General features: G+C 33.3%; 4 protein-coding genes and 2 long non-coding RNA genes across 8 annotated transcripts in view; 2 read left to right on the forward strand and 4 right to left on the reverse strand.

Annotated features, from left to right (window-relative positions):
• The first annotated feature begins 13,366 nt into the window (after positions 1–13,366).
• Positions 13,367–14,092, forward strand: LOC132295209 (uncharacterized). The gene is made up of 2 exons (XR_009478361.1): positions 13,367–13,480; positions 13,865–14,092. It is a non-coding gene; the product is annotated as an uncharacterized LOC132295209 (long non-coding RNA).
• Positions 14,093–14,444: 352 nt separating this feature from the next.
• On the reverse strand, positions 14,445–23,754 carry LOC132296359 (serine/threonine-protein kinase Nek2-like). The gene is made up of 3 exons (XM_059794569.1): positions 23,683–23,754; positions 19,605–19,964; positions 14,445–15,408 (listed from the first exon to the last, which is right to left on the reverse strand). The coding sequence occupies exons 1-3, from the start codon at positions 23,752–23,754 to the stop codon at positions 14,719–14,721; spliced, it is 1,122 nt and encodes a 373-aa protein (XP_059650552.1). The 3' UTR covers positions 14,445–14,718.
• Positions 23,755–26,918: 3,164 nt separating this feature from the next.
• On the reverse strand, positions 26,919–27,903 carry LOC132296360 (DEAD-box ATP-dependent RNA helicase 38-like). Its single transcript, XM_059794570.1, has 4 exons — positions 27,583–27,903; positions 27,393–27,504; positions 27,105–27,175; positions 26,919–26,993 (listed from the first exon to the last, which is right to left on the reverse strand). The coding sequence occupies exons 1-4, from the start codon at positions 27,901–27,903 to the stop codon at positions 26,919–26,921; spliced, it is 579 nt and encodes a 192-aa protein (XP_059650553.1).
• Positions 27,904–34,017: 6,114 nt separating this feature from the next.
• On the forward strand, positions 34,018–35,031 carry LOC132295211 (uncharacterized). The gene is made up of 2 exons (XR_009478362.1): positions 34,018–34,428; positions 34,804–35,031. It is a non-coding gene; the product is annotated as an uncharacterized LOC132295211 (long non-coding RNA).
• Positions 35,032–35,383: 352 nt separating this feature from the next.
• Positions 35,384–56,087, reverse strand: LOC132295210 (serine/threonine-protein kinase Nek2-like). Its single transcript, XM_059793372.1, has 15 exons — positions 55,512–56,087; positions 54,561–54,697; positions 54,343–54,409; positions 53,725–53,790; positions 50,439–50,485; positions 50,290–50,335; positions 49,955–50,035; positions 49,815–49,857; positions 49,688–49,737; positions 49,514–49,595; positions 49,341–49,390; positions 47,364–47,437; positions 46,978–47,029; positions 40,384–40,743; positions 35,384–36,347 (listed from the first exon to the last, which is right to left on the reverse strand). The coding sequence occupies exons 2-15, from the start codon at positions 54,644–54,646 to the stop codon at positions 35,658–35,660; spliced, it is 1,794 nt and encodes a 597-aa protein (XP_059649355.1). The 5' UTR covers positions 54,647–54,697; positions 55,512–56,087; the 3' UTR covers positions 35,384–35,657.
• Positions 56,088–66,653: 10,566 nt separating this feature from the next.
• The window catches only part of LOC132295212 (protein NDL1-like), a 10,188-nt gene continuing 4,752 nt past the window's right edge, over positions 66,654–72,089 (reverse strand). For all 3 annotated transcript variants that reach the window (XM_059793374.1, XM_059793375.1, XM_059793373.1), the window contains exons 5-11: positions 70,285–70,345; positions 70,102–70,188; positions 69,616–69,693; positions 69,487–69,543; positions 69,004–69,059; positions 68,250–68,385; positions 66,654–67,263 (exon numbers count right to left, since the gene is read on the reverse strand). In XM_059793374.1, coding sequence (XP_059649357.1) covers positions 67,024–67,263; positions 68,250–68,385; positions 69,004–69,059; positions 69,487–69,543; positions 69,616–69,693; positions 70,102–70,188; positions 70,285–70,345 — 715 coding nt within the window. In that variant the 3' untranslated portion in view covers positions 66,654–67,023. The remainder of the gene's footprint in view (positions 67,264–68,249; positions 68,386–69,003; positions 69,060–69,486; positions 69,544–69,615; positions 69,694–70,101; positions 70,189–70,284; positions 70,346–72,089) is intronic.

Below are 72,089 nucleotides of genomic sequence, written 5' to 3' on the forward strand. Positions count from 1 at the left end.
AGGGGCTTATCTATATCTGATTTCTATTATGTTGGTTCTGGATATACTTGATGTTCATTTTGAGTGTGCATCATGTGTGGATCATATGCATTATATGTACCGGTATGGGACGGTGACATATCAGGGATGGATTAGATCAAAAAGCTAAGTCCTACCCCTTTCATACATACGGAATGGATTAACTAAAATAGTTAAATCCTACATGGATGCATGTCTTGTCAACTAAAACAGTTGAACGACATAATGGATGGTTGCTTTACTTTTCTGTATTAGGAAGAGATTTAAATATATATTTATGGAACCGTGATACGAGCTTGAGTCTCCTGATCACGGTTAGGGTGCGTATATTGCAAAGGTTGAGTAGCTAGATATAGCTGATGTTCCCTGGTAGGTCTAGGTACTTAGCCGCTGAAAAGCGTGTTTTATATGTCACCTTCTACCCAGGCTGAACTATGTTACAGGCTAGTGAGCATCCTATAGTGTGTATTTATATATCTATGGACTATTGTAGCTATTGTTGAGCTATCTAGGATGTATCTGCATATCGGGTTTATGTACGGATTGTAGTAGGATGGAACTTGCATGTGGGCCTGACCCACCTTTATTTTTCAGGTGTTCGTGAGTACCAGGCTTAGGGTTTGATCGTGGTGATGCAGATACAGTCACTCACTCTTCCGACTAAATAGGATTTTTCTTTCTGGTTTTAGTTTTGGATTTTATTCTGTAAAGTTTTATCAGTTGAGATTATTAGGGGTCCACTAGTTGGATTCCCGAGTTGTACGGATTTAAATTATATTAATTTATTATTTAAGGTTCGAGGATTTTTATTTTAGAATTCTTTCAGCGTTTTGTTATTTTATTCTTAATTCAAATTTTATTCCTGCTTGTTTACATATTAATTGTCTAATATCCCTCGGATCTGTGCTCGGACTTGATAACCCGTGACTCTAGAATCGAGGGGTATCACAGTTGGTATCAGAGCACTCCAGGTTCTAGTGTCCTTAGGAGTGTCTTTTGTTAGAAGTCTTCCGCGTTGCGTCTCTTAAAAACTTAGAGCCATATTAGGATTCGTTGTACTCTTTTACGGTTCATTAGGAGGAGCTCCTGATGTCAATTATATTCCATAATTATGGAATGGTTGACACTAGAAGGAGGATGGGGTCTGGGGCTACAGCAAATCAGACCGAAGGAGTAGAGGAGTACGTTATCGAGTTCTCTATCAGAAGCAGAACTTGGGATTTAAGGTTTATTTCTGGTTGGCACTACTTTTAGAAGTATAAGCCAATGAGGGATGTAGGAGTGTGTTTTAGGTCCCCGTATAAAGGGACTAACACGATTTTAGTTATTCTCATAAAGGAGACAACCGAGGAATAGGAGTCTAAAGAGGATTCTAGTGGAGGAGATTTCAACAAACCCAAGAAAGAGTGTATTAAATGTTGAAAATCAAGGATCACGTGAAAGTGATCTTGTTTGCTAATAGTATAGTGAACGATACTCATAGAGTTGAGGTGGATAGTTAACCTTGTGTATTACCTTTAAATGAGGTAGATAAAGGGAACTCTTCAGGGGTTTGGGAATCGGATGAAGTTCTTCTCAGAAAGAAGCAAAGATTATATAGCACGTTCCGGGAAGTATGGGGATTAGGTTTTGACATTCTAAGTTGCCTTATAAAGCTACATTAGACGGTTTATATTCCGTGTATAAGGAGGATGAAGGTTAAGCCTTTGGAATTTGCTGAGGCAAATGGATTTAGTTTGGAGCTGTGGTTGGAGCTTATGTTTTGAGGTTGGTTGATTACCTCCGAAACTTAAAAAGGAGATTATGAACCAATCAGGCACAGTTGATCTCTAAAAGAGATTTTCTTTGCAAGGAGGAATGATGTTTTACGTAGATTTTATTGTGTTCTATTGTGTGTGCATTATGTGTTTCCTTTTTGTTAAATGTTCAGGAGGGGGAATGTGGTTTAGTTGGGGACACAAGTATGTGATCAACCAACTATCATTTTAGAGGAATAGCGAAAACTACGCTAGGATTGTAGGCATGTGATCATAGGATTTGGTTAGTATATCTAACTTTAGTCAATCAAATGAACCTAGACATGCGTGGTTGTAGTATGTGTTCAGGATGGGATAAGAAAAAAACCAGCAGTTTTGAGTCAAATGATATAGATTCATTGGATAAGCTGTAACGTCATGCTGGTTTATTAAAGGAACTGGCTTGACTGAATATCTTTAGGAATATTTTAAACAGGTGTTCCTAAGTCAGTAAGAGGATTTTGGTACTGGTTTAAGTACTTGTTGGAATGACACCGACTGAGGATAGTAGACGAATTTACTAGTCATCAGTCAATTCTTAATCAAGAATTTTATTCTCATCAGGGGGTGTCATTAGGAGGAGGTGCTGGCGATGCATATCAAGGAGGAGGCAGAGTCACTTATTTGCATAAATAATATAGAAATTTTTTTTAGGTTACTGTTCGCAACAAATAGTTGTTGCTCGGAAATTGTTGACTATTTGGAGGATGAAAAGATTTCCATATGCGGTTACAGTTAGATGGGATGTCTAATAGACACTTACTTATGTTAGAAAAGTAAGATGTCAAAGACTTGAAGATGAGACCGAACATCTAATATCCGTCTCAAAGTTTGATATCTGGTAAATAATCTAGATGGACCGTCAGAGATCATTCGATCCTTGCGGCCACTTCTCATGCTAGAGCGGGACTAACAGAGTAGTTTTCACGGATCTAGATGAGAGATTACTGATCTTACACAAGGGTCAGGATCCTGGTTGGGATATCGTTGACTGATAAAATTAAGTCAGCTTCACTTTGTCTATTTTGAAACTGGTAAGATATCAGTTCCTACAAATAGCACGGATCACGAGACAACTTAGATGGATAGATGTGGTGATTCACATTTGCATTAAGCTTCGTCTGGTGAAAGTAACAGGGAGGATGATGATCTTCTTAACCGATATGGAAATTGAACCTTCGGTGGTTATTGCGCAATCCGTTGTGGTTTAGCATGTGAAAATAATACCACTTGCTATTACCAGGGAAATAGAAGTGGTCAACTTAGAATGTTTGAGCTGACCCCACAGGAGGTAGTACCTTACTCAGATGAGTTTAAGGTACTGAAGGAAGATTGGTAGTTATCTTTCTGCTTCTAGGAAGGTTGGAGTGACTGAGCTATAAAATTCATAAATTTTACGGTGCAGTCAACTGGTTATGGTTTGCATCCCGACATACAATGTTAGTTTTGGTGCGGTACGGGTAGGGACATGTACATAACTGTCTCCAAGAGTATCATCTATTAGTAAGGTGGAAAATTGATACTTGGATATCACTGGAGGTTTTAGTCCTTTCTTATATCGAAATAGGAGTGGGACTAATCAGGAGGGGATGGTTAGTAGAAATTACTGACATTTTTGTTGGAATTTTAATTCCATATGGTTTAAGAGTAGTGGATAGAGCAAGTTCGCTTGTGGACTACACTTTAGTGGAGTTTACTTTGGCATTTCTTATCAGTTGTACATTGCGCTGATAACGGAGTTATAGCATGTGGTTATTCAATATGGAAGATAACCGGTGCTATGTCAAAGGAGCTTTCTGAAGGTGTTGGAGTAACAACTATGCTTCACATCTCTAGACGGGAAATGGGATCGTGATATTCTATTTAATCATGACAAATATGCTTAGGATATATATCCTAGGTTGGCATGGGTAATTGAAAGCGTTACTTACCGTTTCAGATATTATCTGTGCTATTGTTGGCACAAGGAGGTTCGTGCGACAATGTTTGGGATTTTAGATAGTCGGGTTGTGTCGATCTCTTACTGGTTGGTCCGACATGGAAGCAAGGTTATCTAATAAGACCTTGACTTTATGTAAGGATACATTGGAGAACCATGCTCTCTTTTGGTAATGAGTGCTCACGGTTTGGAGGCGACAGTCGGATTTTGTAGCTAGTTGAACTCGTACATGGGAGTTTTCTATCAGGGAAGGGTTGTTTGAGCAGTTTTCCGTATCGGAAGCAATGTGTTTTGGAGGAAAGTCAGTTTTATGTATCGCACTGACTCTTCATGGGTTTTGGTTATTAGTTTCGGCAGTAGCCTATTGTTTAGCATTACCAACTTGTTAAGCGCTGGATGCATAGGACTTTTATGTGTTAGTTCTATGGAATTGGAAGGACGAGGGATGGTTACCCTTCATTAAATATTGGGTAGGATTGGATCGTTGCTAGATACAATCTAGGAGTTGCACATTTATGCTATTTCTTAAACATAGGAATCTTGTATATGGTTGGATGTGTTGGAATTTGGGTGGCGCTCATTTAAAGGGGCTGTGCCACACGAAAACGGAAATGAATTTTGCAAAGACATTAATTCAAGTTTTTGTGAATTCCGAGGACGGAATTCCTTTTGTTAGGGGGGAAGAATGTAATACCCCTAATTTTTAAAAGGATATAACTGGAATTTCTTTATTTATTTTATGTGCATTTTATTGATTTATTGATTAGTTGATTTATGTGCATTTAAATATGATTTAATAGGTTATGTGTTTAAGGGTTTTATTTGCTTAATTGATAATTATGTTTGTTTAAATTCATTGTAATTGTTTTTAATTTAATTATTGGTTAATTTAAAGTTTTGATTATTAGTGACTTAATTGACGTGTAGTTTTTGGTAGCTTATATAATTTAGGTGTGTTGTATTTATGGTTTAGATTTAGGGTTTTATTTTCGTGTAGTCGCCGACTTAAATTAGGTTTTACATAAATCTTATAAATATACGGTTATATAATTTGACTTAAGGTTGGGACGTATATATATAAATCTTATACGTCTGCTAGGGTGAGGAAATTAAAACTCAATTCACGTAAGGGTTTATGAGAGGAAAAACAGAGAGGTTTCTTGAGAAGGAGAAACAGAGGGAAATTGAGAGAATCAATTAGGATTGCAGCCATGGATTGAAGGTGGGATCAAGGAAGAAAGAGTCGATGGCTTGTGGAATAAAACTGGAACAGTGGGAGAGTTGCAGGTAGTCTACAGTTCGTTGCAGAATTTAGCAACGGCGATGAAGGTTTCAAACCGGAATCTTAAGGCAAGTTCCATTCTCTCCTTCCTGTAAACTTGTGTTCTGTGCATTCTAAATAGACTCCAGGAATTTAATTAAAACTTTTAAAACAAATTTTATGCATACTAGTTTAGTCTGAAATTTGGTTAACGTATAATAACTGAAGATGGTTTTCCTTGCATAAATTGTTAGATTATGTATTAAACCTCTATAAATTAATTCATAATGGAATGTGAGGTCTTGTTAGGATGGTTAGGAAGTTAATTAACCTTTAAAATGGAATTATGACACATGTGATCAGACTTTAGATTGTTCATATGTTCAGTTAACTGTGATTGGCGTTTTTGGATACGGTTTTGTTTTTGTTTTAGATTTTTGTCAATTAATGCATGCTGGATGGTGAGAAGTTTCTAGGGCTTTAAGAATTTAAACTGAACCCTAGGAATGTTAAAAAACTTGGGACAAGAACGTCGGACTTCGCCGGAAACGCAGAAAATCGTCGGACGAAGTAGAGACGAGGCAGAGGGGCTCTCAGGGGGGAGAGCCGGCTCCCGAATGGTGGGAGCAGGCTCCCATGAAGAGAGAGCCGGCTCTCCATGAGGGAGAGCCCGCTCTAGAAGCCTAGGAGCCGGCTCCAATAAAGGGGAGCCGGCTCCCATGAAAAAAAACCCCCGGGTGTTTTCTGAAATTTTTCTGAAGTTCAGGGGCTTAAAGGTAATTACTGGAAAGTGATGGGGGGGTTTTAAATGATTAAAATTAACTTGTTAAAGCCTTCAAATAGTTGGTTTATGCTAAGGTGCTAAACCTAAATGCATATCATAAAACATAAGCTTATAATAGGCCTACTGTCAAGGAAGGAAGAATGCTTGTTTTGCTAAGTTGTTCTGACAACTTAATTTGGACTGACATTGTAATTATTGTTAGAATTTATATCAATGATATATTTAGCATAGTTCAGTTCCAGGAATGTTGGTTATGACGTCATGTACTCGTATCTAATAAGTTGTATATTGTCGGGAGTAGTGGAAGGTTAGTTGCTAGTTTCGTGTTAGCAAATTAAATGAAACTGGTATAAAATACTTTTGAAGTTTCATATGATGTACTTAAACTTTGGAGTGTCATTATATCCGACACAGAATTTATAATGGGGAATTACATAAATGCCATGAGATTTAATTATAAATTTGCATGCCGTAAAGGATATGGGAGGATTTAAATGCTAGTCATCATTTTAACATTTTAAACGAACTAGTATGGATGTGTTGTTTTGGAATTCTAGTATAATGTGCAGTTTAAAATTCTGATATTCATTATATTATGTTATGAAGGATAATTGCTGAACTATCTTAATTTCTGTTCTATCAATTACATGGAAATGGATGGTTTAAATTGTTTATTCTGATTTTAACAATTTAAAAGGAGGATCTATGAATATAATCATATACTGGATGCATGATAGGGGCTTATCTATATCTGATTTCTATTATGTTGGTTCTGGATATACTTGATGTTCATTTTGAGTGTGCATCATATGTGGATCATATGCATTATATGTACCGGTATGGGACGGTGACATATCAGGGATGGATTAGATCAAAAAGCTAAGTCCTACCCCTTTCATACATACGGAATGGATTAACTAAAATAGTTAAATCCTACATGGATGCATGTCCTGTCAACTAAAACAGTTGAACGACATAACGGATGTTTGTTTTATTTTTTCTGCATTAGGAAAGAATTTATATATATATTTATGATACCGTGATACGAGCTTGAGTCTCCTGATCACGGTTAGGGTGCGTATATTGCAAAGGTTGAGTAGCTAGATATAGCTAATGTTTCCTGGTAGGTCTATGTACTTGGCCGCTGAAAAACGTGTTTTATATGTCACCTTCTACCCAGGCTGAACTATGTTATATGCTAGTGAGCATCCTATAGTGTGTATTTATATATCTATGGACTATTGTAGATATTGCCGAACTATCTAGGATGTATCTGCATATCGGGTTTATGTACGGATTGTAGTAGGATGGAACTTGCATGTGGGCCTGACCCACCTTTATTTTTCAGGTGTTCGTGAGTACCAGGCTTAGGGTTTGATCGTGGTGATGCAGATACAGTCACTCACTCTTCCGACTAAATAGGATTTTTCTTTCTGGTTTTAGTTTTGGATTTTATTCTGTAAAGTTTTATCAGTTGAGATTATTAGGGGTCCACTAGTTGGATTCCCGAGTTGTACGGATTTAAATTATATTAATTTATTATTTAAGGTTCGAGGATTTTTATTTTAGAATTCTTTCAGCGTTTTGTTATTTTATTCTTAATTCAAATTTTATTCCTGCTTGTTTACATATTAATTGTCTAATATCCCTCGGATCTGTGCTCGGACTTGATAACCCGTGACTCTAGAATCGAGGGGTATCACAACCACCACTACTACAACCACCGTCTTTCACCACCACCATCGCCACCGCCACTACCACCGACTATCACCATCGCCCACCACTTTCCACCACCACCACTGCCACCGCCTTTCATCACCGCTACCTCCACCGTTTGCCGCAACCGCCACCGCTGCCACCACCACCACCGCCACCACCATTGCCTTTCACCACCACCGCCGCCATCACCATCGCCTTTCACCACTGCCACCACCTTCCACCACCACTGCCATTGCCTTTCACCACCACCACCACTGCCTTACACCATCATCACCGCCGCCACCTTCTACCACCGCTATCGCTTTCTACCACCTTCCATCACCACCACCGCCACCTTCCACTTCCGCCACCACCTTCTACCACCACCGCCACTACCTTCTACCACCGCCTTCCACCACCACCATCGTCACCCACCTTCCACCACCACCTCCATTATTTCCACCACACTACTGTCACCGCCTTCCACCAACACCATTGCCACCTTCCACCACCACCGCTGCCACCACTTTCCACCATTGCCACCACCATCGCCTTCCAACACCACCACCACCTACATCACTACCGCTTTTCACCAACTGCCACCATTTATTTTTTAAAAATTATTAGAGAATGTCATTTGTTAATTTAATTTATTTGTTACTAATAGGGATATTTTGGAGAATTCCATTAGAAATTTATTCTTTTCTAAATTTTAAAGTGGTTCAACCAAATGATTATTATTATTCCATTCCTACACATTTCATATTTACAATCAAACAATAGAATGAGAATGGTCATTCCATTGCATTCAATTCCCATTCTCATTCCATTCCATTCCCACTTGCATTCCATTCCATTCCTACACACCAAACGTAACATAATTATCTCTCTATCTCTTTTCTATCAATATGCCTAGGATTGAGGTGGATTGGTAACATAATAAAGAGTTGATCATATGGAGTATTGAGCTCGAACCCATTCTGCTTCCACTAGGGTAGAGGACTGCATTAAATCATAGACTTAAGGTGGAGAGTAGAGCTTGTCACAATAAGAATGAGCTAGAGGATTCACATTGAGGGTATCAACATTGGGTGTTTTTTCTTACCTATCTTTTCCCAACAATCAAACAAGAAAAGTAGAAGTTATATTGATGTTTTGTTCAAAATATATGCGAATCCAGATTTGATTGTCTTGTCGTAAGAAAAAAAAAAAAAGAATCGGGAAAAAAGAATAAATCTTTTTTTATTGAACGTGTTCATTCATTTTGACTACTTTATTATATTTTATCATATTCATTTCTACTTTACCTCCCGAAGTTCATTCTCCGGGTAACTCTGTTTAAACTATTCCGGCTAGTGCTTTCCTGGAACTCTGTTTAAACTATTCCGGCTGGTGCTTTCCTGCGCGACGACCCCACTAGAACGATTTGGGGTAACATGGATTTAGTTAAATAAGAGAAGAGGAAGGAAATCTTTAGAGAATGAGATATGGTACTAGATAATTTATAGGGTAGGGTTTAATAATAATTTATAGGGTAGGGTTTAATAAGAAGAAGGGTTTAATAAGAGGAATATGATGGAGGGTTAATTAAGGAAATATATAATTAATAGATATTTATTTCTCAAATTTAGTCAAATCTTATATTATTAGATTGGATTTGGAACGCAATTAAAAAGGTATTTGAAATTCCATAATGGTCTGATTATGTGGTTCCAAACAAGGCAGACCATCGTTCCAAATCCAAATCCCATCAAATCCTGCATTCCAAATTTTCAAACAAAGAGTAAGTGGGACTTGGGGTGTTTTTATTTTCAAATGCCATAAAATTATATAAACATAGTTAGCTTGGACTGGATTTATTATAATCTGAAATAAAAATAAATAGCCTTTAAGAAATCCAGTATTATTTATCTACTTAAAATCATATTTTGACAACTTGACGTTTTGTTCTTAACTGCACTTTTTTAATAATTTAAGGGACAGTTCTTAATTTAGGTTGGTTTTGTGAAATTGATTAATAGATCAGGTGAATTTTATGCACTTTACCTTTTATTTTATTGTATTCATGCCTTATTTTTTATTTTTTATTTTTTTTTTTGTATTTATTTATTTATGAATTATATCTAACTAATTCATCCTAAATTTGTTTTAATTGGTCTGGCCTCCGGCCATTATCACAATATTATTATTATTAAGGTTGATTATGGATCGGATCGGTTCAGTTTGAAGGTAAAGTTCAATTCAATTTAGTCCTCACAAATTGGTGAAATTTGAAACCGAACCGATACGTGGGGATCAATCCGAACCAAATTGATCCGTGAAATAATGGATCGAATCGGTTCTGTTTTCATGGATTGAGTTTTTCAAACAGCCCAATATGATTACACTTTACTGCCCATTAAAATTTCAAATTAGTAATTAAAAAACTTGTAATGACTAATGACTTTGGTGACCTAGGGGTTACTTAAAGTCTTAAATAATGAATAAATAAATAAAAAGAAATACAATAAATATATGTATATATATGTAATATTAATATATAATTGAGGTAACGTCGAATCGAATCGGTTTGGTTAACTGATCGAAAATATATAAAGAAAATATATTAATATATAATAAATAATTTAGTCTTTCTAATTAGACAAAGAAATATATAAAAGATATAAATAATTTAATATTTTTATAAAACTCAAATTACCTATTTATTATCAGATTTTTTAATAAAATTAAATTTAATTAGTTAAGGAAATATATAAAGAAAATAATTAATTTAGTCTTTATAATTAGGCAAGGAAACATATAAAAAATATAAATAATTTAGTCTATCTAGTCTCCACATCTTTTCTAATTTTATAAATAATATATAAATAAATAAAATATTAGTAAATTGTAATAAAAAATAGCCTTGATTTTGATATTATTTTAGTAGTTTGAAAATACATCTATCAATAATTGAATTTCTATTGTAAATTTTAATTAAAAATTATATTTTTTTATCTCTTTTACCTTGTGTCAATTATTTTAGAATTTAGAATTATTTAATTACTTAATTAAATATTGATTTTAAATTAGATTTTACTCACACGCAATAGTATATTATTTTTAATAATAAATTTATATGTTCGGTATGTAAGTTTCCTTTTAAAATAACACAAATTATCTATTTATTATGAGTTTTTATTTTAAAATTAATATAAGATGTTTAGAAGAGTTTCTATAAAACTCAAATTAGAAGAGTTTTTATAAAAATCAAATTACCTATTTATTATGAGTTTTTTTAATAAAAGGAAATCTAATTAGATAAGAAAATATACTTAGAAAAAAAATAATTTAGTTTTTCTAATTAGACAAGGAAATAGATAAAGGAACTATATAAAAAAATATAAATAATTTAGTCTATTTATTCTATACATATTTTCAAATTTTATAAATAATATATAAATAATTTTTTAATATATAAATAAATAAAATATTAGTAGATTGTAATAAAAAATAGTCTTGATTTTGATATTGTTTTAAGGGTTTGAAAATGCACCTATCTATAATTGAATTCATATTATAATGTTTAATTTAAAATTATATATTTTTATCTCGTCTCAGTTTCGTGTTTTACTAGTGTGCGTGCGTGCGTGCGTGCGTGTGCGCGCGCCATTCAACTGAGGAGAAATAACACTTTCATATTATAAGAGAAATGACACTTTTATATTATAAATTTATATTTTTACATAATCATAGGAGACAATTAATCACCTCCAATTTTTCTTCCTGTCGTTTATACTTTATTGGCTGGGGTTATATACTTGATTGGCTGGGGTTGTGGTTGAAAGAGAGATTTCCTGAGAGTGGATTTCGGCGAGAGAGGTTTCGTGATACTATATATATATTATAGATAGTCTCACAAAAATATATATATAGTATCACGAAACCTCTCTCGCCGAATATATATATATATATATAGTCCTGATCTCTTGCTCCCCATAGAGCAAGAAAATAATCCACACTTTTTATATAAATCGTTAAATTAAATCTAACAGTCATTTTACAAACCCAACCATGATCGTTCCTTTTAACACAAAACCACTATCACCCTATTTTTAGTTCTATAATTAATTTTACCATTACCATCTACTATAACAATAAAAAGGTAATTATAAAAGGTAAAATAGAAATCTTTGAAAAAAAATTAATTCCTGTAGCTTTACTTTTATTTGTCGTGGAAGAGTTTACTTTAAGGCTTCGAGGATTAAATGTTTTTAAATTTTGTTAAGTTTCATCGCTTTATGAAGAGATTAAATTTTTTGTTTTCATTTTATTTAGTTTAAGCTTTAACAATTTTGAATAAAGTCAATGTCATATGGTTCAATTATTCAGTTGTATAATATTGTTATTCACACATACACGCACAAATAACTATAACAATAATACTTCTTTTCATGAAAGTTTTGGTTATGAAACAACATGAAACACCTCTAAATTCCAGAATCGTGCACACCGTTTAACATCTCAGCTGCATCTTTTTCAATACATTTTTAGACCTCTCCTTGAAAACCCATATATGCATATTCTCTATATCATGCAGAACCATGAAAACATCAAGCTTTAAGTCTAATTTATCATACCCACTAACCCCATTACTCTCCCAAGTGATCTTACTCTTTGATTTCTCATTCAAAGTTGGTTTAAAATAAAAACTGAAGAAAAACCAGGCACCACAGACACTATCAAGCCTCTTAGCAATATATGGGTATTGTTTTTCTTTCAAAGAAATATTTAAATAAAAACAAATTTATTAGTAAAATATACGGGAATAGATTTTTTTTTCAAAGGTTTCTATTTTTATTTTGATAATTACCTTTTATTGTTACAGTGGGTGGTAATGATAAAATTAATTATAGAAACTAAAAATATGGTGAGGGTGGTTTTGTGTTAAAAGGAAATATCATAGGTGGATTTGTAAAATGACCATTAGATTTAATCTAACGGTCTAGATAGAAAGTGTGGATTATTTTTCTAGATAGAAAGTATGGATTATTTTTCTTACTCCATGGGGAGCAAGAGATCAAGACTCTATATATATATATATATATATATATATATATATATTTCGTGATTGTGAATTTCGGCAAAAGAGATTTCGTGAGACAATATAACTAAAATGTCATGATTCCTAGACCTGGAGTTTTGGGGCATTATGATAATGTTAACTCCTCTTTCATATAAAGAAAGTTTTTTTTGTGACTAGAGAGAGTAATGATACTCTTTCCGATCAAATCGTCCTGTTTTCTTTATGTTGTTAAAGATACCAAAAAAAAACGTAATTACCTAAATCGTTAATATTTTCTTGCTAAAGATATCCAAATAAATAAGGAAAGAAACGTTCTGACTATCTCTATCTCTCAAATTTTATTTTATCTGAATATACTTTATTTTTAATGGTTTTGTAGGTTCTTACACATACCCAATGAATAACAGTAAATTTGACATTTCACAACTCATTTAATGGGTCGACCTATTTGATTCTAGTGGAGGTTTTGTGCACGATTTTGATAGAAGATTTTTTTTTTTTTTTTTTTTTTTGGTGATATTAACCCTTTTTTATTTTTATAATGCTTGTCCCTCAAATTTTTGCAAAATTTTCTATCTATGGGATTAAAGGTGGCCTCTCGCTCTACCAGAATCAAATTTTGTTAAAAAAAAATTATTAATTAATATTGTAATTCTTACTACTACAACTTATTCACATACACACACATACATAAGATATTTGTTTAAAATTATTATGGCAAGAGATATTTCGTGAGCGTGGATTTCGGCAAGAGAGATTTCGTGAGCGTGACTATGAAACCTCCTAATACAATATATATATATATATATATATATATATATATATATATATATATTCCAGCCCTACGAGACTGAAGCCATTAATTCAGGAATCAAGAGTTACTTTACTTTGCCAAGCTTGTTCCGGCTTCCTTCTGCAGGTAAGGTCTCCTCCTTTTATTTTTTATTTTTTATTTTATTTTTTTTGGGTGTAAAAAAAAACACACACAGCGCAAAAGTTAAAAATTCTTACTTACCAAAAAGTAAAAATAATATATATATATAATAAATAAATCAATAAATAAATCAGTGTTGTTCTTGTACGTTTCAAAACAAGAAAGGAAAAGGAAGTTTGACTTCTCCTAATTGGATTGAGATTATCTTTTTCTGGGGTCAAAATGGATTAGGATTATCCTTCCTTTGTAGTGTGTATATATATATATATATATATATATATATATATATATATATTAAGGAGACACTTAAGAGTGATTTTTGTTTTGTTTGTTTGTGAGTAATAAATTTTTAATTTTGTAATTTTGCAGAGGACATGGAGGATGTTAACTCGGAGGACGGGTCCAGGAGTACTAGTGATTGGATGATTAATAGCGAGTTTTGGTATTTCATTGTGTTTTTCATTGTGTATGGGTCGCCTGTATAGTATTGTTCGTGTGGTTTATTAAGAGTTTTGTGGAACAAGTACATCTCTTACAAAATATTAAAGATCCAAACCATGATATTAAAGAAGATTGGTTTGCTACATTTTATGGATTTTTTTTGGTCGTCTTTTCTGTTATCTTTTTCTGCTCGCTTTCTATTTGTTTGTGCGTCATGGATGCCAAGAAAGCCAAGTCGCAGTCGCCGTCGCCGCCTAGAGATTTAGAACTACATGGGAATGTGCCGCCAAGAGATATAGAACTACATGGGAGAAAAATGAACATAGCCTGCACTTCTTGTTACCATCATTCCCTCTTTAAAAACTAGCGAATATAGGGAAGCAAGGAAAACATAGAATTAAAGGAAGAAAAATGAAACATTTTCGGAATTCAAAAGATGATGGCGTTGTGAGGGGACTCCACCTCATGATATCACTCTGACATTTTGTGGTTGGACCCACACCCTCTCACATAAATTTCATTCAGCACCTTCAAATTTGGAGGATGTATTGCGCTCCCAAACATAACACAGAATTAAGAAAACGGGCAAAAGAAAAGAAGTCTGGCATTTGCTTTGTAGCCTCTACAGAATCCTAAATGCCCATGTCAGATTACCTACATACAAATTCAAAAAAAAAAAAAATCCTATTCCTTCATTCCCTTTTTCCGAAAATCAAATCCATATTGCCTATCTCAATGCCAATAATAAAATCTGTAAACTCTATAATTTGTTACAGCAACAATTAAAGTACCTGTGTCAGGTGTTCTTGGCATTGATCTTCCTGCTTCACTGTGTTCTCCTTGAAGCTCTTAGTCAACCAGATAGCAGTTTCTCTGGGAGAAGCCTTTCCTGGCCCAAACGGCTTCAATAACACCCCCAATTCGTCAAACCTTTCGTCTTGCAACAGCCTTGCACTGAATTCAAGCAACCCTTCCAAAGCCTCAGCTCGCTGCTGGTAAGATGAGGTGTCAAATCGCCTGCGGCGCAAGTCTGATGAGGTTCGACTTGATGCCCCGGCTGTAGCATTTTGATTAGAGCCCTCACTTCCAATGTCCTCCCCATCCAACTTGCATGCCGTGCCTTCCATTCCCTGCCAAGCATCGGTGAAACTCAGCCTGCCAAAGGTTCTATTGCACACCTGAACCATACATTTATCCTTCAAGATCGAATGGTCGCCTTGTGGTGGTGAGTTTGAGCCTTGTGCAGAGGTTGATGAAGTTCTACGAACAGGGAGGAAGGGACTTTCATATGAGGTCATTGGGAATTCAGCAATCCTGTCAATTCGAGGGGAATTGACAGAAACATCCGGAGAGTTAATTCCAATATAGGGCGTGCAAGGTGATCCTTCAACTGCAGCTCTTGTAGGAAATGGCAATGATGCTCTACGATTTGTGGGAACAGCTTTTTTGGCTGGAGTTCGTGAAGCTTGAAACTGCAAATATAAGCATATACCATATAAGAATAAAACCATAAAAACTGACTGACCCAAGAAAGAAGGAAATTTTAGAGCTTAGTACTGTTGGAAAGCTCCATATTTGTGAAGTGAAAGATCAAATCCAGCAAGTGGTGACTATGGAATGCTTAAGCAGGTTAAATGAACAAGCAGTCGTTGCTTATAATGCATCATTAATACCCACACCCTAAGACACATTCATATTAGGATAAAGTGAAGAGCAGGCAACGACTCCCTCGTTATTATAAACGAGCAAGTATAAAGAAGTTAGTTTAAGAAAGTAGGCATAGAACGGAGACTTGGTAGTTGTAATATCCCCAGTTTTCAAAAGGATATAAAAGGGATTTAATTAGTTAGTTTATCGTATTTTATGTGCTTACGTGATTATGTGCTTATGTAGTTACATGATTATATGCTTATTTGTCTTAATTGTTTATGTGATTTATTTGATTTAATTGGGTGCTTGTGTGGTGTATTAATTGGATGTTTTACTTGCTTAAATGAGGTGTGATTTAATTGTAATTAATTGTTAGGATTAAAATAAAATAATGGATTTATGTTCTATTTTGTTTTATTTAATTTTTTTAAATGATGGATTTTGATAGGGTTCGACGGCAACCAAGGTCGCCGGAAAACCAAGGAAGAAGAAGAGAAGGTTTCATTTCGAAACCTAGAGGCAAGTTCTTCTACTTACTCCTTCCCTTAGACTTCGTGTTTCTATACAGGCCTAAGTTAATTCCATGAACTAATCAGACTTTAAATTGATCTATTATGCATGCTAATTATGATTTAAATCAATGTTAGATGAATTTATTTGTAATTGATTGATCTTGCAATTTATGCCATGAGTATTTGTTTTAATTGATTTTAATGATGCATAATTGATTTATATAAATTACTAGAATGATTCGGGACTTAGTTCAAACTCTTAGGACAATCAACAATGGAGAACAGAGGGATTAGAATTCGTTGGAGACGAGGAAGATGATGCAGAACAGGTTGAGAGCCGGCTCCCAAGGGGTGAGAGCAGGCTCCCAAAAGGGAATTATTTTGACGACTATCAGAGGGAGAGAGCCGACTCTATGAAGTTGAGAGCCTGCTCCCTCAAGACGAGAGCTTGCTCTCACGAGGACAAAGCTTGCTCTCGCCGCTACTTTAATATTTTGGGATTTTCGGCTACTGTTTTGAGGTTTTGGGTGTTCCAGGGCTGTGCAGGGTATTATGGATGGTTTAAATGACTACAATGAACATGTTAAAATCCTAGAATGTTTAATCCATACCTATAGGTGATAGAAGTGACTAATATGAAATTTCAGTTAAATTTGCATATTGATTAATGATTAATTAATTATTGAAATTGTTCTAAGAAAGTTCATGGATATTATATAATGTTTATCATGTATTAGCAGTAATAAACTAAGTTATTGTCTCACTGTTATTATGCTTATCTCTGGATGTAATTGATGTTGTATTTACATATTTCTTCATCAATTATTAGATGGAATGGAGGAATTAATTGCTTAAAAATAACTTAGCAATTAATATGGATATTATATGATTTTAATCATATATTGGCAGAATAATATGGTCATGGATTTGGTCTGATCTTATTATGCTTAATTCTAAATTTATTTGATGTAATATTATAACTATTACATCAACTGTGGATTTATTTGATGTATTACTTTGGATGTTGCATCATTTATGAATCATATGCATTATATGCACCAGTATGCGATAGTGGCATATTAGGGACGGATTAACTAAAACGTTAAGTCCTACCTAACGGAATAAATTAACTAAAATGTTAAATCCTACATATTTTCATGTCAGGTCAACGGAATCAGTTGGATGACATGACGGATGTTTATTTTATGTTTTGAATTAGGATGGATTTTATATATATATATAGTTATGAGCTATGATATGAGCTTGAGTCTCAGGATCATGGTTAGGGAGCGTATATGCAGTGGGATGCATAGCTGGCTATGATGGTTAGTGGTGTACCCTGTTAGGTCTATATACTCATGCCCACTTCAGGTGCATTTTACATGTTACCTACTAATCAAGTTGAGACCGCTTTGTAGTCTAGTGAGAGTCCCTTAGTGTGTATATATATATATATGGACTACATAACTATTGTTGGATTAACTAGAATGTATACGTGTATCGGGTCTCTGCTTGGATTGTAGTAGAGTAAAACTTGTTTGTGAGTCTGACCCACCATTATTTTTTAGGTATTCGTCAGGTGTAAAAATTGTTTGTGCTAAGCAGGGATCAGTCTACTTCATTCTTCCGGATTATCTACATAGGAGTTTCTTTTACGTTCCAGTGTTCTGACGTAGACAATTATTGTTGTCACTTGTTCAGTTGGGATTTTCTAGGGGTCCACTTAGTATGGATTCCCGAGTTGTATTTATTTGGAGGATTGGATATATCAGAATATTTATTTATTTAATGAAATTTTATTCTGAGGTTTCAATTAATGGATTATCATTTTAGTTTTCTTTCAGAAATTTATTTCTTCTTTTTTATCTATTTTATATTCTGTGTTCGATTATTACTGATTTATTTTTTATATCCTCGGGTATTCGGGCATGGGCCTGGCCAACCCGCATCCAGAAATCCGGGAGTATCACAGTAGTATAGGAGCATTGATGGGTAAAAGGGTGGAGGTGGTAGTGGTATTACACACTAAGGGAATAATAATTGATAAGAATTTAAAAGAAGTTAACATCTACTAAAGTTGTTACCAAGAAAGAGTATTGTTAATATAGTTAATACTTGGGAATCCCAATTAGTACTAAACAAGCACAATTTCGCGAGCACATAAAAGTATTAATCCAAGAAAGATCAAAGAAGAGATATAATAGTCACGTAGAATAGAAAAAGATTGTAAACCACATGAGATGCTGTGTTGATTGAATAAATTTGGAGATATGAACATCACTAGGCTATCCTTTGTGGTAACATATAATCTTATGATAGCAAATTTCTATTAATTAAGAGAGAACAACATTTAATAACCTTGAGAAGTGAAATAAAAAAAGTCAACTTGATTTTTTATTTTTTTTTCTAACCAGAAGAGTAGATCATTTAACATGCAATGACTACAAAATATACGCCAGAAGAGATCATCACAACCTACATTAACAGTTTTAGATGTTAATATCAAAGAAATAATACAGGTAAGAGAAAGAAGATTTGAAATTCAAAAAGAAAAACAGAGAAATAAATTTTATTTAAAAATAGTTGAATTCTTTAGTATAAAAAAAGGGGCAAAATATGATTCATGTAACTAACTGAAATAATAGGGACAATTTATTTTATTTAGTTTTGTTAATACTGAATGATGGGTGTGGCTAGAATGGCATTTCCAAAATGTAATCTTTACCAATTGGTATTACAACATTTTCTTCAACTTTAACAGTTTAACTTACCTTTAAGATGCAATCTAAATTCATTTTTACTTCTTTTTTTTTTCCCCCCCATTTTAGATTGCAAGTTTTATTTGCTTCTGCTTCTTGAAAAGAAGATATTCTCAAGTCAACATATCATCATACCTTCAATCTTCCCGGCAATATTCTATCATGTTCTCTTTATTTCCTCCTCTCTTCTTCCCTCACTCTCTATATTTAAAGTTTACAATATTTTTTCCAAAAGGGAACATTTATAAATTTAGCATAAAAATTAAATTTTGCTTCTAAATGCACCATGTGAATGACTCATTCTAAAACACAGTTATTTCAGGCTCAAGGAGCAAATAGACGCCAAGGTATCCTGAAACCTAAGCGTAACAAGCAAAGTAAGGAATTTAAAATATGCAACAGAAACAATTCAATATAAAAAATGAATGAAATTTTCTATATATCGATTTAAATTAGCTAAATTGATATACATATATTTCCCATTTTCATTTGCGATCAGTTAAGCCACACGACAATTGAAATAGTTCAAAATATACAACACAAAACTAGTCAGATTTTTTTTTTTCAAAAACCAGATATATTGGCATTTCAACTAAGAGGGTCAGGTAAATCAATGCACCTGTATCGTTTCAATATATATCCATTAACTAAATCAAATAACTAGGTAACACGAAGCAGAAACAAAATAATTAAATATGTATATGCACACACACAGAAATATATATATAATACTATCTGTAATCTTACCGATTCGCGATTCTTTGACAGCTCTGCTAGTTTCTTAGGAGTAGCAGGAGAATTCCTTGGAGTCAATTTTGGAGCCTTGACAATATCTGAAGCTTTTGGAGTAATTTTCTTATCAAATGTTGTATCTTGCTCAGCTCCAGATACACTTGGATTCAAAGTCCTATCATTGCTGAATGACTGCCTTTTCTCTCTGTACGTGGTAAGACGAACATCTTCTGGCTCTGTAAATCTAGTTTTTTTCATGTAGTTGGTTTCCGACCGCCAGCTGACTGATAAACTATTGCGTCTGGGGCTGTTAATTTTGTGTTGAATCTTTAGAACGTAAGGCTGAAGGTGAGGGTGCACTAGAAGCTCTGCCGCCTGCCACACAAACGCACACTCTAAATGATAAATTGCACAAACTTTTACTGGTAGACAAGTATGCCTTTGTGTGTGCCCTATAATTGTTGCAATTGCCAAATGACGATACACATAAGATTAAGATACCACATCACATGAGAAACGAAGGATGCCACATCATAATATAAGAAGTTCCTTTGTTTCATGAGTGGAATATGCAAAGGGCAAAATTTCATTATAATTTGTAAATTACTTGTGAGAAGCCATAAAAGCATTAAACCACTTTCTTATTGTTGTCACATACCACAAATTAAAGGTTCAAATCACATTTGTAGATTGGATTAGATAATATTGCATGTTATTGTAAAGAAAAAATGCAAATGTTGGTTAAATTTCGACAATGGTTGTGTTACAGTATATGTGACCCTATAGAGGCAATGCCAGTCTCTTGGACCTGCTTTGGTGAACTAGTGATTGCAATGTTCAATGGTGCATAAGGAAGGGTATATTAAAAGTGACAGGACCAAGCACATCTCACCAAAATTCTTTTATGCACATGAACTCCAAAAAAGGGGTGATATTAATATTCAAAAGATACGTTCATGTGAAAATCTAGCAGATCTATTCACTAAAACGCTTCCAACTACAACATTCAAGAAGCTGGTGCACAACATTGGAATGCGTCAACTAAAGGATCTTAAGGGTTGATCTAATGAGGGGGAGCAATTGATTAAAGAGGTATTGGCATACTGTACTCTTTTTTTTTCGTTCAGGTTTTGTCCCACTGGGTTTTCCTGGCAATGCTTTAAAGAGACAGTTTTTAATCTATGCAATACCATTTTCAAGATAAATAAGAATACTGTACTCTTTTTCTATTGCTAGGGTTTTGTCCTACTGGGTTTTCCTTAGCAAGGTTTTAACGAGGTATATTCTTAGTGTAGTTTTGTGAACCCCAATGGGGAGTGTTATATATATATATGCACACTTGTGTGGGGTCCACGAATTCATTAAGTCATCCATGTAATCATAAGTTTTGAGGCTTGTAAAGAAAGATGGCTTTGGAGGCTTATAAGAGAAGATACCAAAATGGCGTACATGGGAAGCTACACTACGAGCCTATATAAGGCATTGAATGTCTACTATTTTCAGAGATCAAAATTGAAGCTTTCATTCTCTCTGTGTGTCTATTTCGTTCTCTCTCTCCCCATCTCTCTGTGTAAAAGTTTTTTTATTTCTATAATAACTATTATTCTATATATATATATACACACACATATATTTATTACAGAAATAATGCTAACTCCTCTATCATATTTATTTGGCTTCACTGAGAAGGCAAAAAACAAATACAGTTTTTTTATGAGACTAGAAAACATAAAAACAAGGATACACATCAAATCCTATGGTTCTTTTCCCCCAAATCCTCCCACAAATTCCTCTCCCCCTTCATTTCCAAACGAAAACAACTTTCCCTTCTTTTCCTTTAAACTTCCTCAGCCATGTTGACTGAGATATGGACCATATCTTAACCATGTTGACTGAGATCTTAAGAAAGGCGTGGGGGAAGAGGGAGAAGACAAACTTAAAGGGATTTTTTTGTAATTTTGACAAAAGATGGTTTTTTATTTTTGTGATTTTAACCCTTTTTTAATTTTTATAATGCTTGTCCCTCAAATTTTTGTAAAATTTTCTATTTATGGGATTAAAGGTGGCCTCTTGCTCTACAAGAATCAAATTTAATAAAGAAAATTATTAATTATTATAGTAATTCTTACTACTACAACTTATTCACGTATAATACACATATACATAAGATATTTGTTATAAATTATTAGATTTCGGCAAGAGAGGTTTCGTGACCGTGAATTTCGACAAAAGAAATATATCATGACCATGAAACCTCCTAATACAATATATATATATATATATATAAACTTGCTTGGGTTCTCCAGGATTCAGGGTGGGTTCTCCAGGATTCAGGGCTGGTATATATATATATATATATATATATATATATATATATACCAGCCCTGAATCCTGGAGAACCCAAGCAAGTATCATTAGGGTAGCCAACATCAAAAGCAAGAGTTACTTCACTTTGCCAAGCTTGTTCCGGCCTCCTTCTGCAAGTGAGGTCGTTTATTTATTTATTTATTTATTTTTGGGTAAAAAAACAACACAACAAAAGTTAAAACTTCTCACTTACCAAGAAGTAAAAATAATATATATATATATATATATAGTCCTAATCTCTTGCTCCCTATGGAGCAAGAAAATTGATCCACACTTTTTATATAGACCGTTAGATTAAATATAACGGTCATTTTTCAAACCCACCTTTGGCTTTTCTTTTTAACACAAAACCACTCTCACCCTATTTTTAGTTTCTATATTTAATTTTACCATTACTACTTACGTAACAATAAAAGGTAACAATAAAAGGTAATTATCAACTCTCTCTCCATTTCTCTGTGCGTTGAATTTGAATTCATGGATAAAAGTGTGGACAAATGATTACTCTCCATGGATAAGGTTGTGAGAAGATCTTAACCCATTTTTTTTTTTTTTTTTGGTTACCTTATTGTTTCTAAGGTGGATTCTACATCCTCACCATAGTCAGTACATCATCATCATCCAATAATCAAACTCACAAATTCACAGATTCAATAATGAACTTCACCAAATGCCTAACTTCAAATTGAAATAAAAAGAATTTTTGTTTAAACTTTAAATGAAATTTTCTTCAATTTCAAGTCTAATAAATCAATTCGATATTCCAAAATGCAATAATACAGTATATTTGTTGATAAATTTACTTATACTAAAGAAGTATATTAATTTACTTATACTGAGAACAATAAGATTTTTTTAGAAAAAAACTATAATATCATACTGTTGTTGCAAAATTGAAAGATACCAGTATTATTTTTCTTTCAAAGAAACATCTAAATAAAAATAATTTTTTAAGTAAAATATAGTGCTATTATTTTTTTTCAAAGGTTTCTATTTTTATTTTGATAATTAGGTGATAATGGTAAAATTAAATATAGAAACTAAAAATAGGGTGAGAGTAGTTTTATGTTTAAAAAAAAAAAACTAACGTTCTATATAAAAAGTGTGGATTAATTTTCTTGCTCCATAGGGAGCAAGAGATCAGGACTATATATATATATATATATATATATATATATATATATATATTTGTCCTTCCAAAGCAAGAAAGGAAAATAAATCGGTGTTTAAGCACTTAAATTGTATTATAATTACTACTACGAGATTTAACTTTTTGTTACTTTAACTTAGCAAGTATAGCACAAGATTGATTGATTATAGTAAGTACACACATGTGAGAAGACGATATATAGGGAGAGAATGAATGAAGGAACGACAATGGAGGTGGAACAATTTCATGCAACCCAACATATCTCCTCCTTGGATTGAAAAATCCACTTCCAAGTAATTAGAATTCCAAAACAATTTCAATTGCACCTTAACCACTCAGAGAAACACACTCTTCTTCTTTGTATCTTTAAAGAAAAGATTATTCTAGAAAATTTCATAGAATTAAAAAACCACCTTCTCTTGGAGGAAATGATAAAGGATATTGACTACACCCTTTAAAATTGGAATGTTAAACTAAATCTTCTCTAATTTCAATTCAATGAGTGGATCCATTGCTTTGAAACACAACACAACAGTAATCTTGTTAGACTGACGCCTCCCGCCTCCAAATACAAACAGTAACCCCCAGCTCTGACTGTCCAAAACATGAAATTACAAGATCAGTTAAATCTGAAAAAGTGTAATCCATCATTATCATCTATATATTTCATGTTCTAGACCATTTTAGCCTCAATATGTATTATAATTATATTCAAATAAAAATATACCAATAAGAATATTAAATGAAAAAAACTTCCCCCAATGTGAATTCCATCCTCTCTTCTCCATCTCTGTGTTCCCTCTCCTTCCTCTTCCATGACAACTACCACTGGCTCCACCTTTCTACTACCACCACTACCTCTCCACAGAGCAATGAACCATGCCGACTCTCACTGCTGCCAGTCCCCATCCATCATCGAATGTAAACATAAATACCAAAAACCATCGCCTGATTTTGCGATGGAAATACCATTAAAGAATTTGTCAGTTTTCTACTTGCGTGTGGTGATGCTGGGGCTGTTGAACTGGTCTTGTTTTAGGTAGAAGTAGCAGAGGAGAAGAAGAAAGCAAGGGTAAGGAGGAGGGCCGACTAGAGGGAGGGTACAGTGAGAGAAGGACACTGAGTGACAGTCCGTACATTCTTAAATGCAATCTGAGTTAAAAGGGGTCCGAAAGTCAAAATGTTGATTTTTTTTTTTTTTGTTAAAACCCCATAGAATTTATGGATGTTTGAACCTGAAAACGTAGCACACAATTGGAAGTTTCAGTGCTTATATAAAGAATTAGGCCAAGGGTTCTTAAATGATCGAGAATTTGTCAAACTAGGTCCTAGGAAACGAACACCTATGGGAGCTGATTCAGCAGCAGCAACTTGTGGTTGTGGCAGCTGTACTCGTAGTGGTGGTTATATTCACAGCGACGGTGGTGGTGGTAACAGTACTATAAATAGTACCACTACTATCAATAGCAGTAACAGTGATAGCAGCCGTGTTGGGGTTGGTGGTAGTCCTAGTAGTAGTGATGATGGCATTAGTCAGTACTAGTGGTAGTGGCTGTGAGATATATATATATTTATATATATTTTGGGGAGATTGTGAGATATATATATTTTGTAATTGGTTAATTTCGTTATCAAAACAAGTCCAATCGAGTTGAAATATTTTGGTTCAAAATTATAAAATAAAAAAAAATAAAAAATTTTGGTTCAGAATTTCAAAATTGAAGATCGGAAGCGGATTTGAAGAATGAAGAAGTTCAAGTGTTCATATTTTAAAACACTCTGGGATGATGAGAACAATGTTTTGAAAAGGTATGTGAGTGTGTGAAAACACTTAGGAAGTTTTGGAAGTTTGAAGTTCTTAGGAAGTTTACATTCGGCCTATTTCGAACTGGGAACATGAAGCCAAATAAAAGAATTCTATTCTGTCCATTGGGAACCGGTACCCAAATCTAGTACCCGTAGCCAACTTCTGATTATAAAGAGAATTCTTCTCCGCACATTCTGAACCGGTAGCCAAAATCCAGTACCGGTTCTGTTTTGATTCTTATTTGGTCTAAGCTTCCTTCTTAAATCCTATGCACGATTTTACCTTATTTTCCAAGCATATCTAGGTTTTTGAAAGTCTATATAAACATGTTTTCTCAATTAGGATTTCACAATTTTTCGGTATCAAAACAAGTCCGATCGAGTTGTATTTTAAAGTTCGAAATTCAAGATCGAGATTAGTTACGAAATTGAAGAGTTGTTTGTGTTTGATATACTGAGATCATTGAAAAATGTATGAACAACACTTTAGAAAGTCGAAAAAATCCACAAGCAACGGACATGAGGAGAGACAAAATCGAAAACCTGAGACAAAAAGAAAAACACAAAACACCGGACCACAACACCGATGCCAGCCAAGGAACTTGTGAATCAAACCACCTACACTACCAGAGAACCACAAAGCATGTGTACAGAGGATCATGAAATCTAAAAATTGAAAAACGCCAAACCCAAGTTGATCGATAGAACATCACCCAACACCAAAGGAACCTTGCAGAAAGAACCGATCACGAAAGCAATTGAAAGGACGAAAGAGGAGAGAGGGGAGGGAGGAAGAAAAGAGATCAACAAAGAAAGGAAAGCACTCTTAACAAGTAGAGAAACTCCCATAGAAAGGAGAACTCCTACAAAGAGGAGAACCACCACGATCGGGAAGGAGAACTCCTACAAAGAGGAGAACAACCACGATCGGAGGACCCGATCACACAAACTCTCGATAACACTAACAACTAAGGAATTAGATAATTAAAAATAAAAATAAATAAAAAAAAAAGGGAGGAGGTGGGGCATAGCAAACATGACTATTAAAAATGTGAGGAAAACTGTTCTATCAATTCTACAATGGGCTTGCATTCCAACCAAACATAGAAGAGACTAGATTAAATGTAGTCAACAAATAACCCACTTATATAACATCGGCTTCAAAAACTGATTCTGTTTAAAACCAAAAACCAACATCCAAAAACTGATTGATTTGGGGGCTGATATACCCGAATAACTACATGTGGTTGGAAGATAACCGAATATCCAACAGTACCAGATAACCAAAACCACATCCAAAAACTGATTCTGTTTAAACCCAAAACCAACATCCAAAAACTGATTGATTTGGGGGCTGATATTTACATCCAGATAAACCAAACCACATGTGGTTGGAAGAATAATCTTCCCAATGAGACACAATCTTTAAAAGAGACCAGCTTTTTTTAAAGCAGCCTCAAAATCCTCCTCGCTGTTCCAGGACGGGACCTGCATTACATAGCAGCAACATAAGGTGGTGATATAACCTACTATCAAAGTTTCTTACCACTACTACATTTATACTGTATTATTACTAGAAAAGTTTAGGAACATATAACTTCAAATCTTACTACAGCTACTCCTAAAACTAGTTTCGGATTCCAAAGTATTCCATAATCCTTCCCCACATTATTTTAAGTCATAAAAGGAGTCTCACCTCGTCCACTTGGGTGTTAAAGTGCTTCTCTATCTTCTCCATTAGCAAAATATCTCCATCAAAGCACAACAAGTTGAATACGGCTCCTGTAGAATTAAATACAAAACAGGAAACAAATATTGCTTAATATTCCATTATAGGCTCTACCAACAATGAAGCAAATGCACAATGGGGAGTGGCACTTCATTCTGAGATGAAAAAATTGGCTTCAAATATTACATTACAGTATTATACTTGAACAAGGAGAGCATAAAAAATAAACAAGCCGGCAACAACTAGCTGGTTTCATATACAAGCCTACAAATCCAACCTACAAGGTTGGCGTCACCCTGTGAGGCTTTGACAGGTGGCTAGAAGCTGATTCATTACTCCAGGAAGTAAGATCCTAACCAATAGGATACTTAATCAATATGAAGTTCTTCCTTAATTCCACACAATGTTTTGGTTAGGCCAGGCTGATCACGTGGAATGTCCACAAAAGAGGGAACTCACATACCAAAAGATACTCCCCAAGTTCTGGATTGCATGCAGGAACACAAAAATAAAGCTGAAGTTCTTTAGACAAGACTGAGCAAAATAGGTAAAAAGTTCAGCTGAAATCCTAAGCCAAAATACATGGGCCCTAAAAAGAAACAGGTTTTATATATGCAACTATAAAGTTCACTAACTTCAACAAGCTCATAGACTCTACAGCTACTATAAAAGCACATTACCCACAAGTAGAAATTTTCATGCATAAAATTATCTCGAGGAACCTATCTCATGCTTTTAGACAAGAAATTACCATTGGGGCCGAAACGTCCTGCCCTGCCAATCCGATGCAAGTATACCTCATAGTCAGGCTCCGATGGAGTTTGGTACTTCACAGGAAGATCATAATTGACAACCAGACTAACCTGAAATAAAACATGTTATGATGTCGATATTTTGTGCAGTAAAAAGAAAAATAGGTAAAAAGAGATAAAAGTGAGCACCTCTGCTTGATCAAAACCCCGGGAGAGGAGTTCAGTTGAAATAAGAACCTGAATCAATCCATTTTTAAATTCCTTGATTATCTTGTTCCTGTCATCTTGATCAAGAGCACCTTGAATAGTAGTCACCCCATAACCATGTTCCACAAGTGCTTGATGCAACATGCTCGCACTATTTCTTGAGTGAACAAAAATAATTGTCTCCCCCACCTTGTTTCCCAAATAAAAAATTCTGTCTCTAATTACCTTTATCTTTGAAAGTTCATCGGGACACTTCACCTTGTACTGCTTCACATACTCCAAGGACAGCTCTTCTCCGGCCATTGTTGGCGAGTGTGCTCCCGAATCTTACTTTTTCGGCCTTCTTCGGTCCAGAAAATTTGTGTTGGGGGTGATGAGATCCGGATAGTCGTCGTCGCCGATGCTTTTGCTTGAATCAGATTAGGTCGTGACTGAGGAAAGAGAGGGATTAGGGATTTAGGGTTATGCAAATATCAGCGCCCTTGGGTTTTTAGGTAGAGGGGGGTATATATTGCACTTTACCCATTATTTAAGAATTTGGAAAAGGAAAAGGAATAAAAGTGAAATTCCACTATTATAGATTTGAAACAAATTAGATTTAAAATAGTATTTTAAATAAAAATAATATAATATTATTTTTGTTGGTGTTCAAATAAATAATGAAATATTTATTTTATTGTAAAATATATACATCAACAACTGAAGGACGACTTCAAAGAACTCTAAAACATGAAATTTATTCGATTACCATCACCAATATATTTTTAAAAAAATACAAAAAAGTAAACTAAGCTGCCTACGAAAAGCGAAAATTGAAGTATATCAAATAAATTAGGTTTAAGATATTTAAAGTAACCAAGTAAAAAAAAAAAAAAAAAAAAAAATTGTAAATTATAATTTAGGTAAGCTAAAGACTCAAATGGTTAAAAACTAATAGAATACATTTGGTGTATAGTAATGGAATGGAATGGAATGTCCATCCCAACCATTCCTTTATTTAGTATGCAATTTAAAGTAGGAATGACCATTCCGTTAGAATGAAAATTCATTTCATAACAAAATCCATGGAATGGCCATTCCATTCCCGAGTAATTTTTTAAAAAAATTCAACTTTCCAAAAAAACCCTCATGTACCAAGTCCAAAAATTACCATTACCTTCCATCACAACCGCCTTCGCCTTTCACCACCACCACCACTACTACAACCACCGTCTTTCACCACCACCATCGCCACCGCCACTACCACCGACTATCACCATCGCCCACCACTTTCCACCACCACCACTGCCACCGCCTTTCATCACCGCTACCTCCACCGCTGCCACCACCACCACCGCCACCACCATTGCCTTTCACCACCACCACCACTGCCTTACACCATCATCACCGCCGCCACCTTCTACCACCGCCATCGCTTTCTACCACCTTCCATCACCACCACCGCCACCTTCCACTTCCGCCACCACCTTCTACTACCACCGCCACTACTTTCTACCACCGCCTTCCACCACCAGCATCGTCACCCACCTTCCACCACCACCTCCATTATTTCCACCACACTACTGTCACCGCCTTCCACCAACACCGCTGCCACCTTCCACCACCACCGCTGCCACCACTTTCCACCATTGCCACCACCATCGCCTTCCAACACCACCACCACTTACATCACTACCGCTTTTCACCAACCGCCACTGCCACCATTTATTTTTAAAAAATTATTAGAGAATGTCATTTGTTAATTTAATTTATTTGTTACTAAGAGGGATATTTTGGAGAATTCCATTAGAAATTTATTCTTTTCTAAATTTTAAATTGGTTCAACCAAATGATTATTATTATTCCATTCCTACACATTTCATATTTACAATCAAATAATAGAATGAGAATGGTCGTTCCATTGCATTCAATTCCCATTCTCATTCCATTCCATTCCATTCCCACTTGCATTCCATTCCATTCCTACACACCAAACGTAACATAATTATCTCTCTATCTCTCTTTTCTATCAATATGCCTAGGATTGAGGTGGATTGGTAACATAATAAAGAGTTGATCATATGGAGTATTGAGCTCGAACCCATTCTGCTTCCACTAGGGTAGAGGACTGCATTAAATCATAGACTTAAGGTGGAGAGTAAAGCTTGTCACAATAAGAATGAGCTAGAGGATTCACATTGAGGGTATCAACATTGGGTGTTTTTTCTTACCTATCTCTTCCCAACAATCAAACAAGAAAAGTAGAAGTTATATTGATGTTTTGTTCAAAATATATGCGAATCCAGATTTGATTGTCTTGTCGTAAGAAAAAAAAAAGAATCGGGAAAAAAGAATAAATCTTTTTTTATTGAACGTGTTCATTCATTTTGACTACTTTATTATATTTTATCATATTCATTTCTACTTTATCTCCCGAAGTTCATTCTCCGGGTAACTCTGTTTAAACTATTCCGGCTGATGCTTAACATGGATTTAGTTAAATAAGAGAAGAGGAAGGAAATCTTTAGAGAATGAGATATGGTACTAGATAATTTATAGGGTAGGGTTTAATAATAATTTATAGGGTAGGGTTTAATAAGAAGAATGGTTTAATAAGAGGAATAAGATGAAGGGTTAATTAAGGAAATATATAATTAATAGATATTTATTTCTCAAATTCAGTCAAATCTTATATTATTAGATTGGATTTGAGACGCAATTAAAAAGGTATTTGAAATTCCATAATGGTCTGATTGTGTGGTTCCAAACAAGGCAGACCATCGTTCCAAATCCAAATCCCATCAAATCCTGCATTCCAAATTTCCAAACAAAGAGTAAGTGGGACTTGGGATGTTTTTATTTTCAAATGCCATAAAATTATATAAACATAGTTAGCTTGGACTGGATTTATTATAATCTGAAATAAAAATAAATAGCCTTTAAGAAATCCAGTATTATTTATCTACTTAAAATCATATTTTGACAACTTGACGTTTTGTTCTTAACTGCACTTTTTTAATAATTTAAGGGACAGTTCTTAATTTAGGTTGGTTTTGTGAAATTGATTAATAGATCAGGTGAATTTTATGCACTTTACCTTTTATTTTATTGTATTCATGCCTTATTTTTTATTTTTTATTTTTTTTTTGTATTTATTTATTTATGAATTATATCTAACTAATTCATCCTAAATTTGTTTTAATTGGTCTGGCCTCCGGCCATTATCACAATATTATTATTATTAAGGTTGATTACGGATCGGATCGGTTCAGTTTGAAGGTAAAGTTCAATTCATTTTAGTCCTCACAAATTAGTGAAATTTGAAACCGAACCGATACGTTGGGATCAATCCGAACCAAATTGATCCGTGAAATAATGGATCGAATCGGTTCGGTTTTCATGGATTGAGTTTTTCAAACAGCCCAATATGATTACACTTTACGGCCCATTAAAATTTCAAATTAGTAATTAAAAAACTTGTAATGACTAATGACTTTGGTGACCTAGGGTTTACTTAAAGTCTTAAATAATGAATAAATAAATAAAAAGAAATACAATAAATATATGTATATATATGTAATATTAATATATAATTGAGGTAACATCGAATCGAATCGGTTTGGTTAACTGATCGGAAATATATAAAGAAAATATATTAATATATAATAAATAATTTAGTCTTTCTAATTAGACAAAGAAATATATAAAAGATATAAATAATTTAATATTTTTATAAAACTCAAATTACCTATTTATTATCAGATTTTTTAATAAAATTAAATTTAATTAGTTAAGGAAATATATAAAGAAAATAATTAATTTAGTCTTTATAATTAGGCAAGGAAATATATAAAAAATATAAATAATTTAGTCTATCTAGTCTCCACATCTTTTCTAATTTTATAAATAATATATAAATAAATAAAATATTAGTAAATTTTAATAAAAAATAGCCTTGATTTTGATATTATTTTAGTAGTTTGAAAATACATCTATCAATAATTGAATTTCTATTGTAAATTTTAATTAAAAATTATATTTTTTTATCTCTTTTACCTTGTTGTCAATTATTTTAGAATTTAGAATTATTTAATTACTTAATTAAATATTGATTTTAAATTAGATTTTACTCACATGCAATAGTATATTATTTTTAATAATAAATTTATATGTTCAGTATGTAAGTTTCCTTTTAAAATAACACAAATTATCTATTTACTATGAGTTTTTATTTTAAAATTAATATAAGATATTTAGAAGAGTTTCTATAAAACTCAAATTAGAAGAGTTTTTATAAAAATCAAATTACCTATTTATTATGAGTTTTTTTAATAAAAGGAAATCTAATTAGATAAGAAAATATACTTAGAAAAAAAATAATTTAGTTTTTCTAATTAGACAAGGAAATAGATAAAGGAACTATATAAAAAATATATAAATAATTTAATCTATTTATTCTATACATATTTTCTAATTTTATAAATAATATATAAATAATTTTTTAATATATAAATAAATAAAATATTAGTAGATTGTAATAAAAAATAGTCTTGATTTTGATATTGTTTTAAGGGTTTGAAAATGCACCTATCTATAATTGAATTCATATTATAATGTTTAATCTAAAATTATATATTTTTATCTCGTGTCAATTTCGTGTTTTACTAGTGTGTGTGCGCGCGCGCGCATGCCATTCAACTGAGGAGAAATGGCACTTTCATATTATAAGAGAAATGACACTTTTATATTATAAATTTATATTTTTACATAATCATAGGAGACAATTAATCACCTCCAATTTTTCTTCCTGTCGTTTATACTTTATTGGCTGGGGTTATATACTTGATTGGCTGGGGTTGTGGTTGCAAGAGAGATTTCCTGAGAGTGGATTTCGGCGAGAGAGGTTTCGTGATACTGTATATATATTTTTGTGAGACTATCTATATATATATATAGAGAGTCCTGATCTCTTGCTCCCCATAGAGCAAGAAAAATAATCCATAGACCGTTAAATTAAATCTAACGGTCATTTTACAAACCCAACCATGATCTTTCCTTTTAACACAAAACCACTATCACCCTATTTTTAGTTCTATAATTAATTTTACCATTACCATCTATTATAACAATAAAAAGGTAATTATAAAAGGTAAAATAGAAATCTTTGAAAAAAAATTAATTCCTGTAGCTTTACTTTTATTTGTCGTGGAAGAGTTTACTTTAAGGCTTTGAGGATTAAATGTTTTTAAATTTTGTTAAGTTTCATCGCTTTATGAAGAGATTAAATTTTTTGTTTTCATTTTATTTAGTTTAAGCTTTAACAATTTTGAATAGAGTCAATGTCATATGGTTCCATTATTCAGTTGTATAATATTGTTATTCACACATACACACACAAATAACTATAACAATAATACTTCTTTTCATGAAAGCTTTGGTTATGAAACAACATGAAACACCTCTAAATTCCGGAATCGCGCACACCGTTTAACATCTCAATTGCATCTTTTTCAGTACATTTTTAGACCTCTCCTTGAAAACCCATATATGCATATTCTCTATATCATGCTGAACCATGAAAACATCAAGCTTTAAGTCTAATTTGTCACTCTTTGATTTCTCATTCAAAGTTGGTTTAAAATAAAAACTGAAGAAAAACCAGGCACCCCAGATACTATCAAGCCTCGTAGCAATATACGGGTATTGTTTTTCTTTCAAAGAAACATTTAAATAAAAACAAATTTATTAGTAAAATATACGGGAATAGATTTTTTTTTGAAAGGTATCTATTTTTATTTTGATAATTACCTTTTATTGTTACAGTGGGTGGTAATGATAAAATTAATTATAGAAACTGAAAATAGGGTGAGGGTAGGTGGATTTGTAAAAATCTAACGATCTAGATAGAAAGTGTGGATTATTTTTCTAGATAGAAAGTGTGGATTATTTTTCTTACTCCATGGGGAACAAGAGATCAGGACTCTATATATATATATATATATATATATATTTATTGTGATTGTGAATTTCGGCAAAAGAGATTTCGTGAGACAATATAACTAAAATGTCATGATTTCTAGACCTGGAGTTTTGGGGCATTATGATAATGTTAACTCCTCTGTCATATAAAGAAAGTTTTTTTGTGACTAGAGAGAGTAATGATACTCTTTCCGATCAAATCGTCCTGTTTTCTTTATGCCGTTAAAGATACCAAAAAAAACGTAATTACCTAAATCGTTAATATTTTCTTGCTAAAGATATCCAAATAAATAAGGAAAGAAACGTTTTGACTATCTCTATCTCTCAAATTTTATTTTATCTGAATATACTTTATTTTTAATGGTTTTGTAGGTTCTTACCCAATGAATAACAGTAAATTTGACATTTCACAACTCATTTAATGGGTCGACCTATTTGATTCTAGTGGAGGTTTTGTGCACGATTTTGATAGAAAATTTTTTTTTTTTTTTTTGTTGATATTAACCCTTTTTTATTTTTATAATTGCAAAATTTTCTATCTATGGGATTAAAGGTGGCCTCTCGCTCTACCAGAACCAAATTTTGTAAAAAAAAAATTATTAATTATTATTGTAATTCTTACTACTACAACTTATTCACATACACACACACATAAGATATTTGTTTAAAATTATTATGGCAAGAGATATTTCGTGAGCGTGGATTTCGGCAAGAGAGATTTCGTGAGCGTGACTATGAAACCTCCTAATACAATATATATATATATATATATATATATATATATATTCCAGCCCTACGAGACTGAAGCCATTAATTCAGGAATCAAGAGTTACTTTACTTTGCCAAGCTTGTTCCGGCTTCCTTCTGCAGGTAAGGTCTCCTCCTTTTATTTTTTATTTTTTATTTTATTTTTTTTGGGTGTAAAAAAAACACACACACAGCGCAAAAGTTAAAAATTCTTACTTACCAAAAAGTAAAAATAATATATATATATATAATAAATAAATCAATAAATAAATCAGTGTTGTTCTTGTACGTTTCAAAACAAGAAAGGAAAAGGAAGTTTGACTTCTCCTAATTGGATTGAGATTATCTTTTTCTGGGGTCAAAATGGATTAGGATTATCCTTCCTTTGTAGTGTATATATATATATATATATATATATATATATTAAGGAGACACTTAAGAGTGATTTTTGTTTTGTTTGTTTGTGAGTAATAAATTTTTAATTTTGTAATTTTGCAGAGGACATGGAGGATGTTAACTCGGAGGACGGGTCCAGGAGTACTAGTGATTGGATGATTAATAGCGAGTTTTGGTATTTCATTGTGTTTTTCATTGTGTATGGGTCGCCTGTATAGTATTGTTCGTGTGGTTTATTAAGAGTTTTGTGGAACAAGTACATCTCTTACAAAATATTAAAGATCCAAACCATGATATTAAAGAAGATTGGTTTGCTACATTTTATGGATTTTTTTTTGTCGTCTTTTCTGTTATCTTTTTCTGCTCGCTTTCTATTTGTTTGTGCGTCATGGATGCCAAGAAAGCCAAGTCGCAGTCGCCGTCGCCGCCTAGAGATTTAGAACTACATGGGAATGTGCCGCCAAGAGATATAGAACTACATGGGAGAAAAATGAACATAGCCTGCACTTCTTGTTACCATCATTCCCTCTTTAAAAACTAGCGAATATAGGGAAGCAAGGAAAACATAGAATTAAAGGAAGAAAAATGAAACATTTTCGGAATTCAAAAGATGATGGCGTTGTGAGGGGACTCCACCTCATGATATCACTCTGACATTTTGTGGTTGGACCCACACCCTCTCACATAAATTTCATTCAGCACCTTCAAATTTGGAGGATGTATTGCGCTCCCAAACATAACACAGAATTAAGAAAACGGGCAAAAGAAAAGAAGTCTGGCATTTGCTTTGTAGCCTCTACAGAATCCTAAATGCCCATGTCAGATTACCTACATACAAATTCAAAAAAAAAAAAAATCCTATTCCTTCATTCCCTTTTTCCGAAAATCAAATCCATATTGCCTATCTCAATGCCAATAATAAAATCTGTAAACTCTATAATTTGTTACAGCAACAATTAAAGTACCTGTGTCAGGTGTTCTTGGCATTGATCTTCCTGCTTCACTGTGTTCTCCTTGAAGCTCTTAGTCAACCAGATAGCAGTTTCTCTGGGAGAAGCCTTTCCTGGCCCAAACGGCTTCAATAACACCCCCAATTCGTCAAACCTTTCGTCTTGCAACAGCCTTGCACTGAATTCAAGCAACCCTTCCAAAGCCTCAGCTCGCTGCTGGTAAGATGAGGTGTCAAATCGCCTGCGGCGCAAGTCTGATGAGGTTCGACTTGATGCCCCGGCTGTAGCATTTTGATTAGAGCCCTCACTTCCAATGTCCTCCCCATCCAACTTGCATGCCGTGCCTTCCATTCCCTGCCAAGCATCGGTGAAACTCAGCCTGCCAAAGGTTCTATTGCACACCTGAACCATACATTTATCCTTCAAGATCGAATGGTCGCCTTGTGGTGGTGAGTTTGAGCCTTGTGCAGAGGTTGATGAAGTTCTACGAACAGGGAGGAAGGGACTTTCATATGAGGTCATTGGGAATTCAGCAATCCTGTCAATTCGAGGGGAATTGACAGAAACATCCGGAGAGTTAATTCCAATATAGGGCGTGCAAGGTGATCCTTCAACTGCAGCTCTTGTAGGAAATGGCAATGATGCTCTACGATTTGTGGGAACAGCTTTTTTTGCTGGAGTTCGTGAAGCTTGAAACTGCAAATATAAGCATATACCATATAAGAATAAAACCATAAAAACTGACTGACCCAAGAAAGAAGGAAATTTTAGAGCTTAGTACTGTTGGAAAGCTCCATATTTGTGAAGTGAAAGATCAAATCCAGCAAGTGGTGACTATGGAATGCTTAAGCAGGTTAAATGAACAAGCAGTCGTTGCTTATAATGCATCATTAATACCCACACCCTAAGACACATTCATATTAGGATAAAGTGAAGAGCAGGCAACGACTCCCTCGTTATTATGAACGAGCAAGAATAAAGAAGTTAGTTTAAGAAAGTAGGCATAGAACGGAGACTTGGTTGTTGTAATACCCCTAGTTTTCAAAAGGATATAAAAGGGATTTAATTAGTTATTTTATCGTATTTTATGTGCTTACGGGATTATGTGCTTATGTGGTTACATGATTATATGCTTATTTGTCTTAATTGTTTATGTGATTTATTTGATTTAATTGGGTGCTTGTGTGGTGTATTAATTGGATGTTTTACTTGCTTAAATGATGTGTGATTTAATTGTAATTAATTGTTAGGATTAAAATAAAATAATGGATTTATGTTCTATTTTGTTTTATTTAATTTTTTTAAATGATGGATTTTGATAGGCTTCATTTCGAAACCTAGAGGCAAGTTCTTCTTCTTACTCCTTCCCTTAGACTTCTATGCCATGAGTATTTGTTTTAATTGATTTTAATGATGCATAATTGATTTATATAAATTACTAGAATGATTCGGGACTTAGTTCAAACTCTTAGGACCATCAACAATGGAGAACTGAGGGATTGGAATTCGTTGGAGACGAGGAAGATGATGCAGAATAGGTTGAGAGCCGGCTCCCAAGGGGTGAGAGCCGGCTCCCAAAAGGGAATTATTTTGACGACTATCAGAGGGAGAGAGCCAACTCTATGAAGTTGAGAGCCTGCTCCCTCAAGACGAGAGCTTGCTTTCACGAGGACAGAGCTTGCTCTCGCTGCTACTTTAATATTTTGGGATTTTCGGCTACTGTTTTGAGGTTTTGGGTGTTCCAGGGCTGTGCAGGGTATTATGGATGGTTTAAATGACTACAATGAACATGTTAAAATCCTAGAATGTTTAATCCATACCTATAGGTGATAGAAGTGATTAATATGAAATTTCAGTTAAATTTGCATATTGATTAATGATTAATTAATTATTGAAATTGTTCTAAGAAATTTCATGGATATTATATAATGTTTATCATGTATTAGCAGTAATAAACTAAGTTATTGTCTCACTGTTATTATGCTTATCTCTAGATGTAATTGATGTTGTATTTACATATTTCTTCATCAATTATTAGATGGAATGGAGGAATTAATTGCTTAAAAATAACTTAGCAATTAATATGGATATTATATGATTTTAATCATACATTGGCAGAATAATATGGTCACGTATTTGGTCTGATCTTATTATGCTTAATTCTAAATTTATTTGATGTAATATTATAACTATTGCATCAACTGTGGATTTATTTGATGTATTACTTTGGATGTTGCGTCATTTATGGATCATATGCATTATATGCACCAGTATGCGATAGTGGCATATTAGGGACGGATTAACTAAAAACGTTAAGTCCAACCTAACGGAATAAATTAACTAAAATGTTAAATCCTACATATTTTCATGTCAGGTCAACGGAATCAGTTGGATGACATACCGGATGTTTATTTTATGTTCTGAATTAGGATGGATTTTATATATATATAGTTATGAGCTATGATATGAGATTGAGTCTCAGGATGATGGTTAGGGAGCGTACATGCACTGGGATGCATAGCTGGCTATGATGGTTAGTGGTGTACACTGCTAGGTCTAGATACTCATGCCCACTTCAGGTGCATTTTGCATATTGCCTACTAATCAAGTTGAGACCGCTTTGTAGTCTAGTGAGAGTCCCTTAGTGTGCGTATATATATATATGGACTATATAGCTATTGTTGGATTAACTAGGATGTATACGTGTATCGGGTCTCTGCTTGGATTGTAGTAGAGTATAACTTGTTTGTGAGTCTGACCCACCATTATTTTTCAGGTGTTCGTCAGGTGTAAAGATTGTTTGTGCTGAGCAAGGATCAGTCTACTTCATTCTTCCGGATTATCTACATAGGAGTTTCTTTTACGTTCCAGTGTTCTGACGTAGACAATTATTGTTGTCACTTGTTCAGTTGGGATTTTCTAGGGGTCCACTTAGTATAGATTCCCGAGTTGTATTTATTTGGAGGATTGGATATATCAGAATATTTATTTATTTAATGAAATTTTATTCTGAGGTTTCAATTAATGGATTATCATTTTAGTTTTCTTTCAGAAATTTATTTCTTCTTTTTTATCTATTTTGTACTCTGTGTTCGATTATTACCGATTTGTTTTTTATATCCTCGGGTATTCGGGCATGGGCCTGGCCAACCCGCATCCAGAAATCCGGGGGTATCGCAGTAGTATAGGAGCATTGATGGGTAAAAGGGTGGAGGTGGTAGTGGTATTACACACTAATGGAATAATAATTGATAAGAATTTAAAAGAAGTTAACATCTGCTAAAGTTGTTACTAAGAAAGAGTATTGTTAATATAGTTAATACTTGGGAATCCCAATTAGGACTAAACAAGCACAATTTCGCGAGCACATAAAAGTATTAATCCAAGAAAGATCAAAGAAGAGATATAATAGTCACGTAGAATAGAAAAAGATTGTAAACCACATGAGATGCAGTGTTGATTGAATAAATTTGGAGATATGAACATCACTAGGTTATCCTTTGTGGTAACATATAATCTTATGATAGCAAATTTCTATTAATTAAGAGAGAACAACATTTAATAACCTTGAGAAGTGAATTAAAAAAAGTCAACTTGATTTTTTATTTTTTTTTCTAACCAGAAGAGTAGATCATTTAACATGCAATGACTACAAAATATATATGCCAGAAGAGATCATCACAACCTACATTAACAGTTTTAGATGTTAATATCAAAGAAATAATACAGGTAAGAGAAAGAAGATTTGAAATTCAAAAAGAAAAACAGAGAAATAAATTTTATTTAAAAATAGTTGAATTCTTTAGTATAAAAAATGGGGCAAAATATGATTCATGTAACTAACTGAAATAATAGGGACAATTTATTTTATTTAGTTTTGTTAATACTGAATGATGGGTGTGGCTAGAATGGCATTTCCAAAATGTAATCTTTACCAATTGGTATTACAACATTTTCTTCAACTTTAACAGTTTAACTTACCTTTAAGATGCAATCTAAATTCATTTTTACTCCCTCCCCCCCCCCCCCCCCCCCCCCCCCCCCCATTTTAGATTGCAAGTTTTATTTGCTTCTGCTTCTTGAAAAGAAGATATTCTCAAGTCAACATATCATCATACCTTCAATCTTCCCGGCAATATTCTATCATGTTCTCTTTATTTCCTCCTCTCTTCTTCCCTCACTCTCTATATTTAAAGTTTACAATATTTTTTCCAAAAGGGAACATTTATAAATTTAGCATAAAAAACAAATTTTGCTTCTAAATGCACCATGTGAATGACTCATTCTAAAACACAGTTATTTAAGGCTCAAGGAGCAAATAGACGCCAAGGTATCCTGAAACCTAAGCATAACAAGCAAAGTAAGGAATTTAAAATATGCAACAGAAACAATTCAATATAAAAAATGAATGAAATTTTCTATATATCGATTTAAATTAGCTAAATTGATATACATATATTTCCCATTTTCATATGCGATCAGTTAAGCCACAGGACAATTGAAATAGTTCAAAATATACAACACAAAACTAGTCAGATTTTTTTTTTTCAAAAACCAGATATATTGGCATTTCAACTAAGAGGGTCAGGTAAATCAATGCACCTGTATCGTTTCAATATATATCCATTAACTAAATCAAATAACTAGGTAACAAGAAGCAGAAACAAAATAATTAAATATGTATATGCACACACACAGAAATATATATATATAATACTATCTGTAATCTTACCGATTCGCGATTCTTTGACAGCTCTGCTAGTTTCTTAGGAGTAGCAGGAGAATTCCTTGGAGTCAATTTTGGAGCCTTGACAATATCTGAAGCTTTTGGAGTAATTTTCTTATCAAATGTTGTATCTTGCTCAGCTCCAGATACACTTGGATTCAAAGTCCTATCATTGCTGAATGACTGCCTTTTCTCTCTGTACGTGGTAAGACGAACATCTTCTGGCTCTGTAAATCTAGTTTTTTTCATGTAGTTGGTTTCCGGCCGCCAGTTGACTGATAAACTATTGCGTCTGGGGCTGTTAATTTTGTGTTGAATCTTTAGAACGTAAGGCTGAAGGTGAGGGTGCACTAGAAGCTCTGCCGCCTGCCACACAAACGCACACTTTAAATGATAAATTGCACAAACTTTTACTGGTAGACAAGTATGCCTTTGTGTGTGCCCTATAATTGTTGCAATTGCCAAATGACGATACACATAAGATTAAGATACCACATCACATGAGAAACGAAGGATGCCACATCATAATATAAGAAGTTCCTTTGTTTCAGGAGTGGAATATGCTAAGGGCAAAATTTCATTATAATTTGTAAATTACTTGTGAGAAGCCATAAAAGCATTAAACCACTTTCTTATTGTTGTCACATGCCACAAATTAAAGGTTCAAATCACATTTGTAGATTGGATTAGATAATATTGCATGTTATTGTAAAGAAAAAATGCAAATGTTGGTTAAATTTCGACAATGGTTGTGTTACAGTATGTGTGACCCTATAGAGGCAATGCCAGTCTCTTGGACCTGCTTTGGTGAACTAGTGATTGCAATGTTCAATGGTGAGCATGGTGGCAATAGAATGAAAGATCGCAGCAAGAAAAGGAGGTGAAGGTAGTGCAAAAAGTAGTTAAGGCTGTGTTAGTGGTTGACATGTTTATACTATTGTTGTTATTTATTGTGGTACCGCTAGGAAAACAGGAAAAAGAAAAATAAAAGGAAAAGAAAAAAAGGAGTCTTTTGAGAAATAAAATATTGATGGTAGTGATTTCCTCGACAAAAGAAGTAGAGATCAAGGTAACGGTAGTGGCAGTGCATTGTTGATTGTGATCGCACTGGAATTAGAGGAAAATCTTGCTTCAAGAGCAACAATTAAATTTTTTATCTAGCAAGCAATTTTAATTCTATTAATTTTCTCTTACTCTGAAATTATATTATTTAACACAATCTTGCCTTTTCCTTCCATGTGCTGTCCATTAATTTGCTTTTATTTTGTCACCTCTTTTTTGGGGGGCTTTTAGACACCTTGAAGACATTATCCAATTGGTCCATACTCCATTGTGAAATAGTTTGCATCACAAAAGTACTTTTCTTACTTGTAATATTCAATGCAAAGCATTTGTTTGCTTTAAGAACAAAGAGTGCCACTTCCAATATCTCAAGGCCTTGTGCATCTTAAAATTAGTTTCTAGCTATTGAACATAAAGAGACAGAGAAGCAAACTTAGTGTTTGGAAATAGACTTCCAAAATAAGTTTCTGAAAGCAAAATTTACACATCCACGCATGCACACACACACACAAAAAAAACAAAAAATACTTTTTGGTGGAAGGAGACTGATTGCTTTTGGAAGCAAAAACTATTATTTTCCACATAATACGACATCATCATCATCATTAGCATACCAACCGTGACAAGAGCATCAAGAATTTACTACCATTGCCTGCAATGTCACCCCCGCGGTAGACTCTACCACACAGCTATAGCCTATACATGTCAAATCCTCTTTAAGAGCCACTGCCATCATGATCGCCTTTGACAACCACTGTAACCATTTCCAACACCACCACTTCATATTGCCTCATTGCTCTACCCATGCTATCATTGGCACTACACTATTGACACCGCAATTACTAAAACTGCCACCCCTGCCCCTACCACCAACACTTTCTTTACTGTGACCATCAGTACCAGAAAGCAGAACAACCAACCTAATATAATTTCCATCTTCTGATTTTCTATCAAAAATAAAACAGTGTGTATAGTTTTCTACTTGGTTTTTATTAATTTTATTCAATAATGAATTCAGTGGAGCCTGATCAAACAATATCTCAGACAACAACTTTCTAAGCATTTCGGAATGTAATAATCTTTTCGAAGCAAAGAAAAATGAAATGAAACAAGAAAATTCAACTAACAAAACTAAGAAACTTTTTTTCTTATTTTCATAATCTTTAAATTTATTTAGCTTTTGCAGTGGTAGATAGATTCTTGATCCACTGTCAATTGCTAAAGAATGTGCGGATTCAAGGCTAAGCAGTTGTGAGAGAGGTATGCTGTGTAAGCTGGATATTTAGAAAGCCTACAATAATGTAAACATTGGGGCTTTCTATTCATCTATTGTATTTTTAAGGATAGAATGAGATTTAACAATAGGCAAATAAGGCAGATGAAGACTTGTATTTTGTCTGTCAGGGTTTCAATTATATGAAATGGTTGTCCAACCAGTTTTCTTTTAGTAGAATTAGAGGTTAGAGGCAGGGAAACTCATTCCCTCAGTGACTCATATTGGAGATTGAGGCTCTGAGTCAATGTTGGATAATGCTATATGAAGAAGGACGTTTCAGGATTTTTGGTGGGTTCAAGTGGGGTCTTTTTTTGAGGCCAGAGTTCAACTACTTTCTTTGTTTTTTTTTTTTATAAGTAAAAATTGAATAAAAAGAGCTCAAAAGGGGAGCGCATCCCAAGAGAACTACACAAGGCCAAATAGGGCCTCTACACTCCCAAAGAGTCCAAAAAATCAACAATCTCCTCTAAGGATCTATAATTTCTCCCTACGACCCAACAAAAAAGAGTGGTAATAATGGACAACTTAAGCACAAAGATAGGAGGTATATTTTATTTGGGGTGCAATATTTTTTTTTTTTTTTTTTTTTGTGTGTGTATGCAGCAATTTTTGGATCTCAAGGTGAATCTTGGGAAGAGTGAATCGCTTACAAGAGGTGAAGAGAAAAATATTATCTTCTTTTAAGTAAGGATAACGGATGCAGTAATGCAAACAGTAGCAGTAATGAGGGGAGGGTGTAATGGACGTAACATCATGCACACGGTCATCCAACTATGAATTACTTTTTTGTCGTACAGCTTCCCAAGATGTACCGACACATGTTTTAATCCATAATGCCATTAAATTAGGTTCAAAATACTTACTATGATTTTATGAAATTCTATTTGGAGCTACTGAGATTACTTAATATGCGTAATGAATTTTAAATTGTCATCAGCACGAAAAGCTTGCTAGTTTTATGTTCCACTACTTTTATGACCACAAAATGTACTTAAATATGAATATATATGATAGTTATTTGATAGAACATGCTCAATCAGTACTCTCAATGTCACATGAACACATAATGATAGGGAAGCGCAATCGGAATTACCTGTGTGACACAATAAAAATTGAAAAAGATAAAACAAAATATCTCCCTATTTGCAATCATACCATCAACATTGATGTAGGCTAGGAAGCATGGACATGCCTAAAAGGGCAAAGAATCCGTGTCGGACATCAACACGCCCCGAAGCATATCGAACACACCAAAAAATGTGTCCGATTTTTATTTTTTATTTTTTAATATTCAGACACAGTGCAAATACGGCATGGACACGCTATGGATACGTGTCCAACATGTGTGTCACATCCATGGGGATTTTTAAGAAAGTTTTGGAAAGAAAGCTGGGTTGAAGTGTTAATATGAGGAGTTGTTTAATAACTTTCTGTAATATGGTGGTCATTACTAAAAAGAAGTTGTTTATAAGTGTTAGAAATAAGAGAGAGAAACTGTATATTGTATTGAAGTGAATAAACAATGTACATTACAGTCCTATAGATATATAGATGAGGAAAGGGGGTAGGTGAGTGCACCACAAGTTATCTATGTAAGGTAACAAGGTAGGTGAAGGCGGCTACTGTAAACCCTAGTAAACCCTAGGATATTATACAATGTAATCTAACAATAAGAACAATTTTATATTAAACTACCTATCTATTATTACCAGTTGAGACCACTTCTTCCACTATCCCAATTAGATGTTTGGGCTTATATTTTTAGTTCAAAGGTTCAAAATATTGCACGATCAACTTTGGCCTCTATCATTGAATGTGGTAGCTGGGCTTTTCCTCTTTCATTCCCTTCTGTGGCAAGAGAGTACATTCAAAGACTGGGCACTCAAAATGGTCCTGATATTATCAAATGGAAGCATGGTAAGTTCTCTATGAAGGCAGTATGGAAAGTTTGCAGGGTCAGAAGTCAGATTCTCAAATGGCCAGCCCTCTGCCGGAATCATTGTAGACCCAGGATTGCTGTGAGTGTGGCCAAAATTCTACACAACAAGAATTTATCTTTTGTGAATTTGAAGAAACAGGGCCTATCACTTTCTGCCATCTGTCACAACTGTCTCTCTAATGAAGATTCTAATGACCACCTCTTCTGCTTATGTACATTTGCTTCAAATATCTGGTTCAGCTTGTTTGAGCTACTGCAAGTAACTCCTCCTCCATTCAACTCTTTGAACAACATTGTGGAATGGTTTATTCAGAATACCACCAGTCAGACTCTGAAATCCAAGATCTTGTGCTCCATTTTCTCTGGAACAATTTGGAAGATACGGGCAGCAAGAAATTCTTCTCTTCATTATGGGGTTAGGGATCAAGCCTCAAATGATGTTAAGGCTATACATCTCTTAAGTGCTTTTAATTCCTGATGTATTGCTGCTTTTATTCTCCTGCCTTTGCCAATTATTGGAAATGGGCTTGCTCCATTTTCTTTTTCTGTAAAAGGAGGTATGCCACCTTTTTGATCTGTAACTTTCTTTAAATTTATAAAATACCCCATTCAGGAAGAAAAGAAAAAAAAACTTTGGCCTCTCTAGAATCACTAGTGGTGGACAGTCACTCTCTCCCCTCCTCCTCCTCCTCCTCCTTCTTCCTCCTCCTCTTTTCTTTCTTTCTTCTTCTTCACAAACCCTAGAGACTTCTTTTTTTCCTTTCACAAAAAATTCTTTTCGTGTCTCTTTTTCCTTTTTCCTCTTGTTTCCATAAACTTTTTCTCTTATATGTATTCTAACCTTTATTTTTTAATAAAGCCCTAATATTTTTCCAAACAAAACCATAATCCTCTTGTTTCTTTGTTTTTTCTCTTTCTTAACCATCTCTCTCTCTTTCTTTCTTTTCCCAGCAAAACACAATTTTTTTTCATTATTAGTTTGATAAAATAAATATTAAATTTCTTAAAATACAGCATTATATATATATATATAATATATTAATCATTCGTGTCCCTACCGTATCCGTGTCCAAAATTTTTAGGATTTCCCATGTTGCCGTGTCCATCTTGTGTCATATCTATGTCCTTTTCCGTACTTCTTAGGCTGTAGGCATTCCCCACCCCACCCCCAAGCCCTGCCAACAATTTCAGCCAAATTCAATACCCCAGATCACTACTGCCTAACCAAAATTGTTGCATTTAATAATGTCGTTGCCTCTACTAGCACCGCCATTACCCTTATCATACCTTATAAGCTTCTTTGTTTCTAGTGAAATACTGTTTCTGCGTTCAGTTTAGCAAACAATCTTCTATATATGTGAAGAAAATCAGTAAATACATTACTTTGCTTCTTTGCAGAAGTAAGTTTCAGAAAGCAAAACAAAACACTGCCTTTTTATTCTTTATTGTCCCAGGTGGAACAGCAGCAGTGCCTTTTTCATTGTGATGTGGGGTCTGATTGCTGACAGATTAATGGCCATCACTTAAAACAAAAGAAAAGAAACAAAAGGAGGAAAATCAAACTAACTACTTGGTGAAGGATTTAAATATTAAAGTTACACCCTCTCACCAACGGGCCAGTGGACTAGCGGTATCAGGCCCTTACTTCCCAAAGGGAGGTCAGAGGTTCAAGCCTTAGTGAAGACATGTGTGTGAGTACCAATTAGGAAAAAAAAAGTTACACCCTCTCTAACAGCTTAAGCTTTTAGAGTAGATGATTGTCAACATGGTATCAGAGCAGGCAGTTCTTGTGTTCAAACCTCACCGTTACTCTGATAATTGAAATTGAAACACGTGTTGGACCAAAAGAAGGCCACACGTGAGGGGGCGTGTTGTGAAGGATGTATTTATTGAAGTTACACCCTCTCTAACAACTTAAGCTTTTAGAGAGCGAACCAAAAAAACGCAGTAACCAAGTCTTCATGCCAAAAAACACACTTCTTTTTTTCCCCCCTGTAAATGCATAAGAATTAAACGTTTTTTTTTCTAAAGGTATAAGAATTAAATGTTATTTACTGAAGTACCCATACTTTTTCTTTTCTTTTTATTTTTTCTTTTCAGTGTCTGGGGGCAGGGGATGATGGCAGCAGCATTTTAATATGATGTGGCACATTATTGTTGAAAAGATTAGCTGTATCTACCACTTTTGGGAGAAGAAGAATCACATATTTTGCTAAGTGCTATCTAACGTACTGTTTTCGTTATCTTAGGCATTGACAAATCAACCAATTCTAGTGATGCATTTAAATTTTATGTGAAATGCAGGTCAAAGAACAGTAATTACACTTGGCCGAATCTCTGGGTTTTTCCGCAGCATGCTTTTGACGAGACCCCGACTGAAAAACGAAAAAAGACCAAAGAATTAGTTTGTCACTAACTAAGGCTAGAATATATATTTTTATATATAAAGTGCTTCTCAATGGCAAAAATTACAAATATCATGCGCATTATGAATGAGGATATCCATTTATTTTCAATGACCCTGTTACCTAATTATCTTACAGTGTCCATGTATTACCATTCATCAACTTTAATCGTGCAAGGTATTAACTTAAGTCCTTCAATATATCCAAGAGGGAATATCAAGATTACAAGAAATATACTGGCCATATGAACATCCACAATACTAATATAAAAAAATAAAAAATAGAAAAAGGAAAAATAACTTACAATGTTCCAGAGTATTTAGTTGGGAGAGGTGCCACAATTGACCTATTTATTTTGTTGATCAGTGCTTGCATATCCTACTCGAAAAATCAAAAGCATAACTGCTGTTCAGTTACTTAAAGCCCAATAAAACATGCAAAATAAACTAGAAAGGTGCTTAGCAGGCATATATTATACTTCATACAGAGCAAATTGCAAGTATTATTAATGAAAGATGCTACTGCAATAATCTCTAAAAGAAATATATCTGCGAGGCAGTAATGTCTGCACACTAAAATATCAATATTATCTTCTCAGAATGACATGAGCCATTGTCTGGATCATACAGGTAATCAAGCATTGCACCAAGTGACAAATCTAACTCAGACCAACAAAGCAAGAACTGAATCACACTCTATAAATCACAGTTAACTAAATGCAGATTTTTTTAGTGCAGCCACAATTTACAAGTTATTCTAAAATAAAATAAAATAATAAGGTGGGAGCAGTGAAACACTAAAGTAGAAACTGCTGAGCTATGTACAGAGTTCGATAACTTGAAGAACTCTCTAATCTGCTAGATAGCATGACACATGGTGTTAACAAAATAAAGGCAGACCTTGTGAATCACTAGGTAGGAGTGCACTACAACTAGTGATCTACAGTAACAACATCTTTAATAACAACAATTTAGTTCTATTGCTTAACATTTAGCAGATGCCATACCATAATGCTTGGCAACCAATAAAACCACAAAGGAGAGGTAAACCACCAAAAGGCCAACTCTTGTTGTTAGCTAAGTGACTAGGTTATATAGTGACTAAATTTCCTATTGTTGTTGCCAAGTCAATGTTTGGATTATGCCACCCACTTAGGCTTAAAGTAACCATTAACAAATAGGTGCAGTGGCAGAGTCAATAATTTATTCTAGAGGGGGCAAACTTAAATAATGATTAGATAAAAAATAAATAAAATAAAAATAAATTGAACCAAGTAATAAACAACTTAAATATTGATTCTAATATTCTCTTATAATAAATTTATTTTTCCTCAAGTAATTATCATGGTTTGAAAAAAATATTGCTCCTTTTCTTTTTCTTTTTCCAAAATTAATTTATATTCTGCAAAAATAGCAAGATTAGGTGAAAGAAAAGGATGAGGGTTTCTACATACTTGCTTAGTGTCGAAAAATTGACCTTAAATTTTTTTTTTTTTTTTGTAATTCTTTCTATTTGTCTTTTGTTTTAGAGAAAGAAAGATTTGGAGAGGAAAAGAGAGATCAATATCATGAGCAGAGGAGATGAATTGTTGTGGTTTGTGGAAGAGAGAAGCATATAGTGGGTTAGAAAAAACTAAAAATTTCAAAAATGAAGGGCATGGAACGGTTAAGACTAAAGAGTTTCTTTTTTTCTTTTTTCTTTTTTCTTTTTTCTTTTTTCTTTTTTTAACACAATTTTAAGGGACCCAATGTTTACAATTCTAAAAATATATGCATACTAATAAAAGGAATCTAAGCCTTCTGTGGGTCCACCAGTGAGTAGATGGTCTGCCCAGGCTTAATGCAGCCAATAAATAGTCTGCCTAGACGAGAAATACACTGATAACAGCACCAAATGTGGTCACAAACAGGTGCTTGATCCAACACAGCAATGAGACTTCTATGGAGAAAAATGAGCAAATACACCAGTCCCAAAATTAGATAAAAATTGTTAGATATTGTAATTGGACATTGTAAAAAGCACATTAAATTACGATAGACCTATCTCCAATGTAGTTCTCAGAACATAAGCAACTAAATAGTCAAATTAATAAATAATAATAAATAAATAAGAAGAAGTTAGGCTACATATGCAAAAAGGTGGCAGAAAACACTAAAATATACCACATAATGCATTACAAAATGAAAAGAAGTTAGGCTACATATGCAAAAAGGTGGCAGAAAACACTAAAATATACCACATAATGCATACAAAATGAAAGGGCAAGGTACTTGAAACTTACAAATGCTTTAAATGCGGGCTTATGGGAAGTCATTTCATAGATACAGCATCCTAGATAACATAAAGTTAAGACAACTGAGTGCACATTCAACTAAAAAAACTTATAAATATGTCAGGTCCCAACTTGCTTATTCAGTATATATGTATGAACAGTTATATGAATGAATATCTTACCCAAAGACCAAATGTCTGACTTGGAGCCATAAGGGATATCAGCAAGAAGCTCAGGGCACATATAACTGGGTGTTCCGACAACCTTAGGTTAGAAAGAGTAAACGTCACCACTAAAACAATAGTATAAACGTGAAATATGAGAGATAGAATCGTTATAACAACCACATCACTTACAGAGGAGGTAAGATCATCTGAAGTCAACATCTTGGCAAGTCCAAAATCACCTGCAACAGGATTAATTGATGGTAATTCAGTAAAATTCTCTCCAAAGAAAATGAAAGAAAAGAAAAGAATCACCTACCAAGGCGTATGTCTTGATCTTTTGTCAAGAATATATTTGAACACTGTAAGAAATCGGATAATACAATCAGTGACACACAGCTTCAGAGATTTCAGAAGAGATAACTGATACCTACAAGAACATATATATAAGCAACTGACCTTGACATCACGGTGAAGAATATGATTCAAGTGTAAGTAATCAAGCGCCATTAGGAGTTGAACAAGCCATTTACAAAGCTTCTATAAACAGTTTAAGATTCATAAAATCAGAGACAAAGAACTTGGAGAATTATAACAGAAATACAAATATAAACTTATAAAATGCACAGAAATGGCAAACAAAATGCACTCTTCTAAAGAAAGTTTCTTTCCCTAAGAGTGGAGTTTTGATGGGAAAAAAATTCACAACATGGCAAGAGTACGTAAATGCCTGTAAAATAAAATGGACCCGACTGCAAGAGGAAAAGGAAAACTAAGTGATATTTAATAAAAACCTCTTCAGAAAAAAGGATTCCATTTGCTTTCTTTATTGCTTCTGCCCTGTAAAACAGCAAAAGGCTGATGTTAATAAACTGGTATGAGTACTTCATAAAAAGGTACTTGAATAATGAACCCTGTAACTTCAAGTGGAAAAGTTACTTACATGTCTCCTCCTTCACAATAACCAATGATAATGCATACGTAGCAGCCCTTAGAGCAAAGACATCAAATTGTAAGGTGTAACATCCAACAATGGCATAACACGTGCAATTATTCTGAAGTAGATTGAATCATATTGAGGAAAGCACAGAACTGAAACAAACAGTAAAAAGGACAGATTGGGCACTTAAAAAAAAATAGTGTTTTTTCATCTCCACATCAGCATTTGTGAAGAATTCATTATTTGAAAATTGGAAACTTTGACTTCATGTGAGCATAAAAAGGAGCCCTTAAGTTCATATGTTTGTAATTTTCCCAAAATCATTTTTTTTTGATAAGTAATTTTCCCAAAATCATATGTGAATTTTATCGGCAACATGGTTTATTTGGCATATGCACGTGTATGAAACCCTTAATTTAGGACACTAGACCACCTTACACAATAACAAATCGACTAAATGCTTGAGTGTACTCAATAGTGGGTCAGTTTGAGGATTATATTATTAATCTTAAATTTAATTTTGCTTTTGAGCTTGGAATTGAGGTTAATTAGTAGAAAAAACTTTGGAAAAGACTACAAAAATGGTTGCTTAGGGTTTTTAGGCGAGCAGAAAAATTTGAAGAAGACGACCCAGTTGGGATGCACATGCCCACATGCAGGGGTGGGGCATAGGGTGTGGGGGTGAACGTGTGGTGCATGGGTGGCAAGCTAGGTCCTCCCAGACCCACTCGCCAAGAAAAGCAAGATTGGCCCACCCTCCGTCCATCCAACAGAAATTTAAAATTATTATGGATTTTTAATTAATTAAAATTTAGAGAAATAGAGAGAGAGAAAATAGTTAAAATTATAGAAAATTATAATGAATTATAAATAAATATATTTTAACAAATTAAGTCAAATAATTTTATTTCAAAATAGATTTAGGTTGATTACTTGTGCAACAGTTCAGAAAGTAATACTTTAATATGTTTAAGCCAAAAGTAGAATTATCCACAGATCGTTAGGTCATAAATACTATATGGACCTAGAGTAGATGGAAAAAGTGGTTTTTAAGTACCATTATCTCTCTAATTTATGCTTATAGACCATCTTATTAATTTGGTAGGGTATAAGACGCGAAGTGATCAGTGGGCAATGTTGGTTATAATGTAGTTATTGTATTATGTGTCTAATCATATGAGATAACATTTGAGTATGCACTCAATGCAACGATCGATTTGAACATGATTGAAGTTGACCAAGTCAACTGCTTTAGGAAATGTGCTAATGAACTAGTGTAACAAGGGGGAGCTTGTCCCACATCAGATCCGGATGGGAGAGTGATTGAGTATATATGGGCTGGGTGTTAACCCCACCTAATAGATTAGACTTTTGGCTCAGATCACGAAGCACCCACCCGTTACAGTTGATATTAGAGCCAGACTCGGTCCTTGATCCGGTGTCACACCAAGCGCCCGGCCTGGAGGCATCCAGGTATGCCATCTGGGTAGGCAGGGTGGCCCAACCGCAAGTAGGGCGTTGCGAGTTCAGGTGGGGGAGAATGTAACAAGGGGAAGCTTGTCCCACATCGGATCCGGATGGGAGAGTGACTGGGTATATATGGGTTGGGTGTTAGCCCCACTTAATAGCTTAGGCTTTTGGATCGGATCGCGAAGCATCCACCCATTACAACTAGAACCCTTAAAACCCATTAAAGGGAATAAAATAGAACAAGGTGGAGAATGTAACAAGGGGAAGCTTGTCCCACATCGGATCCGGATGGGAGAGTGACTGGGTATATATGGGTTGGGTATTAGCCCCACTTAATAACTTAGGCTTTTGGATCGGATCGCGAAGCATCCACCCATTACAACTAGAACCCTTAAAACCCATTAAAGGGAATAAAATAGAACTAAGATAAAAACATAGTATAGCATGATAAATACACCTATTAAAGTATTGGTATTATATTCGGAAAAAAAAGGAAATCGATATGGAACAGTTAATTGGTTAAATATGCATTTAATTGTTAATAAACTACAATAACACTTAATAATTAAGGTTGTTGGATACTGTTGGTTGGTCGGAGGGAAAGACTAGTACTAACCCTATGATGACTATATTAGGAATGGATCAAGACCTGACTATTTGGAAGTGCATGATCCCATTAATTTAAGTTAATCAAATTTGAATCATTTTATAGTTGTTTAGAGAGTGAGAGTATAGGAGTGTATGACCCTATAATTTGTTCATTTGTTGAACGGCTCATGGTTAATAAAGTAAAACCTAATAAATGTTAATCAATAGGATTAACTGAAGAAGTAGAGGATGTGTTTAATAAGTGAAAATCTAATAAAAGTTAATCGATTTGATTAACTAACAGACTCATTGAGATTAAAGAAGTTATAGCAACTTTTGTGTGCAGTTGGGATTAAGTATAATAACTAATGAGATATATAACTAGCATTAAGACGAGTTTAAAATGATTAATGTAATTAAGGTGAATTACTCTTATATATGGGAAAGTAAGACAAAATCAAATTGCTGAGCAGTGTTCTTGTTGAGCTTGTGAGTTCACCCTTCTATTATCTTTTAGGTACATGTAACAGAGGCACTCGCGTATTAAAGTTTTCTTTCGCTACTTTATTATTTTAGTTTATTATCTACCATAAGGGACATTTGTAACAAGGAAAACTATGTTATATTTGGAGTTGGATTTTATTGGTATATTGCATTTGTTTTTGGATTTTGGATTATGCAATATTATTATTAGATGGCGGTAAAGATTCTATATAAGTTGTTGTAGATGGTTTTACTTGATGTTGGATTGAAGTCATGTACCAAGTTCAGGTATTGGACAAGATGCTCCTTACATAAATTTGGGGGCATGACAGATTTTCTCTCTTTTTTTGTGAAACACTATAAAAAATTTAAGTATTCTTAACTACTGGGCATAAGATATAATTTTCCCAATAATAGAACGTCCGTTTGAATAATAAGAGATAAACTGGTAACATATTTATGCTTTATGACATTGAGTGAATGAAACTAAATAGCTTCAAGCATTTTTCTGTCGATAATATACAATTAAAACACAGTTCTTGTTGTAAGAACCAGCAGTCAATGGGAAAGTTGGACCAAACAAGAAATAGAGTTAAGAGTACTTTTTCAGTGCTGGAGGATGGAAAAAACAACAAAATAAGAAAATTAAATGTTCATCCAGCCTTTTAGACCATTAAACAACAAAAGGATGGAAGATGCCATTGTCAACTGAACATGATCAATAATGAAAAACATAATATTCACTTACCTTTTCTACCCAGGAATCTTTATACTCCACAATAAACGGATTCCGAAATTTGGAGATAAGTTCCATCTACAAAATGCAAGTAAAGGAGGTCAGTTTGTAGGAGTCTAAAAACATTATTTATCCAAACTACATACCACATCAGAGGTTCGAGTTGTAGCATAAACAGCTTGATTGTGTGTGTAAATTAATATACATATGTGTGAATGTAGTAAGCATTCGTGGTTTTGTGTGACTTCTACTTAAATCCTCATATTCGATGCTCAAAGGATTGTCTGCCCGGTGATTTTTTTCACTATTTCCACAACCAAACAACCTGATTTTGTAGAAATGACCTGGTAGGACCACTTACAGAGATGTGTTTAACTATAAGTGAGTGATTTTAAAGTTCAACCTTTAATATTTCACAACAGATATTTTCTCAAACTCTTGACACATAAGTTTTCACATTCACACAAGTAAAACTTCATTGTCAAGTGCTACCTTAAAATGCAAAAAAAATCAGGTACCATAACCCAGTTGAAAACAATTTAAGAAAGAAAACAGTCCCAAAAAATATCAAATCTGGAAGAAATTTAAACAATTCAATTAGTTGAAATGATATAAAAAAAAAATACAAACCTCCTGGTGTGCAGATCTACGACTCCGATCAGTTTGGCGGGCAAGACGAATCTTTTTCAGCACATACCTTAATATTATGAAGAAGAAAAATAGGTAAAACTAACCACGAAAAATAAATTTTCAAAATATATATATATATTATCTTTTGCATACTCAGTGATATATATGGCTGTAAAAAAGAATAAAAAAAAACAACAATATGTTAATTTCATACTTACTTCTTCTTTTCAAGTTTATGCCTTACAAGAAGGGCAGAGCCAAAAGCCCCTTTTCCTATTTGCTCTAGAACATCATACTGCTCCATGTATCAATTGATTAGTCTCCTTCTATAGGTAAGAGGCCAAATGTTTCAGTCCTGTCACATATCCCAGAAAAATATATTACAATTACAAACAGTAACAACGGAGAGCTACATTGCATGTGAAATTACTTGAGAAATGCATAACCGCTGAAGAAAACAAGTTTTTGCCTAGAAAAATTTGTAACGAAGACTGTGTTTTGAACCCTTTTTTTTTTTTTTTTTTCTCGAAGTCAAAACTAAAGCTTTTAAAATTTAAAAAAAAAATTTAAAATACAAGTATCTCGGTCGCCCTGTGAAATTATTAAGGAAAATAATTAAACTAAATTACACAAACTATAGTACAAAAATGCAAGGATCAACGATCAAAGATGCAAGAATTGAACCAACATTTCAGGGGAAGAGAGAGAGAGAGAGAAGAAAACCGTTACAGTTCAAAATTTTATTGCCACAATTGAAGGAGCGAGTGGAGAGAGAGATACACAAAATATCTTTACTAAAGAAGCAGTTACAGACCACAAATTTTAATCGAAAATCAAATGCATCAGTAGTTCTTTTTTGCTGCAAAATATACATATATATATATATATATATATATATATATATATTTGAAAATTTCAACAAATTAGACAAGAAAAATAAATTCTAAGAACACAAACTGATTGAATCTCTGAATGAAAACCTGAAATTGGCAAATGCAGGTTGAGAAGTCCACACAAATCTAACAATGACACAAAAATAACTCCCAAAATGTATAAGAAAGAAAGAAATGAAAAGGAAGTCAAAGAAAGAGAAAGTTCACATTCAACAGATTCATAGAAAGAAAAGAAGAGAAAAGAAAAGAAAAGCCGAGAAAGTAAAAGAAAATCACCTGAGATGTGGAAGTGCTGTGGAAAGACGAGATCACGAATTGCGCCGGGGAGAGAGAGAATATGCAATGCGAAGTCTGACATTTGCACAGAAACGACGAGACGGTGCCATTCCAGAGAGGAAGAAGAAGAGGAAGCTGCTACCCTTCTTCTGCCATCGTCATTTTAGAGAGAGAAAGAGGAGAGAGAAAGTACAGTGAAGACTATAAAGAATAGAAAAATCCAAAGAGAGAAATAGCTTTGTTATTACCAGAATAGAGATTAGACATATAAGAATGTGGATAAATCTTAGAGAGAGAGAGAGAAAGAAAGAGGTTTAACACACACAAATACTACCACTGCGTTTTTGGAGATTTTCAATGAAAAGCAGAGTAGAGAGAGAGAGGAGAGAGAAAGAGACAGAGAGTGTCAGAGTAAATTTGGCAGCATTCAGGGGCACTCGCTTGTGATTCAACTAAATTTGTGAGAAAACTTACAATGAGGCTGATCTCATTGTAATTATCCATGAACCCTGTTTTGGCACATGCACAATAATTTTTTAGTTTTTATTTTTTATTTTTAAACCCTTCCAACTTGTACTTTTGATCCACAAAAATACAAAGTAAATTATCCATAAAAGTTCACTAAATTATACCATAAATTTTATAATTTCGAATCACAATTTATTTTATAATTTCAATTTTTAAAATGGAATTGGATTAAGGTTCCATTTCTTTTGACGTAAAATATTTTTAATGTTAAAAATATTTGTAGGTGGTGTTGTTATAAAATGTTTATACAATCTTTTAAAATATATATGTATATTTGAGAAAATTGATAAATAACTAATGATTTTTTTTTTTTCATTAAGTCATTTTTAGAAGTAGATATGAGCATAATTCATTAATTGGTATATATACCCTAAGGTTACGAGTGGGGACTTGTCCCACATCCAATTCAGATAGAAAAGTGAACAGTGAACGGGTATAAACGGGTTAAGTGTTAGTTCTACCTAACAACTTAAGCTTCTGAGTCACATTATAAAGCACTCGTTCATTAAATATTTTAGTCTTCAAATTGACAAAATTCCCTGTGTGCCCTGTGTTCAAGTCTCCCCTCCCAAATAAAAAAGTTAATGTAGTATTTTTACACCATTTTTAATTTACCCTTTTTGTATTAAACTTATTAAAACAAAATAATATTTAAAACCATGAACTAAGGGAGTATTATGGTTTTTTTTTTTTTTTTTTTTTAATAACATAATGAGGTTGAACGTACAAATTGCCCCCGAACCGACAATTTTGACCACAAAAATTTATTTAAAGTCTAATAATCGATGTTTTATGAAATCAGTAGTTTTTTATTTTTATTTTGTTTTAAGGGTATTTTAATTTTTAAATTGACAAAATATTCTAATTGCTCAATTTAAAAAATGTATGAGAATTCTTTTTTTTTTTTGTAATACCCCTAGTTTTCAAAAGGATAAAATGGGGATTTAATTTTGAATAATATCCCTAGTTTTCAAAAAGGATAGAATGAAAAATTTACTTTTTGTTTTTCGTTGATTAATTTATTTAATTATATGACCTAGTTGTTTTGTTTTGTTAATTGTTTAATTATGTTTATTTAATGGTGTTTATTGAAAATTGTTTATGTGTTTTGAATGATGTATTTGATTTATTTATTTATTTGCTTCCTTTTTGTTTATTTGTTTTAAATGTTATTATTTAATTTTTTTTATTTTTATTGTAGTGGACATCTTTGGTTTAATACTGTGTTTGTGTATATTTTAGGTTTAGGGTTTTAATTGATGTAGATAGGATAGCCGACTTTGTAGTTGGGATGGACTTAGGATTAGGGTTGTTCATAGGTATATATATATATAGAACATTATATGTCAGCAAGGGTTCTTGTGAGACACCTTATTCGCGTGTTAGAAAACAGAGAAACAGAGAGGTGAGGGAAAAACGTGAAGGGCACTGGGAAAGGGCTTTGGCTATGGTTTTAAGCTCATGTCTAGGAGGAAGGAAGAGGTTGATGGAAAGATAGAACTAGAGCAGTGAGTAGAGGAAGGAAGGTCTTGGAAAGCATTTTGAAACTTAGAGACGTCTATGAAGGTTTCGAACCGGAATCGTGAGGCAAGTTTCATTCTCTCCTTCCTGTAAACTTGTGTTCTGTGCATTCTAAATAGACTCCAGGAATTTAATTAAAACTTTAAAAACAAATTTTATGCATATTAGTTTAGTCTGAAATTTGGTTAACGTATAATAACTGAAGATGGCTTTCTTTGCATAAATTGTTAGATTATGTATTAAACCTCTGTAAATTAATTTACAATGGAATGTGAGGTGTTGTTAGGATGGTTAGGAAGTTAATTAACCTTTAAAATGGAATTTTGACACATGTGATCAGACTTTAGATTGTTCATATATTCAGTTAACTGTGATTGGCGTTTTTGGATACGGTTTTATTTTTGTTTTAGATTTTTGTCAATTAATGCATGCTGAATGATGAGAAGTTTCTAGGGCTTTAAGAATTTAAATTGAACCCTAGGAATGTTAAAATATTTGGGACAGGAACGTTGGACTTCGCCGGAAACGCAGAAAAATCATCGGACGAAGTAGAGACGAGGCAGAGGGGCTCTCAAGGGGGACAGCCGGCTCCCGAATGGTGGGAGCCGGCTCCCATGAAGAGAGAGCCGGCTCTCCATGAGGGGGAGCCGGCTCTAGAAGCCTAAGAGCCGGCTCCAATAAAGGGGAGCCGGCTCCCATGGAAAAAAAAAAACCCCTACGGGTGTTTTCTGCAATTTTTCTGAAGTTCAGGGGCTTAAAGGTAATTACTGGAAAGTGATGGGGGGTTTTAAATGATTAAAATTAACTTGTTAAAGCCTTCAAATAGTTGGTTTATGCTAAGGTGCTAAACCTAAATGCATATCATAAAACATAAGCTTATAATAGGCCTACTGTCAAGGAATGAGGAATACTTATTTTGCTAAATTGTTTTGACAACTTAATTTGGACTGACATTGTAATTGTTGTTAGAATTTATATCAATGATATATTTAGCATAGTTCAGTTCCAGGAATGTTGGTTATGACGTCATGTACTCATATCTATGTCGGGAGTAGTGGAAGGTTAGTTGCTAGTTTCGTGTTAACAAATTAAATGAAACTGGTATAAAATACTTTTGAAGTTTCATATGATGTACTTAAACTTTGGAGTGTCGTTATATCCGACACAGAATTTATAATGGGGAATTACATAGATGCCATGAGATTTAATTATAAATTTGCATGCCGTAAAGGATTTGGAAGGATGTAAATGCTAGTCATCATTTTATCATTTAAAACGAACTAGTATGGATTTGTTGATTTGGAGTTCTAGTATAATGTGCAGTTTAAAATTCTGATATTCATTATATTATGTTATGGAGGATAATTGCTGAACTGTCTTAATTTTGGTTCTGTCAATTACATGGAAATAGATGGTTTAAATTGTTTATTCTTATTTTAACAATTTAAAAGGAGGATCTATGAATATAATCATATACTGGATGCATGATAGGAGCTTATCTATATCTGATTTCTATTATGTTGCTTCTGGATATACTTGATGTTCATTTTGAGTGTGCATCATGTGTGGATCATATGCATTATATGTACCGGTATGGGACGGTGACATATCAGGGATGGATTAGATCAAAAAGCTAAGTCCTACCCCTTTCATACATACAGAATGGATTAACTAAAATAGTTAAATCCTACATGGATGTATGTCCTGTCAACTAAAACAGTTGAACGACATAACGGATGTTTGTTTTATTTTTTCTGCATTAAGAAAGAATTTATATATATATTTATGGTACCGTGATACGAGCTTGAGTCTCCTGATCACGATTAGGGTGCGTATATTGCAAAGGTTGAGTAGCTAGATATAGCTAATGTTTCCTGGTAGGTCTATGTACTTGGCCGCTGAAAAACGTGTTTTATATGTCACCTTCTACCCAGGCTGAACTATGTTATAGGCTAGTGAGCATCCTATAGTGTGTATTTATATATCTATGGACTATTGTAGATATTGCCGAACTATCTAGGATGTATTTGCGTATCGGGTTTATGTATGGATTGTAGTAAGATGGAACTTGCATGTGGGCCTGACCCACCTTTATTTTTCAGGTGTTCGTGAGTACCAGGCTTAGGGTTTGATCGTGGTGATGCAGATACAGTCACTCACTCTTCCGACTAAATAGGATTTTTCTTTCTGGTTTTAGTTTTGGATTTTATCTTGTAAAGTTTTATCAGTTGAGATTATTAGGGGTCCACTAGTTGGATTCTCGAGTTGTACGGATTGGAAAGTTAATTTATATTAAAATTTTTATTTTTGGAGGTTTTACAATTAGAATTCTTTTCAGCTATTTCATTTTATTTCATTTTTATTGTATATTCTGTGTTCAATTACATATTGATTGTTTGGTATCTCTCGGGTCTGTGCCCGGACTTGATCACCCGTGGTTCTAGATTCGAGGGGTTTCACATTTTTTAATATAAGAGAGTATTTGCACATTTCTTATAAAATATGATTTTTTTTTTTTTTTTATTTTTTGCAGTTTACCCTTATTAATAACATGATGAGGTTGAAGTCAATATAAAAAGTCAATGTAGTATTTTTACACCACTCCCAATTTACTCTTTTTGTATTGAACTTATAAAAACAAAATAATACTAAAAATCAGACATTTTTTACCACAATTTTTTTTTTTAAAATCAGTGTTTTATGAAATCAGTGTTTTTAATTTTTATTTTGTTTTTTAAATTGGCAAAATATCCTTATTGCTTAATTTAAAATATATACGAGATTTTTTTATTTTTATTTTTATTTTTTATTTTAAAATAAGAGGGTATTTGCACATTTCCTATATAATATGATTTTTTTATTTTTTATTTTTTGGATTTTACACTTATTAATAACATGATGATGAGGTTGAAGTCAAAATATGATGGTCTATAAAGGTTTGAATGTTGAGGCATGAGGTTGGGTTGATGGTACAATTGGTCCAATAATAATTGATATAGTTAGGGGGTCATTGAATGGAGGAAGACCAACCAAAAGAGAGACATGGTGGGCCTCACTAACACACACCCGTCTCTACCATCACCAACACCAACTGCTCATTCACGACGAACCTATTTTGCATTTATCCTCTACTTTTTCCATTATTACTATTACACCTGCCCCGCTTTTGGTTCATGTGGTGTTTCCTTCTTGTGACCATCACTTTACATCTCTCCTCCAACACTTTCTTATATATATATATATATTTATTTATTTATTTAAACCTAGGAAGAGTAAACCTATCCATGAAGTGTAGGATAGGTTTACTCCTATCCATTAAGTAGGATTGCTTTTATATATATATATATATATATATATATATTACTCTCACACTAGGAAAAGTAGACCTATCCATTAATTAAGGAGGGCAAAAGTTGACACGGCCATTCAACACTAACATAATAAGACGAGCTAAATTTATTTAGGTTAAGTTTAAATGGATTCGGGTCATAAATAGGTCAACACGATTAACCCGTTTAGTTAGTCGTGTCGTGTTTTGGTTAGAAGGTTTAACCCGTGTAACCCGTTTATACACGTTTAGCCACATATATTGTAAATAAATTTATATTTAAGTTTTAAAATTATAAATTAAATTTGTGTCTTATAATTTAATATTTTATAAACTATAAACTATTTAGTAATTTGGTTGATTAAAACTTATATTTTTTTAGTATTTATTATTTTATTGAGTATTATTAATAATTTAAATAATATATACATTTTGTTGTAAATAGGTCATTAAAAGGGTTATACGTGTAACCCGTTTAATAAACAAGTCGAGTTAGTATTGATAGTTTCTAACACAATTATTAAATGGGTCATATTCGAATTGAACTTTTTAGTTTAATACTCTTAAATTAATACGACACGATTACGACTCGCGATCACGAATTACCACCCCTACCATTAAGATGGCTTGCAAACTTTAAATATACAAAATATTCATTCATTATTGAAATTAGGGGTATATACTATTTGGATTGGACTGGTTTAATTAATAGAACTGAAATGTGAGAGATGGTTCGATTCTAACTTTTTATACTTCAATAGTTAACTCAGATCCAATATAATATAATATTTTATTACATAATTATAATATGTATAATGAAATATTATATAAATTTATATAAAGGTTCGGCTCGGTCATGTAAGAGTTCAAACCATAATCAAATCATTTATAAACACTTTTATATTTTTGGTTTTCATACTAGACATAATTTAGCATTGATGAGATGTCCATGCCAACCAATACTTTAAATATTAGTGTCAATAATTTTTTTTTTTCCTTTTGTTTATTAAAAAAATAAAAATTATGAATATATTTGATTTGTAACTTTGAAAATAATTATTAATAATTTAATTTTTAGAGTTGAAATTAAATAAAAATAAAAATAAAAATAAAAACTATACAAAAACATTGCTTAGTTTTGTTTTCAGATAACTACAATTTTTTGTTTTTCGGAATTCTTAATAATTATTTTCAAAGTTACAAAGCAAATAAGCTCTAATTCTATAAAAATATGCATTTTTATAATTGAGTTATCAACCTGAGCTTTTGTACAACTTTCTATTTTTTGTTATTTGAAAACATAAAAAACTATATATATATATATATATATATTTTTTTTTCCTGAAATTTGTTTCTTTCAGAAAAATTAACCCCTCAAGTTTTGCACACACTAAAAAAAGATCCTTCTTCTCTCAACTTTAACGCAGTTCTTTGCCAAATCTAATAAATACCATCCCTAGTATCCTTTTCGGTGCACTCATGGTCTTCATCTGTCTTTCTTTTCATAAATTTCACTCAGAAGGTTCTTTTCTTTTTCTTTATTTATTTATGTATTTATTGGCAAAATCAAACATTTTATTAAGATGTGAAATATAAACAATCTTGAGAAAGAGAGAGAGATTGGTAATTAAAAAAGTTGAATTGACATGGAAGGCCCAACATGTGACCTTCATAATTTGCCTCCGTAGGAGCAACAACCAGAGTACCATTTGTGGGGCAGATGAGGAACCAATGAACCAATTAAATACCGTCCAAACCAAACATCTACCATTTTACTGTTTTATACAGGGTTGAACACGGTTTAGTTTCAAGGAAATTCGAAACTGAACTGATTCCCACAATTTCTAAAAAATTAGAATCCAAGTCAAACCCGTTTAGACTTGGAATCAAATTGAGCCGAACCCGTGAAAGGCTAGTTCGATTCGATTTGGAACAAATTTTTTTTTTTTTTTTTTCTACTTTCAAAAAAGACTCACTGGATATAAACTTAACTTGTCAAAATAAATACAAGTTTATGAGACAAATAGTAGTTATTGTGCATTTGTGATTGGATCATATTAATGGTAAGTATGAATTACCTATACAAGTCTTGTCTTAGATTATCGAAGAGGGGCGTTTAATTTGAGACTGGTAGTATATAATTAATTGACCTTTAATTTGGAATGGAGGGAGTTTGCAGATATCCACATAAACTTCTCTACTTTTTATAATTCTGCCCATTTCCCTTAAAATTCTGGTTTATGTAACAAATTCTCCCTAACAATTTTGTCTCTAATGTTTGAAATGATAAAAAATATTTCATGAACAAAACGGTAAAAGACACAACGATGTAGTAATACTTGATTTTCTTGAATTAAAATAGGGACAATAATATCATTTCACATTAAAATGTTGCATTTATCACTTTCCTTTTTCCATGTTCTACCCCTTCTTTTTTTTTTTTTTTTTTCAACTCTCTCTCCTAATTACACAAATATGTGCCAAGGCAATCAAAACAAAATTAGGTTTTTCTTTTGCTTTTGGGTCGTTTTCCTGGGTTATTACGTTTATTCAAATTGATGAAAACAAAGACAACAAGACAAATATAGCCTAATAGAAACCTCAAAGGAATCATGAACTGTGTAGTATTTATATTATCTCCAAAAGTCTTTTTCTTTTTTTCCTTTGATATCTTTTCAATATTATTTTTTTTTGTATGTGCTCGTGCCGTAAGTATAATTTTTTCCAACTCTGATAACTTACTTTTCTTGATAGAAATGGACACTAATGTTCTTAATTTTAATTTTAATTTTAATTTTTTTTATCTAATTCTAAAAGTTGACCGTAAAAATCTAAGTGACAATGATTTTCCAAAATTATGCATATTCTTATTAAATAATTAATATAAGTATTTGTAAATGGTAGGGGTTGGTGATTCAGTTGGAGTGAAAAGGAAGCATAGAAAAAGAGAAATAGAACCGATGGAAACAAGAATAATTTTGCTCGATTCAGTTGGAGTGAAAAAGGAAACATACAAATAGAAAGATGGAAAGAAAAGAGATGGAAACAAATGACTGTTTTTTTGGGAGACAATTACAATAGTTGAGGGTTAATTTTGTCATTAAATTCATGAATAAATGAAAGTGGAGCCCATACGGTAAATTTTGGAGCTCAAATAACAGCTCCCTTAAATTAATACTGATACTTATGTATTAGGGACAATAATGTCATTTCAAGTTAAAAAGTTGCATTTATCACCTCTAATAATTTATAGAAATAAAAGCTCCATAACAAATACGATACAAAAAACATGTGGCATGTTTGGGTTCTACACAAAAACACAATCAATGTGTCCAATAATTTCCAAAATGACATTCCCACATCATTATGGATTAAATTTCCCATAATATTAGGAAACCCAATTGCTACCAACAACCCTTGGTTGTTTCCATGAAGAATTATGATACAATTGGGAGACACCCCATTTATTATATGGAGGCGATATTTCAAATACCACAATCACCCTCCTCCTTCCCTCCTCTCTCCACAAATCGTGTGTGTGATATCTTCAAGATTTTCAATTGGTATTCCTACTATATATAAGTAAACCAGATTGCAAAGTTTAATAAAATATGTTATTTATTAGTATATTGAAATAATATTAGAAGTGTAAAAAAAAATATTTACATAGTGAAAGATTTTTCTATCTTCTTCATTCAATTTAGGCGATTTAAAATTATGTAGATGCATAGGTACGGACTAAATATCAATTTTAGAATGACAGAAAAAATAAAATGCATATGAAGTGTGGAAGAAATGGATATTATAGTCATTGCTATTGAATTGAAGTATTGTGTCAACATCTCTTCTTTTTTCTTTTTCCTCTCTTATTAATCTCCGCACACGGACATGGTCTTACAATCTTTTTTTGTTCAATAATTAATCACCATTTTGTCGCTGAGTTTACAAATATATTTTTTTTTTACCTATAATTCATCTCTTCCTCTTCTTTATTTATTTATTTTTTTTCATTTTAGTTTTCATAATTACTTATTTAGATTCATTTTTCTCTTATTTAGAACTGTATTTTTTTTTCCTCAATATATAATAATAAGAATAATATAATATAAACAATTGTATTAAAATTGATTTATAAAATTTTCAATCTTAAATTATATAGTATTAGTTCTCATGCACCGGATTGAACTTTATTTTTTTATTTATTTTTCATTCAGCCCCTAAATTATGATTCCTGGCTCCACTCCTAATTATATAAAAATAAAATAAAAAGAAGAATACAGAGATAGCACATGTGCATCCCAATGAAATAAAGCGTTGCCTAATTGTGTTTGGATGCCAATTGAACCCTATCGAATAAACAGTAGAAGTTGAAACCCTATCAACAATCAAACCCCTAATAAAAAAGAGAGATTGGGTAGAGAGTGGTGGGAGAGAGGTTTTAGGCTCCTTAAAAAAAAAAAAAAAAAATTATAGTACAAAAGGTAGTTAGGGTATAATGAAATAAAAGATAATGCCTTAATTAGTTTATGAACTTTTTTGTCATTCACTTTAAAGAAAAAAAGGAAAGTGTAGTGTAGATGTAGATTTATATATATATATATATATATATATATATATATAACATTAATAATAATAGTAGTAGATTAATACTGACTAATTCAAATTAACCCAATGTCCTATTAGAATTAGGATCCTCAAGTCGGTAGGTTTTTTTATCCTTTTTAACCTCCTTATTTATTGGCGGTCACGTAAACCACTATTGCCAAGAAATAAGCCTCAAACCAAAAACATAAACCCTACCATCAAAAGCCCTCATAGTCCCTCCCTCTCTCTCTATCTCTATCTCTATCTGAAGCCGTATATATATATATATATATATAGAATCATGATGAAGATGACGATGCAATCTCAAGACAAAAAAATCAGGGCAGTTCTTTACGTGCCAACCAAACCGAGAAGCGTTCGTAGGCGCGGAAACAGGAGACGACGTCGTTCCTTCTTATGCGCAGCGCAGCTTAGTCCTGAACAACTCCGGAAGAAAATAGCAAAGCTCAAGTACTCGAGAGATTATTCTTTTCTCTTCTCTCTGAAATCAACAGTTTTTTAATGACTTGAGGGTGATTTTGAAAGAAGATTGTATTAATTCGTTCAGGGAAGGATATACGAAGGATTGTACCAAAAAATAGAAGAATATCTTAATTTTTTAAAGAAGATTGTATTAGTTCAAAATTTTTTTGGGGATTATTAGTTTCTTTGTAATTGATGTTAACTCTAATACAATATTAGTTAAAACCCTAATTTTAGGGTTGTAGTCTAGTAATATTTTATTGTCTTTAAAATCCTAATCTTAACATTGAAGTAAAAGGGCCCACAACCAAACGTTGGGTGTTTAAAACCCTAATCTTAACATCAAAGTTGAAGGCCCCACAACCAAATTAGTTTTTGAATCCCTAATATTAACATTGAAATTAAAGACCCTCAAAAAAAAAACAAAAAAAAAAAAAAAAAATCTCTAATTTTGTTTTTAAAGGTTGTAGCCTAGTAATACTTCATTGTCTTTAAAAGTCTAATCTTAACGTAAAAGTAAAAGAGACCCCACAACCAAAGGTTGGGTCTTTAAAACCAAGAAAAAAAAAATCCCTAATCTTAACATTGAAGTCAAAGTCGAGGGTAGGAAGGAGAAAAAAAAAGTGAAGAGCCTACATGCATCAATAAAACTTGTAATTATGAATTGAAAAAAAATAATATAAAAAAAAGAAGAAGAAGAAGAAGAAATTTGGCCACTAGGTCTTCCTTTGGCTTGCTATTACAAAGTATTATCAAAATTACACAGCAGTGATTTTTAAAGAAAAAGTACACATACACATGATTCCCTTCAACAAAATCACACCACTAACCTCAAAATGATTAAACATCTCTTAATCAATTTGTCTAATCACCTAGAAAGAATCCATTCAAATGAATTTACACACCAAAACACGCCGCTATCAACACATTAATTCAATCAAAGAATGAATAATGATACACTAAATGTGACTACATTTATATGTGCAAGAAAAGAAAAAGAAAAAAAAGCTATGGCATCCGACATTTGTGGAATGCAGCAATGACATGAAGAGGGGCACATTTTCTGCTTTAAGCTTCAATGGTTGCACGGGTTTTGATGGGTTTTAGCTTGATACCTAGACTCTCTGGAGAGAGCAGCTCTGGTGCTATACATGAGTGGATTGAAAGCCTGGCAGGGGTTGAGCCATGACTCGACGAGGAAGCAAAAGGTGGCTGCCGGTAGACACCAAACCCCATTAAGAAGAATTCCATGGGGATTAGCATTGCGAATGGGTGCTCTTCCGTCACTAGTGAGCCGCATGATTGAACCTGTTACATGCAAATATAATCATCATACCATATTTATTATAATCTATAATAAACCTTGCAACATGCCATGAACGTGGAGGCCCTAACTTAAGCAGAATCACTTGGGTGACCACCCGACAAGCAGTTCCTTCTCTCGGTGCACAGCTACAAAGCTTTTCCTCATTTACTAACACACTCTTTTTTACTTTCTCTCTCTCTCTCTCTCTCTCTCTCTCTCTCTCTCTATATATATATATATATATATATATATATATATATATATATATAAACATTAAATGAAAGTTTGGGTCCAATATTTGGAATTGCACAACTCAAATTCAGGGCAAAATAGGTCAACAAGGATGAATTATTGAACTTTATAATCAAGGCATTATTTAAAAGTGAAAAAGGTAGAGGGTTCAGGTCTCCCCATGAGCAAAGTGGGAGTTAATTACCACGACAAAATAATAAAAAAAAAAAAATAAGGCATGCTTCAAATTTCATCTAATTTGAAGCTACAATTATGAAGCTGGTTTCCTTAGGCTATCCCCAACATATTGTGCTTGGGTAGGGCTTGATAACTGTGTGCTCGGGTAAGTGTATGAAATAAGGAAAAGAGCCATTGGAAGGAGTAAGACACCGTCTTCATAACCTTTTCCTTTCACCTTTTTATCCTTTTCCCTATTTGTCTCTTCAAGGCACACAGAATTACTAGGAATTTGAACGCAAAGAAAATCATCAGCAGAAAGTTTACACCAAAAGGAAATTCAATAAATCCCATTCTTCCCCAAAAGCTTCCCATGAGAGGTTTTACAACCTACTCCCAGAGCTATTCTCAATCATTTCACAGGCTTGAGAACAAATTTTATCCCGTTAAATGCAATACACTTGCAAGTTTCTCATCCTAAATCTTGAAATGCAAGTTTTAAAACCATGTGCTAGACATTGCAACCTATATATAGTCCCGAGAAAGATAAATTGGGTGAGAGACGAAGAAAAAGTTTTACCTCAACAAGTGTGCTGATTCTCTGGTCCATTATGGAATTCATGTACACGGAGTCGGCATAGAATGGACTGCATTCACCTACAAATATGAGAGTTTTGCAGTGCAGCTTCTTTAAGCCATCTGTGAGATCATGCCTCCTGCCAAAAAACTCTGTTATTAACTGATGGGAGGCAACTTAACAAGAAAAGAAATTCTTCATTCTTTACAAGAATAAAACTTCATATTGGACGGCAAAGGCAAGTTGGGGAGGTAGCTATCGGTAGACGAAAAAACCTAAGGAGCTTTGTCATTTTCAGCCGCTTCTGCCAAATTTATGTAAATCTATTTTTGAATCTTGTGATTTAAATCCTAACCATATCACGTCCCAAAGCAAAAGATGGAGTCAGGTACTGGCACAAAATTGTCAGGAGTCAATCAACCACTCTCCCACTGACATATCTTTGACGTATAATACATTTGTTGTTTCCTGAGGAAAATCCTATTTGCAGATATAAAGTATCCAATTAAGACTTTTTTTTTCTTTTTTTTTTTAAAAAAAAAATGTAGAAGAAGAAGGGTGGGTTGAAACATAAGCATTTTTTGCCAAAGAAACATGGTTACCACAAGCCAAGTAGAACATTATGTTAATGTGACCAGTGACAATCTCAGGCCTTCCTAAGTTGGTGCAGAACACAGTTTAAAATAAAGCTGGGGCAGAAAAATTACAAAATTATGATAATTGAAAAGACAAATTCATAAAACATGCAAGATTTTACTCATTAATTGCTTGAAGAAGTCGCATGACGTTCAAACTTTGCCTTTCATCCAACAACTGCAGACACAGGATAGACAGATTAAGCCTGTTTCATTTTGTACATCTATATATTTATATATATTGAAAATCAACAAGGATGCAACAGAGAGAATTAAATGATTGCTCCTCCTTTTTGATAATAGAAAATGGTGCATGGAAGTATAACATGTGAATGGTTTGCACAAGCATGAAAGGGCTTGGGTGTTCAGTGTTCTCTTCTCAACAAATGCAACTCACACAGATCATATTATAAATATAGATTATAAAGTTTAAACAATTAAACATGAAACAATGAAAAGACAAATAAAAAAATGATCTCTCCATGCAAGTTTCATACATATAAGCTTCTTTTAGACATTATTGTGACCTTGATAAAGTAAGGTTTAGATCACTCATTCCAACAGAAAACAATAAGAATTTTAGGTTGCAGTTGAGATTTGCTTACCCTTCGGCAAGCTTGGATGGTGTCTGACTCTGCATCCTGCATGCCATACCTAAGTTCCTGAGAAGTATTATAGGATTAAATTTACCCAAGATCAGAGAGAAATCTTCAAATTAAGGTGATATGAAGTACCTTGCTAAAATAGCGCTGGAGAAGGCATTCCTTCAATAAACCACACATTCCGTAAAAGTACAATAAGTTCAACAATACCTGCACAAATAAAGTTGTACTAAATTTTGAGCCAATTTATCAAATTTTCATGAAAATACTATAGGAGGGAAGTTGTGGGAATAGAAACCCATCCACCATGAATGATGCAGCCATGGATTGGTTTCATACAATATGCTATATGAATTATGACTTCGATTGTAATATGTAAATAGAAAATTTTACTTTGTTTGCTCTATCAAGAAACCAACCAACAGGAATACCGAATAAATTATAACTGTTACTATTTCCGTGCAGGAGAGTATATAGCATTGTTACATAGGTCAAACACCATTCTTTTATAAGTGTTACATGGGACACTGACATATTATTGCTTTAGCCACAGATGCTGAGTGCCATTCTGTTCAATCTCTCTTTCATGAGTGTTCAATTTGTGATAGAGTTTAGAACCTTGTTATAAAGCCATTCTGTCCACGAAGGTTCTTTACATATGGGGGAAACAAGGATCAATCCAAGTACACGTTCTCTATATTTCGTCTGCCATACAGAGAGAAAATAATGATACAATGAATAATCAAGAAGAAAAAAATGTATCATAATGAGAAAAAGGGCAGCTGACTTTTGCCAACTTACAGCAAAGAGCGTAAGAATGTAAGCACCAGCAGTTACACCCATGCAGAAAACTTCTTTCAGCCTGGATAAGGAATTCCATTAAATAAAATTAGAACAGTTTTTAGATCATAGAAGTTTAAATCTCACTTAATTCAGTGGAATGAAATCTGATTTTTAGGATGGATATTCTCCCATCTTCCGTTTAGAACCTTATACGAGCCAATATACATTTCATTCATTTCCCTTCTCAACATGCTACTAAGAATAATAATAACAAAATGTGATAGCAATCTCAAGTCATCTTCCTGCTTAAGACTTTGCTTAGGGTAGTTAAATGATGACAAGTGTACAATACACTACCTATGCCGACCTTGATTTGCACGACATACATTTCAATTTATTTCCCTTCTCAATGTGCTACGATAAATTCATCATTACAAAATGAACAGCAAATTACAGCACCCTCAAGTCTTGCTTAAGGTAGTTAAATGACACCGAGTGCACAGTACACTACTGATACTGACCATGATTTGCACAACATACATTTGAATTTATTTCCCCCCTAAAAAAAACACATGCTACCATAAAATCATAAATTCATCATTACAAAAGGAACAGAAAGTGACAGCACTCTCAAGTTAACTTCTTCCTGCTTATGGCTTCACTTAGGGTCATAGTTTATCAAATCTCAATGCTCACTAGGGAGCCGAACCTCGCTTGGAGCCTAAGCGCAAGCCACAACATAAGGCATGGGTCTGGTCGATGAAAGACACTGGTGTGATAAAAATGCATATAAATTTACAAAAACTAAACCACGCAACACAAACTAGTTCGATCAATATAAAAATATCAACGTACAGCATTATATCAATTCGACAAATAAGTTAAATCAATACAAATATATCTTTACAACTTCTTTTTTTTTTTTTTTTGATAATTACTTTCAAATATATCTTTACAACTTCATAAGATAAAACAACGTACAATCAAAACAATTCAAGATATGCAATAGAACTAACCAAAACTTTTTTAAACATTGAAATGTCAATATATCAACTAAAAGGATCAAGTAAATTAATGTGCATAAATCCTTCTGATAGACATATGTATAAACTAAATAAAATTTCATTACAAATGTGAAACAATAAGATCTATAATGATATAGATTTTAAACATACATTATCATAAATATTTAGAATCAAGCACTAGACACAATTAATGAATGTACAACCATAAAATTATGAATACTGTCAATTGTTTCATAAGATTGAACAATGTGGTTCATCAAGCATTATCTTTATATGATATAGAACATTAATTTTAATGGTCATTTAATAAAGAATGAAAACTACATGAATGAATAACTAAAAGATATAAGGCGACTTTTTTCAGCCTGGAACCTACTAAAAAAGGGGAAGCTGAGGGCTTTATGTGAGTCTGTTAGGTTAAGGCCCTCGATCTAGCTGAGCCTTGACGAACCTAGGACTATTGGTAGTTAAATGACACCTAGTTTACAATACGCTCCTATAACAACCTTAATTTTGCCAATTCATTGAGGCTCCTAGATTAAGGATGTTAAAAATTGGATACATCTTATCAAATATCATATTCAAAGGGAATTTCATGGGGTAAGGTGCAATTTATAAAAGCTTTATTTTATAATTCTTCATATAAAAATTAGCACGAAAACCTACAAGTTCATTTACTTAGATGTCATGGTGGAATACATTGTCAAACACTTAAATAATTGATGCATCTCATGGGACCAATTTCATTACACAAGGATATCAGCTACATTATAAAAAACATATCATCATCATCACTGC

Source organism: Cornus florida, unplaced genomic scaffold (genome assembly GCF_030987335.1).
Source record: "Cornus florida cultivar Cherokee Brave unplaced genomic scaffold, ASM3098733v1 CherokeeBrave_3.0.0_Hap2_Chr02, whole genome shotgun sequence".
Classification (NCBI taxonomy): Eukaryota; Viridiplantae; Streptophyta; class Magnoliopsida; order Cornales; family Cornaceae; genus Cornus; species Cornus florida.

Coding starts and splice junctions, on each gene's coding strand:
- LOC132296359 (XM_059794569.1), bottom strand. CDS start 23,754: ATGGATTACACTTTTTCAGATTTAACTGATCTTGTAATTTCATGTTTT. Junction 19,965..23,682: donor AGTCAGAGCTGGGGGTTACT/GTTTGTATTTGG, acceptor TTTGTGTGGCAG/GCGGCAGAGCTTCTAGTGCA. Junction 15,409..19,604: donor TGTCAAAGAATCGCGAATCG/GTAAGATTACAG, acceptor TTATATTTGCAG/TTTCAAGCTTCACGAACTCC.
- LOC132296360 (XM_059794570.1), bottom strand. CDS start 27,903: ATGGCCGGAGAAGAGCTGTCCTTGGAGTATGTGAAGCAGTACAAGGTG. Junction 27,176..27,392: donor AGGACGTTTCGGCCCCAATG/GTAATTTCTTGT, acceptor TATTTTGCTCAG/TCTTGTCTAAAGAACTTCAG. Junction 26,994..27,104: donor AACTTGGGGAGTATCTTTTG/GTATGTGAGTTC, acceptor CCTATTGGTTAG/GATCTTACTTCCTGGAGTAA.
- LOC132295210 (XM_059793372.1), bottom strand. CDS start 54,646: ATGGAGCAGTATGATGTTCTAGAGCAAATAGGAAAAGGGGCTTTTGGC. Junction 50,036..50,289: donor GAATCCTTTTTTCTGAAGAG/GTTTTTATTAAA, acceptor AACTGTTTATAG/AAGCTTTGTAAATGGCTTGT. Junction 49,858..49,954: donor TTCTTCACCGTGATGTCAAG/GTCAGTTGCTTA, acceptor GATTTCTTACAG/TGTTCAAATATATTCTTGAC.